Source organism: Rhinatrema bivittatum, chromosome 16 (assembly GCF_901001135.1).
Source record: "Rhinatrema bivittatum chromosome 16, aRhiBiv1.1, whole genome shotgun sequence".
Classification (NCBI taxonomy): Eukaryota; Metazoa; Chordata; class Amphibia; order Gymnophiona; family Rhinatrematidae; genus Rhinatrema; species Rhinatrema bivittatum.
Window position 1 is genome coordinate 13,409,697 of NC_042630.1, and position 62,330 is coordinate 13,472,026.

General features: G+C 39.8%; 2 protein-coding genes and 3 pseudogenes across 2 annotated transcripts; all 5 read left to right on the forward strand.

Moving 5' to 3' along the window:
• Positions 1 to 14,770: 14,770 nt before the first annotated feature.
• LOC115077374 (olfactory receptor 2AP1-like) lies at positions 14,771 to 15,742 on the forward strand. The gene has a single exon (XM_029579669.1). The coding sequence runs from the start codon at positions 14,771 to 14,773 to the stop codon at positions 15,740 to 15,742; it is 972 nt and encodes a 323-aa protein (XP_029435529.1).
• Positions 15,743 to 31,139: 15,397 nt separating this feature from the next.
• LOC115077375 (olfactory receptor 6M1-like) lies at positions 31,140 to 32,111 on the forward strand. The gene has a single exon (XM_029579670.1). It carries the CDS (start codon positions 31,140 to 31,142, stop codon positions 32,109 to 32,111), a length of 972 nt encoding a protein of 323 aa, XP_029435530.1.
• A 320-nt stretch (positions 32,112 to 32,431) lies between these two features.
• LOC115077376 lies at positions 32,432 to 43,716 on the forward strand (annotated as a pseudogene).
• Positions 43,717 to 43,718: 2 nt separating this feature from the next.
• LOC115077377 lies at positions 43,719 to 52,060 on the forward strand (annotated as a pseudogene).
• A 79-nt stretch (positions 52,061 to 52,139) lies between these two features.
• Positions 52,140 to 60,717, forward strand: LOC115077379 (annotated as a pseudogene).
• The last annotated feature ends 1,613 nt before the right edge of the window (positions 60,718 to 62,330 follow it).

Sequence of the window (62,330 nt, forward strand, 5' to 3'; positions counted from 1 at the left end):
TTAGATTATTACTGAGCTTCTCAGTTAGGGATGTATAAGTTCGGTGTATGGGGGGAGGAGGAAGTGGGAATTTTCTTCCAGCAAAACTGGTGTAGTACAAAAGAGGTAGAGAAAAAAGACTGTGGAAGGAGAAATCTGTCAGGTTGTCTTGCTCTGATGCTGGCAGCTCGGAAGCGTCCTTAGCTTAATGGTCAGCATAGCTGGGCCAAAGGGATGAGCCAGTTCATCTTTTTTTCTGCGATCATTTTCCATGAAAGGTCATCCCTATGATTTACAGTTACCTAATTTAAACAAGAGAAGGATCAAAGATGTCAGAGTGAATTAACAGGGTCTGAGAAATCAGTTAATCAATCCAAATTCATTTCCAACATCTCCCCTCCCAAAAAATAAACAAATCCAGTCATTTCCATTATATAACCCAATAAGTGTGTCTTGATAGTTTCACAGATATGCTTGTCTCGACCATCGCTCTGTGTGGAGCAGAGTGCTTGCATGGTTGTTTACACACGTGCAGAGCAAATGGTTAACCCAGCAAAAGCAAGACAAGCGTAAGGGCAAATTTTAAAAGCGCTGCTCGCGCAAAAAAAAAGGGCCCATGTAGACTTGGTATCTGGGCCGCACACGAGCAACGTGTATTTAAAATGCCGGAAATGGTGCCATACGCGAGCCAGCACAACGGTAGAAGTGGAGTTGCTGGGGGCCGGGCGCGGGCGGCGCACTGGCATTCCTGGGCGATGGCCAACAATTAGGCGTGTAAACTCCATATTTTAAAACCGGCCACTGCAGCATGCGGCGGGCCTGTTACCCACGTATGTTTGTTTCTGCTCCTGTTTCCCCTCTATAGCCCATTGGTCAAACGTTTCACTGTCAGCCAATAGGGCCACAGGGGAGGCGGGAGGCGGGAGCCTGCCTGCAGCCTGTGGGCTCGCAGCATGGTGGTCTCTAATCCTGACCCATGGGAGTGGAAGATACAGTATTGGGTGTGCTCAAGCACCCACAGCACCCATAGAGCAGGCACCTAAGGTGTACACAGTAAATCCAGCTGTAATTTTTAGTGTATACACACAAAACATAGCACATACTCTCATGCAAATACTAAAAAAGACATGCAAATCAAAGTTACTATCATCCTAAGCACTAAGCCTCATTAACAATAGCACAAGGATCTCCAGACCATTATTTTAGTAAGTGCTCCAGAGTGGTCATTAAATGATAGTGTGTCTGCAGGACTGGCATGATAACATTAAACTCTTTGATATGCTTTTATTTGTTTCATACCATTTTGTTATGTTTAACATATGCAAAATCAATAATCTCCCTGCAAAGTTCTATAAAACAGTGGGGAAAGTCCTTGACCCCCTCAGGTCTCCTCCAATATCTTTCACAGTGAAAAGTTTCCACCAGTGCCACCACCCCTGCCATATCCCACTACTGTAAGCTGATCCTGTTACGCCCGACGGTCGCAGACGGCTGCGACCTCTCATGCTCACCTCTTTTCTTGCTACTTCGTCAATTCTCAGAAGAGTGGCGGCCTCCACCAGCGAACGCCGACCTCCCTGGCGTCCCTGGGATGGCGAGGGTAAAGCCAACCGCCATCTTGATCCTGGAGTCACCTAGCATGCGCGCACAGGCCGTATTTAATACACACCATAGCAGGGGTGTCCCCTCCGCATGATGTCACCGCCTTGCTGTATTTAACCTGACTGACCCGACACTCAGACGAGTTAGCAAGGAGTTCTTCTCATTGCTGAATCCACTTCTCCATGGAAGTTCTGGTTCCTGTTTCCAGTCTCGCTGGGTGAACGCTCTGAGTACCCGCTCCTCGGGGGTTCTTTCGCATTCACAGACTATCCACTCCTCGAGGGGGTCTACCTGCCTGAACTATTGGAACCATTCCTTGTGAGTAATTCTCTTCTTGTCTCTTCAGCAAAGTCTGATAGGGCCTTATACTAAATTTGGAGGCAGAGAGGGTAAGAATCAGCTGCAGGTCCCTTTACTTTTTGTTTTATTATTATTAATCCTTTTTTTTTTTTTTGCTTTGACAGCACGACTTTGAAGATATCCAGTTAACTTGAAATTATCAGGGCCGTACAATGCTGGATAAATTAAAAACTTACCTAGATATCTTCAAACACAGCCAGTTAGTTTTCTAAGTTAACATGGAAACATAGAAATGATGGCAGAAAAAGACCAATCGGCCCATCCAGTCTGCCCAGCAAGCTTCACACTTCTTTCCTCTCATACTTATCTGTTTCTCTTGGCTCTTAGCAACCCTTGGTTCTATTTCCCTTTCACCCCCACCAATAATGCAGAGAGCAGTGATGGAGCTGCATCCAAGTGAAATATCAAGCTTGATTAGTTAGGGGTAGTAACCGCCGCAACAAGCAAGCTACACCCATACTTATTTGTTTACCCAGACTATGTTATTATTCAGCCCTTATTGGTTGTTTTTCTTCTCCCCTGCCATTGAAGCAGAGAGCTATACTGGATATGCGTGAAGTATTAGTTTTTCTTCTCCCCTTGCCGTTGAAGCAGAGAGCTATACTGGATATGCGTGAAGTATTAGTTTTTCTTCTCCCCTTGCCGTTGAAGCAGAGAGCTATACTGGATATGCGTGAAGTATTAGTTTTTCTTCTCCCCTGCCGTTGAAGCAGAGAGCTATTCTGGATATGCGTGAAATGTCAGTTTTTCTTCTCCCTTGCAGTCCATCTATATGTTGCCATCTATATGTTCAACAAGGAACAGAGTGAGAACAATAACAATTGTGTTCTAACTGTATCGGGAACAACTATAACTCATTTGAAATAGCCAACACAAGTTAGGGAATACCCTATATTTTAGACGCTCAAATACTGATGAAATTAAACTACTGTATTTATGACCGTCATAATAGGCATCATCGTTTATGCTTTCGCGTATCTCAACTCTGCCTTATATTTAATCATATGGTCATTTCAGTTCTTATTGGAAGAAATTTTGCATTTTTTTCAAAGACTTTTTTGATGCACTTAAAATTATCTGTTAAAAATTATATGTGTGCTAGAATTCCGCACTTATCTTGTTTATTCACGCTCCATCGACCTTCATGGTAGTCTTGCTTCAATCTGCAAGAAACTAGTTGACCCAACACTGAACGGTGTTTCGGACTGCTGCAAGCATTTTCTCCATCCTTTATCAAGGGTGAATGGTTCTGCGTCAAAAAATAAATTTTCGTGAACTTACAATCATCTTTCCATAAAATATACAATAAAACTGGACTACAGCAATTCCGATAACACTTACGGTATCTTTGTGTACTCACTTTTTCGCTCTTACTCCATTTTAACTAAGTTTAACAAATGGCGACCCGGCGTTTTTTTTTTTCTTAACATCCGGCACCCAACCGGAACCGTCTTAAATGCTACTTGTGTTCAAGTTCCGCACAATATGCTAATCTAATCACTGACGTTACATGGACAATTGATGAATCATATCAGAGAATACCACTCGATAGAGGCATTTAAACCGCTAGGACTGACGGTATTCAGCCTGAATATCCACTGTTGTTCCTTTAGATTCAATATTTTATTTATATCTCCCCCACGCGGATGTATATGAACTTTTTCCAAAATTCTCCAACGTAGATCTCCAGATCCATGATTATGTTCTTTAGAATGTAATACCAGAGGAGCTGTCATTTTCTCTGTTGTAATGCAGCTTTTGTGTTCAGTTAATCTTGTGCGTATCATTCTTTTAGTTCTACCTACATAGTACCGTTTACACGGACATTCGATCAAATATATGACATGTGTGGATTTACAGTCAGTGTACACCTGCAACACATGTTTGTACCCGTTCACATTAGTCCATGTTTCCCCTGTAATAACTTGTTTGCACATAGAGCATCCTGTACATGGCCAACTTCCATGCGGTAAATTAGGATCTTCTAACTGCGGTTCTTGTAGAAACGAATGTGTGATGCTGTCCCCTATATTACGGCCGCGGCTGTAAGCCACTATCGGACGATCTTCAAATAATAATGCATGTGGTCTTAACACCGTCCAATGTTGATGGATAGATGCTGCAATTGCTCCGGCTTTATCTGAAAAAGGGATTGAACAGACCAACGGGGGCTTGTTGTCGTGTTGTTTATCTAACAACAACCAGCATCGCGCTACATTTGTAGCTCTTTTCCAAGCTTTTTTGATGTAATGACTAGGATAACCTCTGTTTAGTAACCTTTTTGCTAAAATTTCCACATTGGATTAATTCACTTGACAACAATTTGAAGTTCACCATTGATTTTCATCATTTTCATATCGATTTTTTGGATATACATATTGAAAAAGTAGCCAACAAAATTGTGACGACATTGTTCAGAAAACCGTGTGAAAAAAATACCCTTTTGCACTATTCCAGTTTCCACCCACATCATCTAAGGAAGAATTTGCCAATTGGGCAGTTTTTGCGGTTAAAACGAATATGTAGTGAAAAAAGTTTATTTCAAGCACAAGCGGAAATTTTAGCAAAAAGGTTACTAAACGGAGGTTATCCTAGTTATTCTAGCACACATATAATTTTTAACAGATAATTTTAAGTGCATCAAAAAAGTCTTTGAAAAAAATGCAAAATTTCTTCCAATAAGAACTGAAATGACCATATGATTAAATATAAGGCAGAGTTGAGATATGCGAAAGCATAAACGATGATGCCTATTATGACGGTCATAAATACAGTAGTTTAATTTCATCAGTATTTGAGCATCTAAAATATTGGGTATTCCCTAACTTGTGTTGGCTATTTCAAATGAGCCATCTATATGTTGCCATATCCATCTATATGTTGCCGGAATAACTTTAAGAAAATATATTCAATGCGGTGTTTATCCTGCTGAATACATGGAAAAAAATATCAGACAAACTTTAGCCAGAAAACTTGTCCATTAACCAACGTTTGAATATTAACTAATCCCAGTGGATTTTGCTTCTGAGATGAATATACCCACTGCAATTAAGCTAATCTCACTAGATTAAGGTGGTTGTTTTTATTTTAAATCATCAATATTGGATTTAATTATACCCTATAGACACTATAATGGAAGTAGTAAAGAGGCAGGTGCTTCTCCTCATAGCACCCTATGATATAAATAGATGGATTGGAATGTATATCTCCTATTGCAGTGTTGCATGTAGACCAAGACAGGACAAGTGCACAATAATGACTGCTGAATTCACACAGAAGAAACAGTGTGGCCCAGATGCATGAAAAAAAGAAGCTTCCAGTCCTCCAGCTGGAATGGTAACAGGCATGTGTTTATTTACAAACACTGAAATCATCACTTTGGTCTGTACACTTCCCTGGGCTTTACTGCATCACCACACAAGGTTTCCATCTCATATCGATAGAATGGATATCTTCAGGATAAGGGTTGGTGACACTGATGTATCTGATATTATACTCTCTCAATGTTTGAAGGTATTTAACACTGTCTGTACTATTCAGATTAAAGTAGAGATGCAATAAAGTCAGACATCTGGCCACTCCAGGTGTTTACACATCCACTTAAATCATTTTTATTTTAAATGGAAGAAGCAGAGCAAATAGTAGCAGAATGTAACGAGGATGCAAATTCAGAAATCAGAAGTGGCCAAAATATCAATTTGTAATTTATAGTTTTATTTGAATTATATTCCATTTTCAAGCACATCAAAGTGAATTACATTAAGCTACTATAGGCAATTTCCTGTCCACAGAATTTAATTTAATATATTTTGCTTGGTCCAATAAACAATGTCTCGTTCTCCAATGTATCCTCACTTTTACGTGATTGATATTGGAGCAAACTTTTATAGCCTGTTCCTCAATAAAATGAATCCAATGGCAAGGGAACATTACAAAAGCTTTCTAAAATTTGATTTCAAAATAGAAAATAAATAATCACAGAAAAAAAAGAAACCCTCCCACTGTAACTAACAAAGAAAACCCCAGCACCATCTAATTCTTTCATGTAAATGAAGTTTTGTGGTTTTTTTTAATTTATTGGATTGTTTAAGCAAATAATTCATCATCTCAGCTCCCTGGTATTTCTGGATTCAGATGTAAAGGGGATCATTAAAGCTGTGCTCATTCTGCAGGTTTTTATTCTGAGGAAGCTTTTGGAACGGGGCGGAAACTTTTGGGAAGTTGATTCACCACTCCTGGTTCACCATCCCTGATATCTTACCATTCCTGGGTGGTTTTCTCATTTACATTGGACTTTGTCAATTTTGCCAGCGCTTACTTGGTTTGAAGGGATTTCTCAGGCTTCAAGCTTGTAACTGGAGGTTGGAAATATGTAATAAATGGCCTTAGGGTACTCAATCATTTGTTATAATGAATTAGGGGATGAAAGGACCCCTCAAAGTAGAGGTAGCAAAGTTTTTTTAATCAGACCCCAAAAATAATGTTAAAGAACTCCAGATGATTAACTCTGAAATCTGGACTGAATTACTGTTATTTACAAACTGCTGTACAAGCACCATTGAGTGTGCAAAATCATCACAAATCTGTGCCGAGCGTTTGAACTGATCATTTCACCCATGAGAGATCCGTGGAGTAATGAAATTGCATCACCAGCTTTCATATCTTAGAATTGATCCAAGGAATTTTTTTTTAGGAAAGTTTTCTACTCCTAGCCTTCTTTGATAAACTATGGATCCTTCTCTATTTCCACTTTTGTGTTTTTTCTCTCTTACAGGCAATTTAGTGCATTTGCTAATTGGATCCCATTGTTACTCCCTGTTCCATGTCCTCAGTAGACAGAATATCATAGGGTGGCATTTTCCTTGCAGGAGCTCGTGGCTTCACCAGACATTTCCTCCCTTGCCGTATCTCTGGTAGTATTTCCTCTCTCTTTCCTCTCTGCTCGACTGAATGTACACAAAATGCATAAAAAACTGAACTCACTCTAGTACTCTGAACTGCGCTTTGTAAGATTATGTGAACTGTATTGTTCTGGGCACTATCACTAGTGCTCAAATTACAGGAACTAACACTTTTCTGGAACATACCATGCGGCACTTGTGCTATAAAGTGATGGAGTGGCAGCGCATTTCTTAGAATGAAATTTTGTTTATTTTTTCTTCTTCTCGTTTCTTCCTTCGCATGCGTGTGTGTCTACCTTTCTGCTGAGAGATGAGACCTGATAAGCTTGCTCTGTTTTCCGAGATCAGGAACAGGTTTATTAGAAACATGCAAATGTGCTACAAAGCTGGTGACAGTTCTTTTTAGTTTTATTTATTTATTAATGTATGGCTTAGTAGATGGACAGCTCTTTGCGCAAAATCCAGGTGCTAAATTTTGCAATTTATGGCTCCTAAGCCAGGTAAGTGCAGTCAGAAATAGAAATCAGAATCGAAGAATATAAGAACATGCCATACTGGGTCAGACCAAGGGTCCATCAAGCCCAGCATCCTGTTTCCAAACAGTGGCCAGTCCAGGCCATAAGAACCTAGCAAGTACCCAAAAACCAAGTCTATCCCATGTTACTGTTGCTACTAATAGCAGTGGCTATTTTCTAAGTCGATTTAATTAACAGCAGGTAATGGACTTCTCCTCCAAGAAATTATCCAATCCTTTTTTAAACACATCTACACCAACTGCACTAACCACACCCCTGGCAACAAATTCCAGAGTTTAATTGTGCATTGAGTGAAAAAGAACTTTCTCCGATTAGTCTTAAATGTGCCACATGCTAACTTCATGGAGTGTCCCCTAGTCCTTCTAATATCCAAAAAAGTAAATAACTGATTCACATCTACCCATTCTAGACCCTCTCATGATTTTAAACATTTCTATCATATCCCCCCTCACCCGTCTCTTCTTCAAGCTGAAAAGTCCTAACCTCTTTAGTCTTTCCTCATAGGGGAGCTGTTCCATCCCCTTTAACATTAAAAAGAGCACAGATAGAAGTCAAAGTGTCCCAGAAGATGAATCAGGTGGGCCGATGTAATAAGACCCGAGGCAAAACAGGTGCTAGTTATGAGCGCGGGTTCTGATCAGATGCTGCTTCCGCAGGATGTAAAAAACAAATTATGCAAATGATTTGCAAGCAGAAATCCATGCACATATGGAGAAATGCGCATACCTAAGCACGGTAAGGGCCTATGTAATAAGCGGCCGCATCCACAATCCGTACATAAAAGTGAGTGAGTGAACGGATCTCCCTATTAAGTGAAAGTATGACCCTGGAAAGAATTTTTCATATTTCAAATAACTGTGCTGCAGAAAACATGGCAAATATTTTCATGAATGTTAATTCACACTGGCATAGCAGCGAGATAGGTGATCAGTTGGACCCAAATCTGGATATTCGGGTGCCAACACAGGCACTCAGCCAGGAGCGAATATGGATGCTCTGGCACCCATAAAGGTGCCTAGCAAATGTTACTGCTCAGGCACTGAGCTAGGCACTTAGTTTGTCACAAATGTATAAGATCTGGTACCCAGAGGGGCACCCAGCTAATGTTGCCACTAGGGTACTGAGCTAGGCGCTCAGATGGTCACAATTCTGGCTGCTCGGACGTTGAGAAAAGCTCTTAGGGAAGTCCCTTCCTAAGCTGGCCACTCCAATGCCGAGAAAAGCACCTAGCTACGTTGGCCACTTGGATGCAGAGTTAGGCACTCAGCTAGGTGGTTTTCAGGATGCTCAATACTTAACTCATACCCTGATCATGGCGGTAAAAAACCCATCTTAAAAAACCCTTGCTAACATTAGCGCAAATGCCTGCATTTCCTAAGATTAGCTGATCACCTCCTTTGCATGCCATTAGCATGCATTCATGCAGGAAAAGCTGCGGGTCTGTAAGAGTGCTCATACGCACTTTTTTTTTTCCTCCGCTTACAAAACCCTTATCACATCCCCACATAGGGTTTTGCGCATACAAACACGTGTACAGGCATGCACAAACCCGCGGCAGCTTCGGCGCACCTTATTACATCTGCCCCATGACGGGCACAAAGAGGAAAACTTTCACTGGCTCACGAGCTGCCACCTGTGTACTAGAGGGTGACCATATGTGAGGCAAATCTGAAGGTCATCATATAATATTATTAATTATTTAGTGATGACATACAAGTCCTGAGTTCACTTTCCCTGGGGAGTTTGCACAGTAGAGAGAATAAAGGCAGGTATGGTACTAATATTATATTTGATGTGTGCAAGCATGTTACAATATTACAGAACGTTTTCAAACTCATACAGACTTTTGTTAACTCTGATTCATCACAGCTTCCCTCTTGTCGCCTCTTTCTCTGTACCTGCCTTATTTATTCTGATTGTTCCTGATGGTTTGCTTTAGCCTTTCCTTGGCAAAGGCTGTAACTAATTATGTCATTCTGTATTCGGTATTGTGTGGGATGAGTGCAGCAAGTTTTCAGTCTGTCTGTTCAATCTTTAGAATTTGCTGAAAAAAGTGCTCAAAAAAGCACTTGTACATTTCCGGGCGGATTTTAAAAGCCCTGCTCGCGTAAATCCGCCCGGATTTATGCAAGCAGGGCCTTGCGCGCCTATTTTCCATAGGCCGCCGGCACGCGCAGAGCCCCGGGACGCCCGTAGGTCCCGGGGTTTTTGGAAGGGGGGCGTGTCGGGGGCAGGGCTGAACGATGCGGCGTTTTGGGGGCGGGACGTGGCGTTTCGGGGGCGGGCCCGGGGGCATGGTTTCGGGCCGGTGCGTTCCGGGGGCGTGGCCGCACCCTCCGGAACCGCCCCCGGGTCGGGTCTCGGCGCGCCAGCAGCCCGCTGGCATGCGTGGATTTACGTCTCCCTCCGGGAGGCGTAAATCCATGGATAAAGGTAGGGGGGGGTTTAGATAGGGCCGGGGGGGTGGGTTAGGTAGGGGAAGGGAGGGGATGGTGAGGGGAGGGCGAAAGAGAGTTCCCTCCGAGGCCGCTCTGATTTCGGAGCGGCCTCGGAGGGAACGGAGACAGGCTGCGCGGCTCGGCACGCGCCGGCTGCCCAAAATCGGCAGCCTTGCGCGCGCGCCGATCCAGGATTTTAGAGGATACGCGCGGCTATGCACGTATCTTATAAAATCCAGCGTACTTTTGTTTGCGCCTGCTGCGCAAACAAAAGTACGCGATCGCGCTTTTTTTTTAAATCTACCCCTTCTTGTGCAGTAATTTACAGAAGCATCTTTTCAGACCTGATTATATCAAGTTAGAATAGATATATGTATATAGGCCCAGCTTGAATTACATTGCGGATATGTACAATACTGAGAGTCATTAATTATGAGAAGTCATGGAACTGAAAGCTGCTGTAAATATGGAACACTGACCGTGTGAGCCTTCACACTTCTCAATCGTATAACAATATGCTTGCAGCAGTTCTAGTGAACTGTACTTCAATGTGAACATGTCATCAAATGCCTGTAAAAACAGCTTTAAAATGCAAAGCAAAGATATTTTAATTGGTATTGTAAGCAATTATTTTCTTTCAATTATAGAGTCTAAAATATAACTGCAGATCTTCATAAACAGAGCTGTTCTAGAGTACTAGTAACTCCCAGCACTTTGTAGTACATTTTTAGATTTTACTGTACACAGACATTTGACATTTTGACTTTTCTTTTAATGATATTGTTGATTATTGCATCTAGTTTTTCGTGCACTTGAAGAATAGTTAACTATCAAGAAACTAAAATCCTAAAGCGTGTTCTTGTATAATAAAGTCATATGACACTAACAGTAAAGAAACCACTGTTGTCGCAGACTGTGCCACCACAACCTTGAAACAATTTCACAAAATGCTTAATTATTTTTTGTACTTATTACAAAGCATCAGTTTTTACATAAATATTCCTTTTTCTTTCAGTTAGAGAGCCTAAAAGATAGGTGCATGAAAACGTACATGCGGTGATTCTAGGGTGCAGCCAATCTCGGCGGTTCTAGTGATAGCACTTCAACCTGAACCCAGACCTCTTACCCAAAAACTGGAAACAAAAGATACATCCAATTTCAAATGTGTGAGTTAATTAGTAGGTATGAAAGTGTCTAGACAAGTGTGTGTCTATACCTCTTACAAAATAGCAACTTGAGCACCTATTTATGAACCACAGAGAATGACCCTAGACCAGACATTTTTTCACCCAGTAAAATGTACACCTACTGCAATTATGTGCCTACACTCAAGGATTACAAAATCTCATGTATGTGCGTACATGTTATTTATCTACATATATGCTTTGTTACATGTGAAACTCCTTTGAAAATTCTCTCCTTAGATTGAAAGCCCTATGGAGACAGGGAAATATCTTCTGTTCATCAATGTAATTTGCTTTGAGTTTGCAGTGCAAAGATGTCAGATAGATAAACATACATTTTTTGTTTACTGTGAAAATGTTTAATAAGGAATTGGAGATGGAAGTGGAGTGCCTCAGGGATCTGTATTGGGACCCGTACTTTTCAATATATTTATAAATGATCTGGAAATAAATACAACAAGTGAGGTAATCAAATTTGCAGATGATACAAAATTGTTCAGAGTAGTTAAATCACAAGCAGATTGTGATAAATTGCAGGAAGACCTTCTCAGACTGGAAAATTGGGCATCCAAATGGCAGATGAAATGTAATGTGGATAAGTGCAAGGTGATACATATAGGGAAAAATAACCCATGCTATAGTAACAAAATGTTAGGTTCCATATTAGGAGCTACCACCCAAAAAAGAGATCTAGGTGTCATAGTGGATAACATACTGAAATCATCGGTTCAGTGTTCTGTGGCAGTCAAAAAAGCAAACAGAATGTTGGGAATTATTAGAAAGGGAATGGTGAATAAAACGTAAAATGTCATAATGCCTCTGTATCGCTCCATGGTGAGACCGCACCTTGAATACTGTGTACAATTCTGGTTGCTGCATCTGTAAAAAGATATAGTTGTGATGGAAAAGGTACAGAGAAGGACGACCAAAACGATAAAGGGAATGGAACAGCTCCCCTATGAGGAAAGACTAAAGTGGTTAGGACTTTTCAGTTTGGAGAAGAGACAGCTGAGGGGGGATAGGATAGAGATGTTTAAAATCATGAGAGGTCTAGAACGGGTTAATGTGAATCAGTTATTTACTCTTTCGGATAACAGAAAGACATAGAAACATAGAAACATAGAAATGACAGCAGAAGAAGACCAAACGGCCCATCTAGTCTGCCCAGCAAGCTTCGCACTTTTTTTTTCTTATACTTATCTGTTACTCTTGGCTCTTAGTAACCTTTTGGTTCTATTTATCTTCCACCCCCACCATTAATGCAGAGAGCAGTGTTGGAGCTGCATGTAAGTGAAATATCTAGCTTAATTAGTTAGGGGTAGTAACTGCCGCAATAAGCAAGCTACTCCCATGCTTATTTGTATACCCAGACTATGTAATTCAGGCCTCGTTGGTTATTGTCTGTATATAGATCCACTTTTCTTCATTCCCCCTGCCGTTGAAGCAGAGAGTTATGCTGGATATGCATTTAAAGTGACGTATCACACTTTCTCCCCTGCCGTTGAAGCAGAGAGCTATGCTAGATATGCGTGAAGTATCAGTCTTTCTCCCTTGCCGTTGAAGCAGAGAGCTATCCTGGATATGCATTGAAAGTGAAGTATCAGGCTTATTTAGTTTGGGGTAGTAACCACTGTAACAAGCAAGCTACTCCCTGCTTTTTTGTGAATGCAAAACCTTTTTTCCACATTCATTCACGTCATCTAGACTTTATGGATCCACAGTATTTATCCCATGCACCTTTGAAGTCTTTTACAATTTTAGTCTTCACCACTTCCTCCGGAAGGGCATTCCAGGCATCCACCACCCTCTCCGTGAAGAAATACTTCCTGACACTAGTTCTGAATCTTCCTCCCTGGAGCTTCAAATCGTGACCCCTGGTTCTGCTAATTTTTTTCCATTGTCTTTGGATCATTAAAACCTTTCAAGTATCTGAAAGTCTGTATCATATCACCTCTGCTCCTCCTTTCCTCCAGGGTGTACATATTTAGATTCTTCAATCTCTCCTCATAAGTCATATGATGAAGACCTTCTACCTTTTTGGTCGCCCTTCTCTGGACCGCCTCCATCTTGTCTCTGTCTTTTGGGAGATACGGTCTCCAGAACTGAACACATTACTCCGGGTGAGGCCTCACCAAGGACCTGTACAATGGGATAATCACTTCCCTTTTCTTACTCGATATTCTTCTCTCTATGCAGCCCAGCATTCTTTTGGCTTTAGCTATCGCCTTGTCACATTGTTTCGCTGACTTCAGATCATTAGACACTATCACCCCAAGGTCTCTCTCCTACTCCGTGGACATCAGCCTTTCTCCCCCCATTGAATACAGACTAGGGGGCACTCCATGAAGTTAGCATGTGGCACATTTAAAACTAATCGAGAAAGTTCTTTTTCACTCAACGCACAATTAAACTTTGGAATTTGTTGCCAGAGGATGTGGTTAGTGCAGTTAATGTAGCTGTGTTTAAAAAAGGATTGGATAAGTTCTTGGAGGAGAAGTCCATTACCTGCTATTAATTAAGTTGACTTATAAAATAGCCACTGCTATTACTAGCAACAGTAGCACAGAATAGACTTATGGGTAGATTTTCAAAATCTACACGCGCGCGAACAAAAGTACGCTGGATTTTATAAGATACGCGCGTAACCGCGTGTATCTTATAAAATCCGGGGTCGGCGTGCACAAGGAGGTGCACATTTGTGCAACCTGCGTGCGCCGAGCCCGGCGCGCGCTGCCTGTTCCCTCCGAGGCCGCTCCGAAATCAGAGCGGCCTCGGAGGGAACTTTCCTTCCGCCTCCCCTCCCCTTCCTCTCCCTTCCCCTACCAAACCACCCCCCGGCCCTATCTAAGCCCCCCCCCCCCTACCTTTGTTGGCAGATTTATGTCTGCCTCTGCGTGCGCTAGCGGGCTCCTGGCGCGCCATCACCCAACGTGGCGGCCGTTTCAGAGGCCTTGGCCATGCCCCCGGGCAGGAACCATGCCCCCGGACACACCCCTGAAACGTTGCATCGCTCCCAACACGCCCCCGAAATGCCACATCACTCCCAGCACGCCCCCTGGCACGCCTCCTGACACGCCCCTCCATGCGCGTCCCGGGGCTTGCACGCACTGCCGAGCCTATGCAAAATAGGCTCGGCGCGCGCAGGGGTTTTTAAAAGGGTTACGGGTGTAACCCTTTTAAAATCCGGCCCTTACTTTTTGGGTACTTGCCAGGTTCTTATGGCCTGGATTGGCCATTGTTGGAAACAAGATCCTGGGCTTGATGGACCCTTGGTCTGACCCAGTATGGCATTTTCTTATGTTCTTAGTAGTATCAAAACAAATGCATTTTAATTAGTACTTTCCAGAGTTTAAATGAATTTAAAGCCAAGTGTGTGACACTGCTGTTGTGGGACTTTAACAACATTTGATACAGACTTTTTCTCATGTGGCTGAAATTTCAGCACCTATCATGGAATAAAAATAAGACAACACTTATTTGGCATTTTGGATTTCTGAAAATTAGCAACAAAATATTAAATTAGAAGAGGCATAATAAAAAGGTGTACATTATTTTTATTTATTATAGAAATATAATATATTAAATAAAAGAAGATTAGATTTTCAGTATAAAAAAAGAGAAGGAACAGAGCTAAGAAGACATCTTTGATATCGTGCACAATATCATTGGAGGTGATAATGTCTGTAAGATTCATCAAAGACATTTATTTTTCCTTCCATGTGCATCTCCCAGTCTTTCACTTATCTTTACTTTTATATTTTTTTCTGCAGATGGAAATTATGTCAGACCTGGGACTTGGAAATAAAAGCAGGGTGACAGAGTTCATTTTGCTGGGATTTGGGTTCCTTTACACTTCTGAACTTCAGATTCTGTCCTTCATGGTTCTCCTCCTGATCTACTTATTAACCCTGACTGGGAACAGTCTGATCATCGCCTTGGTATACTTCGATTCCCACCTTCACACGCCCATGTACTTCTTCCTCAGCAACGTGTCATTCATGGATATCTGGGTCACTACCTGCACTGTCCCCAGGATGCTGCTAGATGCCTTGTCAGAGAGGAAATCCATTTCCATTGCTGCTTGTTTTACACAAATCTATTTTTATTACTTCATAGGAGTGGCAGAGTTTATTCTCCTGGCAGTCATGTCCTATGATCGCTATCTGGCGATCTGCCGTCCCCTGCACTATGAGACCATCATGAGCAGTAGAGTTTGCCTATGGCTTATCCTCATCTGTTGGGGAGGCTCTTTCCTGCTGATTACATTTCCTGCCACGTTTATCATGCAGCTATCATTCTGTGGTCCTAATATCATAGATCATTTCTTCTGTGACACGGCGCCTTTGATGGAGATTGCTTGTTCTGATACCCAAACCCTTAAAATAGTTATTTTTATCCTTGCCTCATTTATATTGTTATGTCCTTTGTTTATTACTCTGTTTTCCTATATGTGCATCATCTCCACCATCCTGCGTATGCCATCCACAGTGAGGAGCCAGAAAGCCTTCTCCACCTGTGCCTCCCATCTCATTGTGGTTTTACTGAGCTGTGGAAGTTGCATTTTCATGTATGTGATACCTGATATTAACATAAAAAATCTGAATAAAATGGTGGAATTATTAAGTACCCTTGTAGCCCCCTTGCTAAGCCCCTTCATCTATACTCTAAGAAATGAGAAAGTTAAACAGATCATTAAAGACAAAATTAGTAAGAAACTGAGCTGTCCTGCTTGGGAGACTTAATTGTGATTTTTGAGGACATTCTCTGAGCTTTTAATTTTGCCCCAAATATTCTATCAAATCAACAAACAATGAACAATAAAGTTTTCTCCTGAAAATATTCAGTATTACCTAAAGCTATGTGTTATGAAAAACTACCAAGATATGAAATAATATATTATTAGACATTCTATACATCATTTCCCGTTTGCAGTGAAAAAGAATTCAAACCTGTGTGAAGCAATTTTTTTAAAATGAAGTTTAATGTAAGTTATCAACCAACTCACCTGGTTGTGTATATTATTTGCAATATCAGGCCAGCCCATGTGTACTGAACTTGCTACGGAAAATGAAAACATTTGTCTGGTATTTTTATAATCAGAAAACATTTTTTTTAAATGTTGATTTCATAATATCAGTATCTACCTACTTGGAAAATTTGTCAACAGCAACAGAAAATGCTGATTAAATTCAAGAAGCAATAAATTTCTGGAGAGGTACAGAGGCTATTCAGATAAAGCTGAGATGATAGATTCAAACTAGCAGCTGGGTCTGTCTTGCAGGTTGCAACTTCTATAATAACAAGAAGGCCCAGGGGAAATGCAGGCGCTCACGTGGCCAGGTCTGTCTGGCAGACTGCGCAAGGGACCCAGGAGCCCAGATGTTCTGGCAATGGTAAAACTTGTAATGCAGGCTGCTTAGATTATTACTGAGCTTCCCAGTTAGGGATGGATAAGTTAGGGGTTTTGGGGGAGTAAGAGGGAATTTTCTATTCTCTTCCAGCATAACTTTTGGAGTACGAAGGAGACAGAGAAAATGACTGCTGTGGAAGGAGAAATCTGTCAGGTTGTCTTACTCTGATGCTGGCAGCTCAGAAGCATCCTTAGCTATAGGGTCAGCATAGCTGGGCAAAAGGGATGAGCCAGTTCATCTTTTTTCAGCTTTCATGTACTATGCAAGGTCATCACATAATTTAAAAAACAGAAGGATCAAAGGCGTCAGAGTGAATTAACAGGGTCTGAGAAATCAGTTAATCAATCCAAATTCATTTACATCTTCGCTCCTCCCAAAATATAAATAAATTCTGACATTTGTATTATGTAGTCCAATAAGCGTAAAATGATGATATAATAGATATGCTTGTTTCGACCTGCATATTTTATATTAAAAATGACTGTACAGAACAGGGTACGTTCATGGTTGTTTACGCATGTGCAGCAAATGCTTAACACAGCAAGATCAGAACAACCAGAGGGGTGAATTTTAAAACTGTTCCTCACACAAAACGGCCCATAAACTAATGTATCTGGGCCGCAGGCGAACAACGTTTATTTTAAAAATTATGGGGTAGATTTTAAAACATTCGCGCGGGCAGACTGCCAATTTTGCGCAGCCTTGCGCAAACAAAAGTACGCGCACGCGTATGTTTTTAAGATCTACCTCATTATGCGCATAACTCTGTATTTTAAAACTGGCCGCTGTAGGACGCAGCAGCCCATGATCCATGTATATTTATTTCTGCTCTTGATGGGTTGTAAGTCTGTGGAAGTCTCTGTTATGGCCTAATTCGACTGGGTGATGGGTATGGGTCAACTGAGAGGAGTGCAGGTGGCAGAGGCATCTGGATTACCTCAATATGCTCCTAATCATCTGCCCGCCTGCTGTTTTAAAGTTGCTGTTATAAGAAAGATGAATGGCCATGCTCTCCACAGCTCTTGGTGCATGCAGCGGCAAGAAATACATTAACAAGGTAAGAGCTAACCATCATAGAGAAGAGACACAAGGAATGTGGTCAGTTTTTCCCAGCGTAAGACAGGTATTCTTCAATCAGAGGTAAGCTTACATTACTGCAGATCCAGGGGTAAACAGCCCTTTTGGTGGGGCTTCATATACGATACTCTAAGTAGCAGAACATCAGCTTTTCAGGAAATTCATAAACCCATGTTTTACCTAGATGCAGGTGTGAATATTTGGGGGCTGGGGGCAGGGAATTTATGGAAGGGGATCCTACATGAGCAGAAAGGGCATAAAGAAAATTTATACTACTGCTCACCCATTCACTCTGTCCTGGGAAAAATGACCACACAAAGGGGGTCATTTTCCAAGGAGTTACTGCGGGAGATAATTTCGTAAATCACGCTAACAGCCGTTAACCGCGATTTGCGAATGCAAATTTGTAATTTGGTATTCAGGTGTGTGTTGGGCTCTTAAAATTAGCCCGTAAGTGTCATAAGCACAATAAATAGCACAAGGATTTCCAGAGCCCTGTTTAAATGCCTGCTCCAGAGTAGGCGTTATAGGTTAGAATGTCTGTAGGACTGGCATTCTAATGTTAAAAACTAGGGATGTGCTTTCATTTGATTCATGCCATTTTGTTCAGCATGTACAAAGGCAAAATTAAAACAAAAATTCTCTGCATATCCCTATTAAATAGTAGGGAAAGATCCTGCCCCCAGATCTTCCTCAAATAATTAAAAAAAAAAATAAAAGTCTCCCCTTCAATATCCCACTGCTGATAGCTTGACTTCTCTGAGCCCCTTGATCTCCCATGTCAAGCTGAACCCCAAACCTCCACTTCCACTAACAAACTGAACCCCCCAATGAAGAGCTTTTCCCCAAATCCACTCTCGTCAAACTGACCACCCCCTAAATCCCCCCATCAAACTGAACTCTAAAGCCATGCTGACAAATTGACCCCTTCCCACCAAACCTACCCAATGACAAGTTGAGGGCTAACCCCCAACCACTCTCCTACCTCCCCAGAATAACTTTTTCACCATTCTGGAGGGTCCTCATCCTTGCTGGCAAGAGGATGTGAGATACTTCCTGTGGGGACCACGGCACACTGCCAAATTTCTTCACTTACCAGAAATTCACCACCTATCACACAGTCTGACATGAGATGAAGAGCTACTAAGTGGTATCATACAGCAGTGCGCCACAGAAAGGCACTCACGCCCCTCCTGCTAGTGAAGATGGGGACTCTCTGGAATGCTAAAATTATTCTGGAAGGATGGCACGGACAAAATGTCAGCTTGTCAGTGGTGGGAAAGGTTCAGCAGTAGGGTCAGTTTGTTAGCTGGGAGAGGGTGGGGTCGGAGGAGCAGCCTTACACTGATGAGTTCGGGGATAAATGAAATCCCTCATGCTGATCAGTCCTTTCAGTTTAGGTTAGCTAGCATGCGGGATTTTGAGATGCAGCTCATGAGCATGCCACGCTTTCTGGGTTAGCATGTATAGGGGGGATCCTGCCCCACTTAAAGTTTGTGCCCCACTCTGTTTTAGTAGCAAAGGACATTCACTGTTTTAACCAGAATGTTTTAATGTTGAATTTGCATTGCTGCTGAGTGACCACTGGATGCCCTTGGTTGATTCTGAGCAATGTTGTATTGGAATACGGCACTAACATGACATAAATTAGGTGATTCAATAAATATATTCCTTTAAGATTGGGAGGTTTGGTGATTAGTGGAAAATGAGACCTGGGAAGGTATGTCTGGGTACATTTGGCGGGAGTCTGCCCTTTCTAGTTTGGATATGATAGTGAGAATGACCTCCAGGATGAAGGGGGCCTGGAATAATCGATCAATGGGTTGATGGGGCCCAGGGATTGCTTATGTTTGGAGAGAGAGTCTTGCAGAAGCTTTTCCCCTTCAGGGAAAAGGGCTCAAGGCCATGGTGAGGAAAAGAGAATTCCTCCCACCGAAGAAATGGTCCGGGAGCAAGGGAGATAACCCAGGGACATTTCCTGTATCTGAAAAAAGAGAAGGAGTTGGGTTGGTCCAAGATGAAGAAGAACTCCTTGACGTCCAGAGCAGTACTGCTGGAAGAGTGAAGTTGAGGAGCCCTACAGAGATGTGCGTGATCTATGGACATGTAACATGATGAGGGTTATGTCTAGGAAAGACCATCACATACACATCTTGATAACACCCAACTGTATGCAATGGCACAACATCATAACTGGGCCCCTCTGTGCAACACCTCCCAGGCTTCCTGTTCCTGCAAATATCACCCCTACACATCCATCAGCTTATGATGATTCATAAATTGGTTGAAACCATTCATGCTGCACCTAATACCTTAAAGTGACCTGTTAAAGCTACCTAAGGCTTGGCCTTCCTCTTGGCTTCCTTTATGAAGCAATTTCCCTGACCAGGATCTGTTTGCAATGCAGATACCTTGAGGATCAAGGAATGGTAATTATAGCAATTAGAAACAAATTCTTTTTTTTCAAATCTAACTCATCAACTTGCTGGCTTTCAATTAATTAAAATAAGAATGGTCTCCTACAAAGAGATTCAGTAGAGGTGAAGGGCAAAAAATAATTAATCTACATCACGGAGTCTTCTATGACAACCTGTTCTGAACATACTACAAGGCTTATGAAATAAACTTTAAAATGTAAGTTAAGGTTCTCTTGAGTACGATAAAATTAGTGTTGCTATGTAATAAGACCTTAACATGCATTGTTAAAGCTTGACTGGAAAGATGTTAACGTGAACAAAATAAATTACTCAGCCCATGCCTATCAGTGAAGGGACCTGATATAACATGAGGCTTTATTAAGAGCAAGGATATGATTGTGAAGCCAAAAGCTTCTCAGAAAAATACGCTTAAATTGTTTCCAGAACTGAGGTGGCCAACCTCCTGCTGCAGAACGAATGAAAGAGAATTTCAAATTACTGGCCACATTTCAAGTGACCTTCACGGAACACGCATGCCCACCCATGCTCTGCCCAGACCACGCCCATTCCCTGCCACCTTTTAACTTTTTGATGTGTTTGGTACCGGGAGATAAATGCAGAACTTGGGCGCATTAGTAATGCATATAAATGCATTACTTATATATATATAAATATATATATATATATATATATATATATATATATATATATATATATATAAATGCAGAACTTGGGCGCATTAGTAATGCAGAAACATGGATTATAATCCATGTTTCTGCATTACTAATTTATTGTTTTGTGTTAATGTATAGTTTAATTTTGTTAACTTATTGTTTGATTACTCGATCTCCAATTTCTGTTATAGTTTAATTCTGTCCTATCTTCCGACATCCATGTTTTTACTCTCCCTGTTTTAATGTAACTTCTCATTTCCACTTATACGTTAATTGGTTTCCCCATGTTCTAATGTAAACCGGTACGATAAGACCTGGTCTTGAGTGTCGGTATAGTAAAAGAAGTTAAATAAATAAATTCTTCAAAATCCGCGCAGCACGTGCCGCCCTGAGACAACACGCACATATCTCCTGGCTTTGGCATGTGCAGGGCTTTTAAAATTCGCCTTAAACAGTATTTTGGCTAGCAAATTAGAGCGCAGAAAGAGGGACATATTTTTTTTGATACGAAAAAAATGTCTTTTCAAGAAAAACAGAGACTCATCAAACACTGCTCCACAACTCAAGATAAACAACACATTGGCATGATTGCTATGACCAGAGTTTTCCTTGCTGTGGTTGGTCATTCAAAGAGCTCAGCAAGCATTCTGAGAATTCAAACTGAGCAGAGGGTTTTGTGAAGGTACCCAATAAAAGGGTGCATGACTAAATATTTTGTTTCATATTATTTTTGTTTCAGTTTTATGTTTAGTTTCATTTAGATACATCACAAATAAGAGAACTCAGAAACTTTCTCAATTTATGTCAATGTGTCAATGTTCCATATTTATTCACAAAACATATATTTCTTAAAAGATCCTATCTAGACAATAATTACTCTCTAGCACACTCATCCTTTCACCCACGTATCATGCACACACATAAAACCAACATATTATACCGTGAATTCCATCCCCATAAATATGGTTACAATTCAGATAACAATGTAACATAGATTTTCCAATATTGTATAAATTTGATATAATAAATATTATGTAGCATTGCATTGATTACAATATCTCTGTTTTCATTTACTTATGTCCACCACATCTAGGCTTTTCTTTGAGTTCTCTCAATCACAGCGACATCGTCCATGGGACCTATCCGACAAGGTCTCCTTGTTTCGCCCACTCATCTGGGCTTCATCAGGGATTTTATCGTCACCAATGCCTCTAATTCATTCTGTGTTAAATAAAGCCTCATGTAAATATCACCAAAAACCCATATTTTTGTATATATATTAACTATATGATGTGAACCACTTAAAACTAACCCCTATATCCCCTCCTTAAAATATAGAATGGATCTACCTCTGCACAACATGGAATCATTATTCATCACTTAACAGACATTAGTCTCCGTAACTATATTCAAGTATACTTTCATCCGTGAGATTTCCAAAACGTAAGTCAACGCAACTTCACAAGGTATAACTTCGCTAAATCTGGGAAGCGAACCCTGCAACCAAGAAAATAGCGAAACATAACATCTAATAACAGTTTCAAAACCACAGCTTCACAAACCTGAAACAGGACGCTCGATCAACTACCCACATAACTCACATTTTCCTCCGGAACTGATGGCATCACGTTCCAACGGCATGATGTAAAACTATCACCTAGAGGCGAATCCTTTATACCTGCCAATTTAGAACATAACTGGTCCCACCTGTGCAACCATCCTCATTCATTAACCCTCAAGAAATCATTCAAAGAAAACTCCTAAGGACCCACGAAAATCTCTCATAGAAATGCCTGCCATTCTATTGGACCATTTAGTCCATGGGGGCACTACTAGTTTTCCAATCAAAGATAAACCTCTGCCTCTACTCTCCTCAAACTAGCAGACAAATCACTCCCCGCTGTAAAGTGATTCGTTTGATAATAAAAAATTCGTAACTGTTCAACTTCGTGTTTAGCCTCTATCCAGTGTTTTCACCCAATGGAGCATTAATTCTCACCATCTTAATCCTGCTTTTATGCTCAATAATTCGTGATCTTATAGATCGTATGGTCTGTCCTATATAAATTAACGAGCACGGGCACAGAATTGCATACCACCACTCCTGCTGTCTCACAAGTGAATTTTTCCAAAGGATATAAGGAAACTTTAAATTGGGGTGGCTGAATGTTGTATCTGCAAAACATGTGGACAACCGAACAACCCCCACACTTCACTTGTCCAGCCGCATTCTGATCACTATAACCTACATGTTTAGAGGATTTCAAACTGTCCCATAAATTTTTCCGTTTTTGATGGCGGAAAATAGGGGGGTTCATCAAAAACCTTCAGCGGGGCCAAAATCTTCCAATGTTTTTTTATTAGATCTCTCACTCCAGAGACTTTAGCTGAAAATGGAATAGAACAAATGGTTCTACAAGGCTTATCTTTCTGAGCTTTAATCAACAAATTGTCTCTATTAGAGTATAATGCCCTTTTATAAGCTTTTTTAATAATTGATCTGGAATATCCCCGAGCCAAAAATTTTTCACTCAAAATTTGGGGACTGAAGTTTGTAAATCTTCAACTGTAGAACAAAGTCTTCTGTATCTCAAAAATTGCCCCGTGGAATATTATTTTTTAATTGTCTAGAATGAAAGCTGCAAAAATGTAACAAATTGTTTTTATCTGTGGGCTTTCTGTATATTGTGGTAGCGATCTTATTACCCACAATATACACCGTCATGTCTAAAAAAGGTACCAGTTTAGTATCAATGTTGAAAATGAATTTTAAATGTGAATTCCCTCCATTAACCTCTTGCCAAAAACTTTTTAAGTCATCTACCGTTCCCCTCCAAACTAAAAAAACATCATCAATATATCTGGCCCACCACACCACTTTATTCCACCAAGAGGACGTATAAACTATCCTCTTCTCAAACTCTGCAACATATAAGCAAGCCACCGTCGGTGCTATAGGGGATCCCATGGGGATACCTGACGACTGTAAATAATATTGATTCTTATAGGAGAAAAAATTGCAAGTAAGCACCAACTCAGTTATATTTACCAAAAATTGTAATTTCCTATCTGAGAACCCCATGCTGGATAATACCTTTTTTACCATCTCTAATGCTTCATCCTGTGGAACATTCGTATAAAGTGCTTCAATATCAGCTGTAGATAACAAAATTTCCTCAGTAAATGTGGGAAACTGTTCAATACGATTAAGAAAATCTATTGAATCTTTAATGTATGAAGGTATAGAAAACAGTTGAGGTTGTAATATATTATCCAAGTATTTGGCTAAAGGTTCTAGAATTGAACCAATGCCAGATACTATAGGTCTTCCAGGGGGTGCTACTAACGATTTATGTACTTTTGGTAAAATAAAAAAATGCGGAAGTAAGTAACAGGGTGCATAACAGATAGGAAATTAAACTCTTTCTTAGAAATGAGTTTATTATCAAATGCTTCTTGAACCAGGTTATTAACCCGTTCATGTAACTGACCAGTCGGATCACTCATCAATTCCCGGTAAAAATGTACATCGCCAAGCTGTCTCATTATTTCCAAATCATAGTCAACATCATCCATGATTACCACACCTCCCCCCTTGTCGGCTGAAGTAATAATAATGGATTCATCTTCCCGTAATAATTTCAAGGCATGCCATTCCTCTTACTAAGATTATAGGCAGGATATTCTATTGATTGTTCTAACTGGGAAAGATCACTCAAGACTAAAGTTTGGAACGCTTGTAACAAAACACTTGGGGGAGTCGGAGGTGTCCAACGGGAAGGTTTATACAGTTTATTATCCCCTCCATCGAAATGTGTGTCTCCAAAAAATTCTCTAATCTGTAACCTTCTAAAGAATTTCTGGAGTTCCACCCGCATTTGAAACGCATCATAGACTGCATAGGGTGCAAAAGAAAAACCCTTATCTAACAAAGAAACCATCGAATCCGCTAATGATTTTTTTTGAAAGATTTTAAACACTATTGAATTATCCAATGTTACCTGCGTAGATTGTAACTGGTTGATGTTTGTTGAAACCCCTGAGGTCTTGTCCCTCTGAACTGTATGCCTCCCCGAGCGCGGGATCCTAAAAAAGATGACTGATTGAAGACGTCCCTCGCAAAGAAGACTGACCTCCCGTAGGCTGATCTATTGCTGGTTCATGAAAACACCACTCGTTTGTTATCTTTCTTCTTTCTATTCAAAGTTTCATTAGAATCCTCAGTGGAGTCATCAGAGGATGAAAATCTCCACGTTTATTAACCCCTGCGTTTTCTATTTACGTTCATCCAGGGGTAAACATATCCCACCGTGTAGTCCTTTTCATCCCCTATTAAGTTTTTCTATTTTCAATTGTCTAGTCTCCTTTCTGTATGTATCTAATTGTTCTTGAATCTCCTTTAACTGATCTTCTACTATTTCACCAGAAGCCTCTGCCTGTAATTTGGATAGTTCTTCCCCAATCTCTTTTTTAAGAATCTCTATTTTCTGTGTAGTCGTTTCCACAATTAACACCATCAGGTCATGGGAACACTTATTCAAGATGGAATTCCATCTATGAATAAAGTGTTCATCTTCTGCAAATAATGAAGGTTCTTTGTTAAGTCTAAGACCACGTGGTATACGTTTTATGTTACAATACTCAGCCAACGTGGCCGCATGCAATTCCATTCTAATTTCCTTACGTTTATTATTGGTGTAATTATCCCAACTGCTCTTAGGTGGAATAAGTGTGCCTGAGTCAAATAAATGAAACCCTGCCAATATCTCTGATGCGGCCTGTTCAGAATATGCATACATATCTTCCATGATCCCTCAAACTCTGGAAACCGTAAGGTACACTACAACGAGGGCACTATTAAACTACCAGTTCTCTTAACCAAGTAGTTACATCACAAATAAGAGAACTCAGAAACTTTCTCAATTTATGTCAATGTGTCAATGTTCCATATTTATTCACAAAACATATATTTCTTAAAAGATCCTATCTAGACAATAATTACTCTCTAGCACACTCATCCTTTCACCCACGTATCATGCACACACATAAAACCAACATATTATACCGTGAATTCCATCCCCATAAATATGGTTACAATTCAGATAACAATGTAACATAGATTTTCCAATATTGTATAAATTTGATATAATAAATATTATGTAGCATTGCATTGATTTACAATATCTCTGTTTTCATTTACTTATGTCACCACATCTAGGCTTTTCTTTGAGTTCTCTCAATCACAGCGACATCGTCCATGGGACCTATCCGACAAGGTCTCCTTGTTTCGCCCACTCATCTGGGCTTCATCAGGGTTCGCTTCCAGATTTAGCGAAGTTATACTTGTGAAGTTGCGTTGACTTACGTTTTGGAAATCTCACGGATGAAAGTATACTTGAATATAGTTACGGAGACTAATGTCTGTTAAGTGATGAATAATGATTCCATGTTGTGCAGAGGTAGATCCATTCTATATTTTAAGGAGGGGATATAGGGGTTAGTTTTAAGTGGTTCACATCATATAGTTAATATATATACAAAAATATGGGTTTTTGGTGATATTTACATGAGGCTTTATTTAACACAGAATGAATTAGAGGCATTGGTGACGATAAAATCCCTGATGAAGCCCAGATGAGTGGGCGAAACAAGGAGACCTTGTCGGATAGGTCCCATGGACGATGTCGCTGTGATTGAGGAGAACTCAAAGAAAAGCCTAGATTGTGGTGACATAAGTAAATGAAAACAGAGATATTGTAAATCAATGCAATGCTACATAATATTTATTATATCAAATTTATACAATATTGGAAAATCTATGTTACATTGTTATCTGAATTGTAACCATATTTATGGGGATGGAATTCACGGTATAATATGTTGGTTTTATGTGTGTGCATGATACGTGGGTGAAAGGATGAGTGTGCTAGAGAGTAATTATTGTCTAGATAGGATCTTTTAAGAAATATATGTTTTGTGAATAAATATGGAACATTGACACATTGACATAAATTGAGAAAGTTTCTGAGTTCTCTTATTTGTGATGTAACTACTTGGTTAAGAGAACTGGTAGTTTAATAGTGCCCTCGTTGTAGTGTACCTTATAGTTTCATTTAGAAACATTTTTTATTAAAATGTGTTATTTTTAGTGCACATTAATTCTAATAGTTTGCACTAAACCATATTAGTGTGCACAAATATGAACTAGTGTGTACTAATTTGCACACTAAGTTGAAACTGTGCATATTATATTGAAATAGTGCTCACTAACTTAAATAGCATGCAATTTGAATTAGTGTTCGCTATTTGGTTTAGTGCACCCTATTTCAAGTTAATGCACACTATTTTCAATTTAGTGCACACACTATTTTAAATTAATGCCCCACTAAAAATGAAAAAAACAATGAAAATCAATTTTCCATTTCATTTAAGAAGTTACGTGAAAACAATATAGGCAATGTCTGTCATTGCAAAATGAAAGCACATCCCTAATATCCAACACTCACCACCCCTAGCTCATCCCAAAGCAGGGAGCTTCCTTTCACTTGAACTTCCTCCTGGGGTGGCTCAGTTCCAGTGAATTCCTTGACTCCTCCCTCAATATAAAAGCTAAATGTACAGAGACTATCAGGGACAGGAAGACATGGAGGAGAGGGAGAGAATGACAGAGAAAAATCACACCAAAAATACTTCAAAATATATCCTCCTTTATTTTCAGAAAGTAAATGTATTTCTGAGCAAAGGTTACCAGAGGACAATGCTGTCAATGACATTGTTAATGTGACCACAGACCACTATAGGCATTTGGAGCTTGAGGCAAACAGCAGTTTGGCTACTATGGGCTCACCAGTTGATTTGGTTTGAGTGTAGAGTTATTCCTGTCAATTTTGATGCCGAACATTTCTTCCTGCTCCTTTGGGATCCCAGCTTCAATTAATAATTTAGAACTTGGGCTGAGATTGGGGGCCATGGACCATCATTTGAAGCTACATGGTGATTGTTCCCCTATTGTGTACCCTCTTCCCAACTCACTTAGCCCAGTGACTGCAGTGAGTGACAGCCATCAGTGAAAGGGAATGAAGCAGGGCCTCCTTCTCCAACCCCTGCAATCATAGGACAGATGTTTCTGTTGCATGATGAATCTTACTCTATTCCCTGATTACTGCCTCTGCAGTATTTCCCAGCCCTGGATGATTCAAAGAGTGGAAGACTTAAGCCAAGCATCAAACCCAGGTCCCCTCACGTAGGGCTACCAGGCTATCCCAGTTTTTCCACTTCTTAAATGTTAATGGAAAAAACATTTAAAGTTATTGATATGAATTGTTATAGCCAAAAAGAAACTTAATTAGAGTAGGTTTTGGTTCTGAGATGAATATACCCACTGTAATTAAGCTATTCCCACTAGAACAAGGTTTTTGGTTTTATTGTAAACCATTTATTTGGGATTTAATTATGCACTAGAGACACTACAGTGGATACAATAAAGAAGCACGTGCTTCTCCTGATAGCATCTACAATATAAATAGAAGCAATGGAAGGTTAGACTCGTAATGCAGTGGTGATCAAGGCATTAGCAAAAATGCACATAAGAGACTGCTCAAATCATATAGAAGAAACAGTGTGAACCAGATGCATGGGTAAAGAAGCTTCCAGTCATCTAGCTGAATGGTAGCAGGCCTATGTTTAGTTACTAACACTGGACTCATCACTTTGGTATGTATACTGTACTTCCCTGGGCTTTACTGCATCACCAAACAAGGTTTTTTCATTTCCATACTGACAGAATGGATGTCTTCAGGATAAGGGCTGGTGACACCGATGCGGCTGATATTATACCCTCTCAAGGTTTGATGACATTTAACACTATCCGCAGAGAGCTGGCCACTCCAGGTGATTACACAATGATTTTGATTTCAAATGGAAGAAGCAGAACAAATAATAGGAGAATGTAATTGGCATGCAAATTCAGAAATCCAAGCCAAAGTATCTATTTGTCATTTTGAGTTAATTGTATTATCTGATTTATATTCCGCTTTTCAAGCACATCAAAGCAGATTATATTCAGGTACTGTAGGTACTTCTCAGTCCTCAGAATTTAATGTAATTTAATTAATTTTGGTTGGTCCAATAAATAATATTTCAATCTCCGATATATATTCACTTTCCTGGGCTCAATATTGTGCAAGCATTTGAATCCTGGAACCTCATTTAAACTAATCCAATGGCAAGGGCATGATACAAAAGACTTTTATAATTTGATTTCAAAACAGTAAAAAATACATCAACACAAAAAAACACCTCACACCAAAAACTAACAAGAAACCCCAGCACTACCCACTCCTATTTTCATGTAAATGAAGTTGATGGTTTGTTTTTTTTTAATGTATTGGATTGTTTAGGCAACAAATTCACCATCACAGCTCCCTGGTATTTCTGGATTCAGCTGTAAAGGGGATCATTGGGGTTGTGCTCCTCCTGCAGGATTGTGCTCTGAGGAAGCTTTTGCAATGGGGCAGAAACCTTTGTAAAGGTTTTTCACCATTCCTGATTCAAAAAGAATTGTTGGGTGGTTTTCGTGTTTACATTGATCTTTGTGCGATTTTGCCAGTGCTCACTAGGTTTGTGGGGATTTCTCGGGCTTTAAACTTGTAACCGGAGGTTAGAGGTATATCCTAAATGATCTTAGGGTGTTCAGTGAGCTGTTATAGTGGACCAGGAGTTGAAAAGCACTCAAAGTAGAGGGCGACCATGTCTCTCTGTAGCAACACAATTTATTTAATCAGACCCCAAAATAATGGTAATTAATTCCGGATCAGTAGCTCTGAAAACTGGACTGAATTATTGTTATTTACAAACTGCTCTACAGGCACTATTGAGTGCGCAAATTCATCACAAAACTGTGCTGAGAATTCGAACTGATCATTTCTTACATGAGAGATCCCTGGAGTAACAAAATGCATCACCAACTTTCTTATCTCAGACAATCCCAAGGAATTTTTAAGATATGTTTAGCTATTCCTAGCCTTCTCTGATAAACTTGGAATCTCTCACTTTTATTTCCATTCTGGGTTTTTTTCCCTCTTCTAGGCAATTTTAATCATTTTCATTTTTATTTTAGTAAACTTTATTAATTGCTTAACACCGGTGGCCTAAGCCATGTACAATAAAATGCTCGTAAATCAATACACAAAACCGGACAAAAAAATTGTCATAAAATATATATAAGCAGTGAGTGTGCTTGGTAGGAGGATTTCATTGTTACTCCCTGTTCTATGTCCTCATTACACAGAATATCATAGGGTGGATTTTCCTTGCAGGAGCTCATAGCCTCGCCAGACATTTCCTCCCTTGCTATACCTCTGGAAGTATTTCTGCTTTCAGCTACTTTCTACACAGCTGAATAGATATACAAACTGCATCACAAACTGAACTCACTCTAGTACTCTGTTACTGCTCCTTGTAAGGTTTGCGAACAGCATTGTTCTGGGCACTATCACCAGTGCTCAAATTACAGGAACCAACACTTTTCTGGAACATACCATGCGGCACTAGTGCTATATACTGATGGAGTGGCAGCGCACTTCTTAGCTTGTGAGGAAAAAAAAACTCAGTGTTCCAGCCAGAATCTTCCCTACACTCTTAAATCATCTGCCGGAAATATAAAATGTAAAATCATTGTAAATGTAAAATCATTGAATATTGGGTTCAGGTAGAAACCAGTTGGGCAGTTAGGTTGCTCATTATACAGTTGTCACTAGTTGGCTGGTTAGATTGATTATTAAATATTGCATAATTAAAAGGTGTACACATAGTTATTTTTATTATAAAAGTATAAGAAATACAATATATTAGATCAGAGAAGACTAGACTCGCAGTACCATAAAAAGAAAGGAACAGCGCAAGGGAAAAGATTTCGAAATTGTGCAGAATCTGGCCAAAACTGTTACAATAGCAATGACAACAATACTCAAAAAATGAGGGGTGAGAAATGAAAACATCTGTGAGAATGATCAAAGACATTCACGCGTGTAAGTCCCGGGGCTTGAAAAAGGTGGTGGGGCATGGAGCGGGCATGGGCGGGACAGGGGCAGGGCCAGAGGCCTCCGATAGAGCAGCCCATTGCAGCTCTGTCGGAGGATCGTGTGCCGGCAGCCTGCCAGTGTGCGCATCCCATCCTGCACCTGCCTCCAGGCAGTCGCAAAAGGTGAAATAAAGATTTTGGGGGTGGTTAGAGTAGAGCTGGGGGGGAAGGTTAGGGGAAGGGGTGGGAAGGTTAGGTTAGGGGGAAGGGAAGTTCCCTTCCAGGCCGCTCCAATTTCGGAGCAGCCCGGGAGGGAATGGCACGGCTCGGAGCATGCAAGGTGCACAATTGTGCACCACCTTGTGCGCGCCGATCCTGGATTTTATAACTTGCGCGCACAAGTTATAAAATCAAGAGTACATGTGCGTGCGCTGGATAGCACGCACACATGTATGCCCACGCGCATGTTATAATATCCACCCCTCTATGTGCAGCTGCCTGTCTTGCACTTACCTTTATTTTTGGATTTCTTTCTGTAGATGGAAATAACATCAGACCTGCGATTTGGAAATAAAAGTAGAGTGACAGAATTCATTTTATTGGGATTTGGGTTTCCTGCCAGTTCTGAGCTTCAGATGCTGTCCTTCATCGTCCTTTTCCTGATGTACGTATTAACCCTGACTGGGAACACTTTGATCATCGCCTTGATATACATCGATTCCCACCTTCACACGCCCATGTACTTCTTCCTCAGCAATTTATCTTTCATGGAGATTGGGTTTGTCACCTGTATTGTCCCCAGGATGCTGCTAGGCACCTTGTCAGAGAGGAAATCCATTCCCATTGCTGCTTGCTTTGCACAAGCCTATTTTTATTTCTTCCTGGGAGCAGCAGAGTTTATTCTCCTGGCAGTCATGTCCTATGATCGCTATGTGGCGATCTGCCGTCCGCTGCACTATGAGACCATCATGAGCGGTAGAGTTTGCCTATGGCTTATCCTCATCTGTTGGGGAGGCTCTTTGCTGCTGATTACGTTTCCTGCCATTTTTATCATGCAGCTATCATTCTGTGGTCCTAATATCATGGATCATTTCTTCTGTGACACGGCGCCTTTGATGGAGATTGCTTGTTCTGATACCCAAACTCTTAAATTGGTTATTTTTATCCTTTCCACGTTTTTATTCTTAAGTTCTTTGTTTATTACTCTGTTTTCCTATCTGTGCATCATCTCCACCATCCTGCGTATGCCATCCACTGGGAGGAGCCAGAAAGCCTTCTCCACCTGTGCCTCCCATCTCACTGTTGTTATATTGAGCTGTGGAAGTTGCATTTTCATGTATGTGATACCCCACAATAACTCAATAGGTCTAAACAAAATGGTGGCAGTCTTAAATACTGTGGTAACCCCATTACTAAACCCCTTCATTTATACTCTAAGAAATGAGAAAGTTAAACAGATCATGAAAGACACATTTGGTAATACACTGAGGTGTCCTACCCAGAAGACTTGATCATGGTTCTTGAGGACATTCCCTGATGCTATTATTTTCTTCCCCAGTATACTATGAAAGCAGCAAACCAATGAATAGAAATGTATTATGTGGAGGGGAGAAAACAACATTTGGAAACGTCGTTGGAACAAGAGACAACAAGGACCTCTTTAGCCCTGAGAAGTGTAGGCAGTCAGCCGAATACTTCAGAGAGTCCTTCATACCAGGGCTCCACGGGCAAGAGCGAGAAAATACGGTGTTTGGAGCGAGGGGGGTGAGATCCCTTGGAGTTAGGAGGTAAGGAACCTGATTTACAAGTAATTGTTAATGTTCCTGTAGAAATGCCAGCAAATATCACTCTGGAAGAAATCTGGAAGGCATTAATCACTATGAATAAAGCTATAAATGAATTGACTACTGTTGTAAAGGCAAATATGAATAAAGTCCAGGGAATGGAAAATAAGATTTTGGCAGTAGAAACAATGGTAAACCAGATTGAGACTGAGATAAAAAAAATATCAAAGAAGTGCAATGCAATCTGAATAAAATCTGAAAACCTGACTTCGAGAAGGATGGAATATATTGAAAATGAGCTAAGAAGACCTAATTTGAGGTTCTTAAACTTCCCGAGGACCAGGTGGATGGCACCCAAGGACCTTCTTAAAAGCTATCTAATTAATATTTGGGGACTTTCAGAATAGTCTATCCTGTCAATTTCTAAAATATTTTACTTGCCCTCTAAAGATGAAGAAATGAGAAAACAGGACCAACTTCAAATATCCTCTGATAATTTAACGGATATATTGGAAAAATCATATGAGACCAAGATAAATTCTAGGGCAACTCCATTGGTGTCCTTTACACAGATATCAGACAGAGACGCTGTTCTTAGATTATTCTTTCGCAACCAGAATCAACAGTTTTACAGTCAACAAATTAGAGTGTTTCCAGATATTGCAAAGAAAATGCAAGAAAGAAGGAAGTCCTTTCTGATGATGAAGAGCAAAGTAATTTCAAGAGGAGCTAAGTTCTTCTTAAGATTTCCATGTCGTTGTATTATAGTATATCAAAATCATAGATATATTATTGCTGAGTCTGAGCAATTACGAGTGTATTGAGATTCCCACTCCTAAAATAATCTCTAAGGGGGTTTGGCAAATGAAATAAGTTATATGTTATAACCACAGTGCTGTAGTTTGATACTTTGTTTACATTTTTTTGAAATCTGCTTTAATATTTGTGTTCCCCCCATTATTCTTATAATATTCGGATAATCAGAATATTCCTAACAAGGTGTAATAATTAGAATGATGTTTCCTTTCTGTATTTTTTTGAAAAACATTGTTTTCAATGTAATTTGATTAAAGTTCAATAAAAATAAAATAAATAAATAAATAAATAAATAAATAAATGTATTGTGAGCAGAAGTGGTCACCACATCTCAAGAAAGATATAACAGAATTAGAAAAGGTACAAAGAAGTGTGACCAAAATGATAAAACTGATGGAACAATTCCCCTATGAAGAAAGACTAAAGAAGCACGGAGCGGCAGTAGCCACAGAGGCATTCACGGAGCGGGATGCCAGTGGCCAGTGGTTGGTGTTCCACCTTCACGGAGCGGAAGGATAAAGGGCTGCCATCTCAAAAAATTAAAAAAAACAAACAAGCAAACAAAACAGGGGTGGGTAAGGGGCAGGGGTGTGGCCTTCTGGTTGCGGCGGTTGCTACCCCTGATTGAGCTGGATGTTCACTAGGATGGCGCTGCTCTCTGCATTGGTGGAGGGGTGGAAGGGAATTGGGGCCGGAGGGTGCTGGAAGCCAATAGAGACGGGTGGGAGGGAGAAAAAGGGGGAAGAAAATGGATAAACTGCGTAGCTTGCTGGGCAGACTGGATGGGCCGTTGGTCTTCTTCTGCCGTCACTTCTATGTTTCTATGTTTCTATGTAAGTTAGGACTCTTCAGATTGAAGAAGACATGGATGAGGGGAGACATGATAGAGGTCTATAAAATAACGAGTGAAATTGAATAAGTAAATATTAATTCGTTCTTAACGCTTTCAAAATTACAAAGACCATAGGACACACAATGAAGTTACTGGGTAATACATTTAAAACTATTCAGAGATAATATTTTTTTTACTCAACGAATAATTAAGTTCCAGAATTTGCTGCCAGAGGATTTGGTGAAAGCTATTTCTGTAGCTGTGCTTAGAAAAGGTTTGCACAAGTTCCTGAAGGAAAAGTCTATTTACCATGATTAAGGCAGAGTTGCAGAAATCCACTGCTTATTCTTGGGATCAGCAGCTTGGAATCTATCTACCCCTTGGGATCCTGCCATGTACTTGTGACATGGCTTGGCCACTCTTGAAAACAGAATACTCGGCTTGATGAACCTTTGATCTGATCCAGTATGGCAAGCCTTATGTTCTTGTGTTTACTCCTGAAAATATTCAGTTTCATCTACTGAAAAACTACCAAGATATAAAAAATATATTTGAAATTCTATGCATCATTTCACCAGCTTGCAATGAAACACCGGCGGCCTATTTTGCATTGGCCGCCGGTGCGCGCGTAAGTCCCGGGGCTTCGTAAAAGGGGCGAGAGGGGGCGTGTCCAGGGGGGTCACTGTCGGCAGGCCAGGGGTGTGTCTGGGGGCGTGTCCAGGGTCAGGGGGCGGCCCAGGGTGGGTCCGGGGGTGTGGCGACGGTTCGGGGGCAGGCCAGGAGGGTGGTCCCGAGTCCCTCAGTCACTGCTGGCCTATGCCGGGGGATGGGGAGGCGGCGCACACAAGTTAATCCTGCCTCAAGCAGGCGTAACTTGCACAACAAAGGTAGGGGGGGGATTTAGGTAGGGCTGGGGGGTGGGTTAGATAGGGGAAAGGAGGGAACAGAGGCAGGCTGCACGGCTCGGCACGCGCAGGCTGCTGATTTTCCGCAGCCTTGCGTGCGCCGACCCCGGATTTTATAAGATACGCGTGGCTACACGCGTATCTTATAAAATCCGGTGTACTTTTGTTTGCGCCAGTTGCGCGTACTTTTTTAAGATCTACCTCGTTGTTTTTAAACTAGAGTTAATATAAGTTATCAACCAATTCATCTGGGTTTGAATATCTGGCCAGCCCATGTGTACTGACTTGCTAGACAAACTGAAATAATGTGTCTGCTTTTTCTATTTAGAGAGCAATTTTAAATAATGTTGATGTTAAAATATAATTTTCTGGCTACTTGAAAAATTTGCATGAACAACAGAAAATGGCCATAAAAATACAAGAATCAATGACTGGATACGTACACAGGTGGACCTATGAGGATCATTAATAATGGTACTTATTTAGATCAGGCTGTGATAATAGAATCAAAGTAGCAGCTGGGTCTGACTTGTAGACTACTAGTTCTGTAATAACAAGAAGGCCCAGCGGAAATGCAGGCGCTCACGTAGCCAGGTCTGTCTGGCAGACTGTGCAAGGGGCCTCGAATACCAGTTATTCTGGCAATGTCAAAACGTGCAATGCAGACTATTCAGATTATTACTGAGCTTTCTGGTTAGGCATGGGAAGACATTCTCCATGTGCTCCTCCTATCTCATTGTTGTGGTATTGCTCAATGGAAGTTGTATTTTCATGTATGTGATACCCAACATGGACTTAAGAGGTTAAAACAAAATGGTAACAATATTAATTGCTGTGGTAACCCCCTTTTCTAAACCCCTTCATCTATGCTATATGAAATGATAAAGTTAAATCGAATTATAAAAGACACAATTGGTAAAAAACAAAGGTGCTTTGATTGGGAGATTTAAATTTGTTTCTTGAGGACATAGAAACATAGAAATGATGACAGAAAAGGAACAATGGTCCATCCAGTCTGCCCAGTAAGCTTCCCATGGTAGTATCTGCCGCGCCATGCAGGTTACCTCAATGAATCGGTCAGTAGGGGTGTGACTCGTGTGATCGATCATCTTAACGATCGATTTTGGCTGGAGGGGGGAGGGAAATCTGATTGTCGTGTTTTGTTTTTTTTTTAAATCGTTAAAAATCGTAAATCAGGGGACGGCAGGAAAACCGGCACACCAAAACAACCCTAAAACCCACCCCGACCCTTTAAAACAAATCCCCCACCCTCCCGAACCCCCCCCCCAAAATGTTTTAAATTACCTGGGGTCCAGTGGGGGGGTCCTGGCGTGATCTCCTCCCACTCTCTGGCCACGGCTGCATTGAGAAATGGTGCCGGTGGCTCTTTGCCCTTATCATGTGACAGGGCAAAGGTAGCGCCAGCGCCATTTTGGTTCCTGGCTCCCAACGTCACGCGTGCGGGAGATCGCTCCCGGACCCCCGCTGGACCCTCAGGGACTATTGGCCAGCTTGGGGGGGCCTCCTGACCCCCACAAGACTTGCCAAAATTCCAGCGGGGGTCCAGGAGCGACCTCCTGCACGCGGGCCGTATTGCCAATCTTCAAAATGGCGCCGGCGCTACCTTTGCCCTCACTATGTCATACGGGTCATACGGGTCATACGGGTCTTTGGAAAGTCTGGTGGGGGTCAGGAGGCCCCCCCAAGCTGGCCAAAAGTCCCTGGGAGTCCAGCGGGGGTCCAGGAGTGATCTCCCGCACGCGTGACATCGGGAGCCAGGAACCAAAATGGCACCGGCGCTACATTTGCCCTGTCACATGATAAGGGCAAAGGGCCACCAGCGCCATTTCTCAATGCAGCCGTGGCCAGAGAGCGGGAGGAGATCGTGCCGGGACCCCCCCCCCCCCCACTGGACCCCAGGTAATTTAAAACATTTTGGGGGGGTTCGGGAGGGTGGGGGATTTGTTTTAAAGGGTCGGGGTGGGTTTTAGTGTTGTTTTGGTGTGCCGGTTTTCCCGCCCCCTATTTAATGATACAATACAAATGCCCCTGACGATAAATCGGGGGCATTTGTATTGTATCGTGCACTCTAACGATTTTGGACGATTTTAAAATTATCTGATGATAATTTTAATCGTTCAAAAACGATTCACATCCCTATCGGTCAGTGCTGCTTGACGGGCTTTGCTTAGGGACTTAGAAGCATCCCTATGTTTTTTCCTTAATATCTACCCCAGACTGTAAAAATGTCATAGTTTATGTTGGTTGTCTCTGAATCCAAATTCCTCTTTCCTTCCAGCCCCCATACCCCTGGCTTTGAAGCAGAGCGTGATGCTGCAGTTGCATCTAAAGCATCAAAGCTTATTGGTTAAGGGTAGCAATCCCATGCCTTCTATTAAGGGTAGTAACTGCTGCTGGGTGCTAGTTACCTCCATGCTCATTAGTTCTATAGACCGAAAAAGCCCTCATTGATTGCTGTGTAAATCCAATTCCTTTTCCCCCCAGTCACTGAAGCAGAAAGCAATGTTGGAGTTATATCAAAAGTATCAAGACTTATAAGTTAAGGGTGATAACCACCCCACCATGCACACTTTCTTCCTCTCCTTTAGGATTTGACCTTAGAACCAGTCCTGTGCTTTTCCCCTTATGTCTGCATAACACTATCCCAAGATCATGGAAGTCGGGGCTCTCAGTTGTCATCTGAATTAAATTCCTCTTTTCCCCCTTTTGCCTAAGCAGGGAGCAATGCGGCAGTTGCATTAAAATATAATTCAAATTTCACTGAAGTCCTGCAAATAACCACAGGGTGTTTCAGTGTTTGAAGTGACAGGGTTCCCGACTGTTGTTTAACTTTATGTAGCATTCTTAAAAGCTAAATAGAGATGCTGCTGGCATTTCTAAGACCTGGCTATTCAAACAAGCGTACCCCCAATAACTTCAGCCCCGCTTCCCTTTAGTCCTGACATGCCAGCTCTTCGAAGTACCTTGTACATATCTCTGTTACAACCTTTGTTATAAACTGGTCTGTGATTGTAGTTGCAATCTTAGACCAGGATTTATCAAAATGCGGTAAATACCGCATGCGATAGCAAAAGGGGTGTGTTTTATGCTACTATAGCATTTATTGCTAATTACTTGTGCAAAGAGCTAAGTTAGTGCAAATTGCAATACCATTTTCAGATTCTGCGATAAGTGCCAGACCTGTTGTATTTCCTACATTCAACCATGAGAGAGAGAGAGAGAGAGAGAGAGACTGGCCATAATGTCATTCCCATAGGTAGGTATTTGTATCCCTATGGCAGGCCCACCTAGAGATTCGAGGTGGAGTTTAGGTAAGAGTGTAGGGGGTTAGGGGCCACTTTGACATTCTACGTGACACCTACGAACAGAACAGTGGTCTCTAGTGAAGATTTGATGGCCTTCGGAGTAAAGAAACTCACTCCAAGATGAGTTTTGGGCAATGTTCTCTCCACCTAGCTTGATGTTACCCAGGTAGAGAGTCCATCAAGCTAGGTTGAGAGAACCATTATGGCCAGGCTCTCTCTCTCTCTACCCTTCAATTCACCTGAAATAGGCCTTATGGGAGACATCGCAAAGGGCTATGAAATCTTACCGCATGGTCACGGCAGCTATCGCACAGCCTAACTCCTCCTATTTTCTGAATTTGCATTGCACCATACGATATGGTGCTATCGCATGCGTTAAACACGTTTTCGCATGCGGTAAGAGCCTATCGCATGCGTTAACGGGGCTTTTCGAATGTGATAAGCCCTTAACGCATGTGAAAATGCCTTATTGCATTTTGATAAATGACCCCCTCAGTCACAATTATTTCTACCGTGATGGTGGTTGCAATTTTAATTACAACTACAATTATTGTTGAATATTTATTGCCTCTGTTATCTCTTAGTTGTTGATGTTATTACTTGGTTCACTTTCTTCCCTTACTAAGTTTATTGTTCCTATTTATCCTTTGTATCCCCCTCCCCTGTTCAATGTATTTTCCTCCTTGCTGTTACAATGTAAACCGATATGATGTTGTCATGAATATCGGTATAGAAAAGTTTATAAATAAATAAATAAATGTCTGCTATCAGTTCAGCGAGCAACAAGACATAGTGACAGCTGAAATATTGGCTAAAAGGCAAAAACTGAAATAGTTTGGACAGTGTCGGGCAACTGCTTTCGACAATTTGAATTTTGGAACCTCTTGATGGTCCTTTCAAGTTAAGTTCTTTTGCTCACAATATTTAAAATTTCTTTGTATAATATCTAAATGATGGCATAATGAAAATTTCTCAACAAAATGTACTCTAATGACCAATGATTATATTTCCAAGACGAAGTCAGCGTAAGATCACCCAGCAGAATTTCTACAAATTGGTGGAGATCACCGTCTTATATATGATGTTCATTCATGCATTTTTCATTATATGATTTATGTTAGTGTGTCTATGAAATGTAGGTGGATTTTGTATTGTATTTTCAGTTTGGCAGTTTTGGTTGACAACTCTGACAGCTCATTTCTCCTGTTTTGATAGCTTCACCTGTTTCCAGCTTTGACGTCGCTACTATTTCCTGCCCGTTGGTTGGCCCCATGTGATCATGTGATCTTGTTTCTGATTGGTTCTGTTTGTTTGGTGCGAAAGCTTCTTAAAATACCTCTTTTTAAATGGTTCCTGTAAGAGCTCCTAATCCTGCTTGAATGCCATAGGAATCTTATTATTTTTGAACATTAGGAGCTTCTTGTAACAATAAAATAATTTTGTTACTAACTTTATCAGTTCTTACTTAAAGGACGGGTAACCTTTTTCTATGCCAACATTTTGTGTAGTGAACTAATGACATACCTTGAATAGTTCCACACTCCAAGTCATCATCCCTAAGGGGTGATAGCAAGAAAAGAGACTCTCTGTTAAGAGTATAGCACACAGTACTCAATACTACTCAAGGCATGGTCTCACCATGGAGCGATACAGAGGCATTATGACATTCTCCACTTTATTCTCCATTCCTTTCCTAATAATTTCAAACATTCGATTTGCTTTTTTTGACCATTGCAGTACACTGAGCCAAAGATTTCAATATATTGTCCACTATGATGCCCAGATCTTTTTACTGGGTGCTAACTCCTAATATTGAACCTACAATGTATTGCTTTTCCCTATATGCATCACTTTGCACTTGTACACAAATTTCATCTCCCCTTTGGATGCTCAGTATTCCAATCTCCAAGATCCTTCTGAAATTTATCACCATCTGCTTGTGATTTAATTACCCTGAATAATGTTTTGTCATCTGAAAATTTGATCACCTCACTCATTGTTCCCCTTTCCAGATCATAAGAAGTTGCCATACTGGTTCAGACAGAGGGTGCATCAAGCCCAGCATCCTGTTCCCAATAATTGCCAATCCAGGTTACAAAATACCTGGAAAGAACCCAAACATTAAATAGATCCCATTCTGCTATGGCCAATAATAGCAGTGGCTATCCCCTAACTCAGGGCAGGATTCATCATTTCTCGTGGAATGATGAATCCCGTGAAAATGGGGGGAGGGGGCGGGGGGCGGGCCTGCGAAAGGCCGCAGCCGTTTGCACCGCGGCAGAGAGATTTCGCCGGCCGCAGTGCGGCCAGCTGCAGCCTTTCACTAAAATAGCGCCACCATAAAAAGTGGTGCTATTCGCTGCGCTACTGCCGGCGAGAATGTTCCTCACATTATCGCCGGCAGCGGTACCGTGGCCGACTCCTCCCCATCCTGGTCATTTACATCCTATCGCACGCGAAAAGGCCTTTAGAAAATAACCCCCTCAATTTGATAAACAGCAGTTCCTACAGGAACTTATCCAAACCTTTTTTAAACCCAGCTACACCAACTGCCCTAATTACATCCTCCAGTAATGAATTCCAGAATCTTAATTGTGCGTTGAGGGAAATTTCTTTTTCTCTAATTTGTTTTAAATACGCTTCTTGCTAACTTCATGGAGTACCCCATATTCCTTCTATTATCTGAAAGAGTAAATAATGAATTCACATTTACCCTATTCCTCTAGTCCTCTAATGATTTTATAGCCCTCTGTCATATCCCCCCTCAGCTCACTCTATTTCATTGTGCAAAATCATATTATGATTATGTTATGTTACGTTATACTGATCTACCCCTGTTCGATGTAAACCGACCTGATATGGTATTCAACCTTGAAGGTCGGTATAGAAAAATGTTAAATAAATAAATAAATAAATTATCTGACACACGCATAGCCTCAACACTTTGTATATTTTGAACATTAGTTGTTAAATTATTAACCTTAGTTTCTATATCTAATAATTTTTTCCCTTGTTCAGTAATTGTTACTTTATTACGTATTTTTATGTTCCAGACCCCAAATTTATACATCAGCCCCACGGATCCCTCTACTGCAGTATGGAGTTGCTAAAGCCAACCTCAACAAAATACTTACCTTGATTTCTTACAGGGTCAAGAACATGGAATCCTGAGATCTACCCTAGAAGATTCAGAGATGAAGTGTCACTGCCAATATATTTCTATATAATATCTCACCTAGGTCAATAAATCAATGAAGTAGCAATCAAAACTTGAGTTAGATTTGAAATCTCTTCAAGTGCCTACGTTGGTTTTTATAGAGAAGAAAGCCGCGAAATCCCCAAAGCTGTCCCAAACTCTGTATTGTTAATTGGTCCTCATGGTGACTCCAAGTCTCGGAAGAGCATCCCATAATTATGTTCCCCCTCCCCCAGAAGAGAAACTTAAATATTTCAAAATGGATGAAAAAGTAAAGCTCCAGGGGCAAAGTCCTTACCTGTCTACGTTTCTTGAATCTTCATTTGATAACATTTCCACGAGAGCAAGCCTCCTGTTTACATTTGTATCTGAGCAGGACAGAGATATGATTTTTCAGTTTTGTCAATATAAATCTAGATTGTTTTGTGGCCCACAGATATTTAACACCATACCCCATGTATCATCTGTGCTGCCTTGATGTGAGAAATGACATCAGAGCCTGTCCAGTACTCGGTAGCAGTGCTGCTGTGCGGATAAGCAAGGTTGAATTACTGAGCTAGTGCTCTGTTTTCCGAGCCTGATTTTCAAGAACATTTACACGCCTAAAAGAGGATTTTACATGTGTAAATGCACTTTACGCATATAAACGTGCTTTTGAAAATTGTTACAATATATACAATTGAATTGTCAATATAGAGAATAACTTCAAAATATGTGTGCCAATGCCCTTATACTTATGCATGTGCACTCATGCTCATGTATTTTGTATCATGCACACAAATGTGTGCCCACTATATACAATATGCTTAAATCTACCCAACAACATTCTCGCATATCTAGAAGAATCGCAGGGTGTATTTTCAACATAGTAGCGTTTTAGCATTATGACATTATATAGGATATTATACAGTGTGCATATCTCAGACACTCCCGTATGCACTTAAAACCTGCTCCTCTAGTGATATTTAAATTCTTCAAGGAAACTCCTTGAGATTTTGCGACATGAATGCCTAACCATTTCTGACCTAAGCATGAGATAAATAAATTGAAAATATATTCTCTACTTGAGGAACATTTTTTCCTTAACATGATTGAATTCTGAATGTATAGCACCCCCCATTCAAAGGGGTCATCTTCAGAGACTGCTGAAGCTGTTGATAGCGCGCACACATGTATGCTGGGTAGCACTCACACACATATGCCCGCGCGCATGTTATAAAATCTACCCCTCAGTGTGCAGCTGCCTGACTTGCACTTACCTTTATTTTTGGATTTCTTTCTGTAGATGGAAATTACATCAGACCTGCGATGTGGAAATAAAAGTAGAGTGACAGAATTCATTTTATTGGGATTTGGGTTTCCTGCCAGTTCTGAGCTTCAGATTCTGTCCTTCATGGTCCTTTTCCTGATGTACGTATTAACCCTGACTGGGAACACTTTGATCTTCGCCTTGGTATACATTGATTCCCACCTTCACACGCCCATGTACTTCTTCCTCAGCAATTTATCTTTCCTGGAGATTGGGTTTGTCACCTGCATTGTCCCCAGGATGCTGCTGGACACCTTGTCAGAGAGGAAATCTATTCCCATTGCTGCTTGCTTTGCACAAGCCTATTTTTACTTCTTCCTAGGAACAACAGAGTTTATTCTCATGGCAGTCATGGCCTAAGATCGCTATGTGGCGATCTGCCGTCCACTGCACTATGAGACCATCATGAGTGGTAGAGTTTGCCTATCGCTTATCCTCATCTGTTGGGGAGGCTCTTTCCTGCTGATTACAATTCCTGCCATTTTTATCATGCAGCTATCATTCTGTGGTCCTAATACCATGGATCATTTCCTCTGTGACACGGCACCTTTGATGGAGATTGCTTGTTCTGATACCCAATCCCTTAAAATGGTTATTTTTATTTTAGCCTAATTAACATTGTTAAGTTCTTTGTTTATTACCTTATTTTCCTATATGCGTATCATTTCCACTATCCTGCGGACCCCATGTACTGGGAGTCACCAGAAAGCCTTCTCCACCTGTGCCTCCCATCTCATTGTTGTGGTATTGATTTATGGAAATTGCATTTTCATGTATGTGATGCCCAACATTAACTCAATAGGTCTAAACAAAATGGTGGCAGTGTTAAAAACTGTGGTAACTCCGTTACTAAACCCCTTCATTTATACTCTAAGAAATGAGAAAGTTAAACAGATCATGAAAGACACATTTGATAAGTCACTGAGGTGTCCTGCCCAGAAGACTTGATCATGGTTCTTGAGGCATTCCCTGATGCTATTATTTTTTCCCCAATATACTATGAAAGCAGCAAACCAATGAATAGAAATGTATTATGTGGAGGGGAGAAACAACATTTGGAAACGTCGTTGGAACAAGAGACAACAAGGACCTCTTTAGCCCTGAGAAGTGTAGGCAGTCAGCCGAATACTTCAGAGAGTCCTTCATACCAGGGCTCCACGGGCAAGAGCGAGAAAATACGGTGTTTGGAGCGAGGGGGGAGAGATCCCTTGGAGTTAGGAGGTAAGGAACCTGATTTACAAGTAATTGTTAATGTTCCTGTAAAACTGCCAGCAAATATCACTCTGGAAGAAATCTGGAAGGCATTAATCACCATGAATAAAGCTATAAATGAATTGACTACTGTTGTAAAGGAAAATATGAATAACGTCCAGGGAATGGAAAATAAGATTTGGGCAGTAGAAACAAGGGTAAACCAGATTGTGACTGAGATAAAAAATATCAAAGAAGTGCAATGCAATCTGAATAAAATCTGAAAACCTGACTTCAAGAAGGATGGAATATATTGAAAATGAGCTAAGAAGACCTAATTTGAGGTTCTTAAACTTCCCAAGGACCAGGTGGATGGCACCCAAGGACCTTCTTAAAAGCTATCTAATTAATATTTGGGGACTTTTGGAATTGTCTAACCCGCCAATTTCTAAAATATTTTACTTGCCCTCTAAAGATGAAGAAAAGAGAAAACAGGACCAACTTCAAATATCCTCTGATAATTTAACGGATATATTGGAAAAATCATATGAGACCAATGTAGATTCTAGGGCAACTCCGTTGGTGTCCTTTACACAGATATCAGACAGAGACGCTGTTCTTAGATTATTCTTTCACAACCAGAATCAACAGTTTTACGGTCAACAAATTAGAGTGTTTCCAGATATTGCAAAGAAAATGCAAGAAAGAAGGAAGTCCTTTCTGATGATGAAGAGCAAAGTAATTTCAAGAGGAGCTAAGTTCTTAAGATTTCCATGTCGTTGTATTATAGTATATCAAAATCATAGATATATTATTGCTGAGTCTGAGCAATTACGAGTGTATTTAGATTCCCACTCCTAAAATAATCTCTAAGGGGGTTTGGCAAATGAAATAAGTTACATGTTATAACTACAGTGCTGTAGTTTGTTTGAATTTTTCTTGAAAACAGCTTTAATATTTGTGTTCCCTCCTATTATTCTTATAATATTCAGATAATTAGAATATTCCTAACATGGTGTAATAATTAGAATGATATTTCATTTCTGTATTTTTCTGAAAAACATTGTTTTCAATGTAATTTGATTAAAGTTCAATAAAAATTAAAAAATTAAAAAAAAAGAAATGCATTGTGTGCAGTTGTGGTCACCACATCTCAGGGAAGACATAACAGAATTAGAAAAGGTACAAAGACGTGCGACCAAAATGATAAAACTGATGGAACAATTCCCCTATGAAGAAAGACTAAAGAGGTTAGGACTCTTCAGCTTGAAGAAGACATGGCTGAGGGGAGATATGATAGAGGACTATAAAATAATGAGTGAAATTGAATAAGTAAATATTAATTAGTTCTTTACTCTTTCAAAATTACAAAGACCATGGGACACACAATGAAGTTACTGGGTAATACATTTAAAACTATTCAGAGATAATGTTTTTTTTATCAACGAATAATTAAGTTCCGGAATTCGTTGCCAGAGGATCCTGTTTTCCCTTAGGTTCTGGTGTCCCTCAAGGATAGGCGCTTTTTGCAGCCTTATTTAACATCTATCTAACACCCCTAGGCCGTATTCTATCTAATCTTGGCATTCATTACAAACTTTATGCAGATGACATACAGTTCTTTTTCCCCTCTCAAGCAGACATGGGCACAAACAGAATTTGTCCTTGTCTCATGTCTAACAACTATCCAAGGATGGCTAAATCGCAACAAACTAGCCCTCAATATTTCCAAAACTGAAATCATTATTGTATCATGTTTTCCAATTTTAAATGTCACCGAATATTTTTCAGTTTAGTTATCAGACAATTTTGTTCTCTCAAAAGATCCATAACCTAGGAGTCACACAGCCCTCACTCAATCCTCCTTTTATAAATGAAGACTTCTTGGACATCTCTAATCTCTTCTTAGTTCGACTGACTTTCGTTCTGTTTTACAATCTCTCTTATTTTCCAGCATTTGACAATTGTGATTCTCTCCTAATTGGTCTTCCCACTTATATTACCCTTTCACTACAAATTATACAAAATTCAGCTGCTAGGCTTTTAACAGGAGCTCCAGTTTGTGACCATATTACTCCCTGTACTGGAATCTCTCCTTATTCTATATTGCATCCAATACAAGCCAGCCATAATAACACATTCCTCTATTTATAATATTCACTCCCCCTGGATCTCATCTGTTTCTTAAAATTCATACTCCTGCCATATCACTAAGATCCTCCTCTCAGTCGCTTCTTTGTATTGTATTTTGCTGTATTTTGATTTACTATTTGTAACTCATAATGTGTGCGTTTTATTGTACCCCGCCCTGAGCATAGGAAGGGTGGGTAATACATGTTTTAAAGTAAAAAAAAAATGGTGTGCTTCTACTGGGAGGTGGATGTTGTCCCCGTTGATAAATGTGGTTAAACAGAGGAGGATGGAAATCACAGACTGGTCACTCTAACCTCGATCCTGGGAAAAATTAATGGAGACCCTCCTGAAGACAATGGTGCTGAAGTGTCTAGCATGTAGTATATTGCAGGACCCCCAATCAAAATAGTTTTACTAGAGAAAGAACGTGTCAAACAAATCTGATCAACTGGGTGTGTTTTATTTCCTTACCTAGAACCCTGAGCACAATAACTATTTTTTCTCTCTGATCCTCCATGAATATCTCATAATATTTTTTATTTCTTATTCTGATCTATGTTTTCAGAAACTGCATCCAGGAATATGGGAAATTTTATCACCTATGAAGCATAGGCAATCATTCACTTAAAATATAAAACTTTATTAAACATTTCATGTATGGTATGTTAGTTACACAGAATAATATAACATAAGGTCAGAATACTTCAAGAATACAAAACAAAAAAAAAAAAAAGAAAGAAAGCAAAATAACCTGTCAAAGAACAAACCCATAATAGTCACAGAATGAGGTCCACAAAAAAAGTAAAAGGAGGTAAGAGTGAGAAGAAAAACAGAAAAAAAAAAAAAAATAGCACCAAATAAATGATATTATAAACAAAGGAACAAGCTGTCACCCCAAATAGTCTAGCTGATTGCAATGTCAATTTGCATATGAATCAGGGTCATCTGTAGAATCCAAGAGATCACAGAAAATTTAACTAATTGATTGTGTTCCAAGCAAACGTATTCAATATTGCTATAAGTGATGCAGCGTTTAGCAGTGTATTTGGAGGGTGTGAAGACTTGCACGTACTGAGATTTCTGGACTGTGAGTCTATTTCTTTTTTGATTTCTGCATGGATTACACCAGATGAATGCAATCCAAGACAGATGTTTTTTGGGTTTTTTTGTAAACAACCCAAAACTTAATTAGGGAAGCCAGGGTTCAAATCCCACTGCTGTTTCTTGTGACCTTGGGCAAGTCATTTTACCCTCCATTGCCTCAGGTTCAGACTTAAACCTAGATTCATCATTTTGCTATAAATATATCAAAAATAGTGACCGTGATAAAAAAAAAAAGGGGGGGCGTGGTTAGGCTAATTTTGCTGATACCGCATTGGAATTTACTGCAACGCATGATAACATTATCGCACCGCATGGGCTGCTGGCTATCTTACTGCCCTCCCAATGAGGCCGCATTTCAGATTATGTCGTTCGTCAGGGAATGTTGCTCCACTTGACCCTATGCTTCATACGGCAGCTGGTGGGTCCTCTCTCCCCCTCAACCACCACCTGGTACCCCTCAACACCATTCCTCTTTGACTGCAACCTCTTTCTTCCTGAACTCCGCCTCCACCTCACCGTCGCATTACCCTTCTCTGTTACCTTTCTTCAACTGTTCGCTCTTTATTTTATTTTTTATTTTTTTGGTGTGACTGCACATGAGTCAATACTAATATGTTTAAAGCAAGTTTCCAGCAGAAGCAACCTGTGATTAACTCGTTTGCAACAGTTGTCCAGTGGCTATGAGTCTGCTGGTAATGACCTGATCCACAATGTATTTCATGGTAAAATGAGCATGCTATATATGTGGAATCTTATTATTTAATTTTAAAAAACCATTATTCATTTTTTTAATTAGTTCTTGTTCCATATATTCAAAATTAAGCTTCAATACAATTTACCCATTACACTTTGCTAACTCTCTGTCAATGAGCTTGGGATGTAGAACCTGAATCAATAACAGCTTATTTTCTTCTATTGGAGTTATGATAAAGCACGGGTGATCAAGCCCACTGAAACCTGCAATGTGTTTTCCCAGTCAACATATGCCTTATGGCATCCTTAACTTCTCTGTTTCGTAGCGTGTATATAAAAGGATTTAACAATGGAGTGACAATCACATACCAGACAGATATCAACTTATTCATATCTACTGAATAGCGCACAGATGGCCTGACATACATGACACTAACTGTCACATAAAATATACTGACTATCAGGAGATGGGAGGCACAGGTGGAGAAGGCCTTTTGCCTTCCTGTGGCAGAGGAGATTCTTAGTATTGTTATAACGATGCAGAGGTTGACTCCACCACGAGCTAGCTATCGCATGCGTGCAATTGCTGTGGAAAATTACCCCCTTAATTTTCAAAATGTTATGTATGTAAAAATGAGCAATATAAGCATGTCAGTAACCTCTACTCACGTATTCCGTATTTTATAAAAATAAAAAATACACATTTTCACTTTTACGTGCACATATAAGCACTATCATATAAAAAAAAGATGCAGTCTAGGGGCTTTCTTCAGTTGGATCAATACTTAACGCATGCAGATTGCTATTATAAAAAACACGTGTACATTTTCCAACCTCCTTGCATATTAGTCACTTGCTAATTATCTGGTGTTGGTGATATTAAACGTGTTTATTGTGCAGTGCTGATTGGGTGGGAGGTCTGGGCGGACTGGGGGGAGGGGAGTTGAAGCTGAAGAACCAGAAAGGTCTTGATAACCTGGAGAAGTACTGGGCAAACTGCTGTACTAATCTGTAAACTGGCTAATTTCCTCGACGCATGTATGTTTTAAAATTGGTCGACCTATGCGTGTACATAGAGACTTCAGCAAGTAAATGTGTGTGTGTGTGTGTGTGTATTTTTAAAATGGGTGTATAAAGTATACATGCTCAGATTACTGAAATAAATGGTTTTCATTGCTTGTCTGTATGTTGAACAACATATGCATATTTTCAAATATGCGAACATGTTATAAAATTCTATGGTAAAACCATACACAGCCACATACATTCGTCAATAGCACTACACACAGTTGTTTGACAGTTATCCACTTAGAATGACTCACTGTGCTTCCTTTTAGCTTTCCACTCACCCTACATCCCTCCCAAGCTCTTTTAGTTGGCCTAATAACATCTGACTGCATCTCCCTAATCCCTTAACCTAGCTCCCTGGTGGCTCTGTTCAAATCTACAATCACACATAATCCTTCTTCCTGCCCATCTCACAAAATCTTAACACAGTGCTCCAGCCTCCACTTTGCTGGAATTCTGAGCAGGATATTCCACATTCAGCACACCTGCTAACCTCTGCACCAAGACACAAAATGTCAAAGAATATTGTTCAAATGCATCTGTTTCCTTTTTATTTAAATAGTTATCTTCTTAACTCTAATAAAATAGCTTCCAGTAAATCTGCAGAGGGGAATGTCTTGTTCCTAGGTTGACAAAGGTGTTGCAAACCAGCATTTATTAATTTAGATTGCCTTTTAAAAGCCCACTCCAATTTAAAAGGATATTCACTGCAGAATTGTACCTTTGAGCATTATAAATAGAAAGACACCTACTGCCAGCTGAGCACAGAGCTTTCAGCTGAGACAGGACTTTTAAGGACTGGATGAGGAGGGAGGCAGAACCTTCTGCATTTCCTAATATTGTATAATAAATTTTTTTCAATAATTAAAACAAAAAAATGTTATATTTATACATAAAATATGTATTCTGCTACATCTATTTCTCTTTATATAGCTCTCTATATCTATCTATTAGAAATATCTATTATGTATTTTTATGTTGCAGACCCCAAATTTATACATCAGCCCCACGGAACCCTCTACTGCAGTATGGAGTTGCTAAAGCCATCCTCAACAAAATACTTACCTTGATCTCTTACAGGGCTAAGAACATGGAATCCTGAGGTCTACCCTAGAAGATTCAGAGATGAAGTGTCACTGCCAATATATTTCTATACAATATCTCTCCTAGGTCAATAAACCAATGAAGTAGCAGTCAAAACTTGCGTTAGATGTGAAACCTCTTCATGTGCCTATGTTGATTTTTATAGAGAAGAAAGCCGCAAAATCCCCAATGCTGTCCCAAACTCTGTATTGTTAATTGGTCCTCATGGTGATGCCAAGTCTCAGAAGAGCATCCCTTAATTACTTACCCCCTCCCCCAGAAGAGAAACTTAAATATTTCAAAATGGATGAAAAAGTAAAGCTCCAGGGGCAAAGTCCCTCCCTGTCTACGTTTCTTGAATCTTCGTTTGATAACATTTCCACGAGAGCAAGCCTCCGGCTTTACATTTGTATCTGAGCAGGACAGAGATATGATTTTTCAGTTTTGTCAATATAAATCTAGATTGTTTTGTGGCCCACAGATATTTAACACCATACCCCATGTATCATCTGTGCTGCCTTGATGTGAGAAATTATTCAAAACAACATCATCTTATACCATCAATGTTTGCCGTAGCCCGTTAGTAAGCTAGATAATGAGACCTCATATATACTATGGCAGGGTACTGGTGGGTTAGTCCCTGAATGCCAATGGTTCAGTAATGCGGTGATATCACCGCATTACTGAACCATTGGCATTCAGGGACTAACCCACCAGTACCCTGCCATAGTATATATGAGGTCTCATTATCTAGCTTACTAACGGGCTACGGCAAACATTGATGGTATAAGATGATGTTGTTTTGAATAATTGTTACAGATTACATCAATGTGGTATTTCTGTCTATCAGTTTCTTCCATTTCGATGGCGTGGTATTTGTGCTATGGTGATCTTAGCTGCGCCTGTATTTATTACGCCTCTTTCTATATTTTCACTAGAGGTGAAACATGAACATATTTTGTGACATTGATCAAAGACATTTATTTTTACTTTTCTGTGCAGCTCTCTGATTTGTATTGATCTTTATTTTTGCATTTGTTTCTGCAGATGGAAATTATCTCAGACCCGGGACTTGGAAATAAAAGCAGGGTGATAGAGTTCATTTTGCAGGGATTTGGGTTTACGGTCAATTCTGGACTTCGGATGCTGTCCTTCATGGCTCTCCTCCTGATCTACTTATTAACCCTGACTGGGAACAGTCTGATCATCACCTTGGTATGCACTGATTCCCACCTTCACACACCCATGTACTTCTTCCTCAGCAACCTGTCTTTCATGGAAATCTGGCTCACCACCTGCATTGTCCCCAGGATGCTCCTAGACACCTTGTCAGAGACTAAATCCATTTCCATTGCTGCTTGTTTTACACAACTTTATTTTTATTTCTTCATAGGAACAGCAGAGTTTATTCTCCTGGCAGTCATGTCCTATGATCGCTATCTGGCGATCTGCCGTCCGCTGCACTATGAGACCATCATGAGTGGTAGAGTTTGCCTATCGCTTATCCTCATCTGTTGGGGAGGCTCTTTCCTGCTGATTACAATTCCTGCCATTTTTATCATGCAGCTATCATTCTGTGGTCCTAATACCATGGATCATTTCCTCTGTGACACGGCACCTTTGATGGAGATTGCTTGTTCTGATACCCAATCCCTTAAAATGGTTATTTTTATTTTAGCCTAATTAACATTGTTAAGTTCTTTGTTTATTACCTTATTTTCCTATATGCGTATCATTTCCACTATCCTGCGGACCCCATGTACTGGGAGTCACCAGAAAGCCTTCTCCACCTGTGCCTCCCATCTCATTGTTGTGGTATTGATTTATGGAAATTGCATTTTCATGTATGTGATGCCCAACATTAACTCAATAGGTCTAAACAAAATGGTGGCAGTGTTAAAAACTGTGGTAACTCCGTTACTAAAACCCCTTCATTTATACTCTAAGAAATGAGAAAGTTAAACAGATCATGAAAGACACATTTGATAAGTCACTGAGGTGTCCTGCCCAGAAGACTTGATCATGGTTCTTGAGGCATTCCCTGATGCTATTATTTTTTTCCCCAATATACTATGAAAGCAGCAAACCAATGAATAGAAATGTATTATGTGGAGGGGAGAAACAAACATTTGGAAACGTCGTTGGAACAAGAGACAACAAGGACCTCTTTAGCCCTGAGAAGTGTAGGCAGTCAGCCGAATACTTCAGAGAGTCCTTCATACCAGGGCTCCACGGCAGAGCGAGAAAATACGGTGTTTGGAGCGAGGGGGGAGAGATCCCTTGGAGTTAGGAGGTAAGGAACCTGATTTACAAGTAATTGTTAATGTTCCTGTAAAACTGCCAGCAAATATCACTCTGGAAGAAATCTGGAAGGCATTAATCACCATGAATAAAGCTATAAATGAATTGACTACTGTTGTAAAGGAAAATATGAATAACGTCCAGGGAATGGAAATAAGATTTGGGCAGTAGAAACAAGGGTAAACCAGATTGTGACTGAGATAAAAAAATATCAAAGAAGTGCAATGCAATCTGAATAAAATCTGAAAACCTGACTTCAAGAAGGATGGAATATATTGAAAATGAGCTAAGAAGACCTAATTTGAGGTTCTTAAACTTCCCAAGGACCAGGTGGATGGCACCCAAGGACCTTCTTAAAAGCTATCTAATTAATATTTGGGGACTTTTGGATTGTCTAACCCGCCAATTTCTAAAATATTTTACTTGCCCTCTAAAGATGAAGAAAAGAGAAAACAGGACCAACTTCAAATATCCTCTGATAATTAACGGATATATTGGAAAAATCATATGAGACCAATGTAGATTCTAGGGCAACTCCGTTGGTGTCCTTTACACAGATATCAGACAGAGACGCTGTTCTTAGATTATTCTTTCCACAACCAGAATCAACAGTTTTACGGTCAACAAATTAGAGTGTTTTCCAGATATTGCAAAGAAAATGCAAGAAAGAAGGAAGTCCTTTCTGATGATGAAGAGCAAAGTAATTTCAAGAGGAGCTAAGTTCTTAAGATTTCCATGTCGTTGTATTATAGTATATCAAAATCATAGATATATTATTGCTGAGTCTGAGCAATTACGAGTGTATTTAGATTCCCACTCCTAAAATAATCTCTAAGGGGGTTTGGCAAATGAAATAAGTTACATGTTATAACTACAGTGCTGTAGTTTGTTTGAATTTTTCTTGAAAACAGCTTTAATATTTGTGTTCCCTCCTATTATTCTTATAATATTCAGATAATTAGAATATTCCTAACATGGTGTAATAATTAGAATGATATTTCATTTCTGTATTTTTCTGAAAAACATTGTTTTCAATGTAATTTGATTAAAGTTCAATAAAAATTAAAAAATTAAAAAAAAAGAAATGCATTGTGTGCAGTTGTGGTCACCACATCTCAGGGAAGACATAACAGAATTAGAAAAGGTACAAAGACGTGCGACCAAAATGATAAACTGATGGAACAATTCCCCTATGAAGAAAGACTAAAGAGGTTAGGACTCTTCAGCTTGAAGAAGACATGGCTGAGGGGAGATATGATAGAGGACTATAAAAATAATGAGTGAAATTGAATAAGTAAATATTAATTAGTTCTTTACTCTTTCAAAAATTACAAAGACCATGGGACACACAATGAAGTTACTGGGTAATACATTTAAAACTATTCAGAGATAATGTTTTTTTTATCAACGAATAATTAAGTTCCGGAATTCGTTGCCAGAGGATCCTGTTTTCCCTTAGGTTCTGGTGTCCCTCAAGGATAGGCGCTTTTTGCAGCCTTATTTAACATCTATCTAACACCCCTAGGCCGTATTCTATCTAATCTTGGCATTCATTACAAACTTTATGCAGATGACATACAGTTCTTTTTCCCCTCTCAAGCAGACATGGGCACAAACAGAATTTGTCCTTGTCTCATGTCTAACAACTATCCAAGGATGGCTAAATCGCAACAAACTAGCCCTCAATATTTCCAAAACTGAAATCATTATTGTATCATGTTTTCCAATTTTAAATGTCACCGAATATTTTTCAGTTTAGTTATCAGACAATTTTGTTCTCTCAAAAGATCCATAACCTAGGAGTCACACAGCCCTCACTCAATCCTCCTTTATAAATGAAGACTTCTTGGACATCTCTAATCTCTTCTTAGTTCGACTGACTTTCGTTCTGTTTTATACAATCTCTCTTATTTTCCAGCATTTGACAATTGTGATTCTCTCCTAATTGGTCTTCCCACTTATATTACCCTTTCACTACAAATTATACAAAATTCAAGCTGCTAGGCTTTTAACAGGAGCTCCAGTTTGTGACCATATTACTCCCTGTACTGGAATCTCTCCTTATTCTATATTGCATCCAATACAAGCCAGCCATAATAACACATTCCTCTATTTATAATATTCACTCCCCTGGATCTCATCTGTTTCTTAAAATTCATACTCCTGCCATATCACTAAGATCCTCCTCTCAGTCGCTTCTTTGTATTGTATTTTGCTGTATTTTGATTTACTATTTGTAACTCATAATGTGTGCGTTTTATTGTACCCCGCCCTGAGCATAGGAAGGGTGGGTAATACATGTTTTAAAGTTAAAAAAAAATGGTGTGCTTCTACTGGGAGGTGGATGTTGTCCCCGTTGATAAATGTGGTTAAACAGAGGAGGATGGAAATCACAGACTGGTCACTCTAACCTCGATCCTGGGAAAAATTAATGGAGACCCTCCTGAAGACAATGGTGCTGAAGTGTCTAGCATGTAGTATATTGCAGGACCCCCAATCAAAATAGTTTTACTAGAGAAAGAACGTGTCAAACAAATCTGATCAACTGGGTGTGTTTTATTTCCTTACCTAGAACCCTGAGCACAATAACTATTTTTTCTCTCTGATCCTCCATGAATATCTCATAATATTTTTTATTTCTTATTCTGATCTATGTTTTCAGAAACTGCATCCAGGAATATGGGAAATTTTATCACCTATGAAGCATAGGCAATCATTCACTTAAAATATAAAACTTTATTAAACATTTCATGTATGGTATGTTAGTTACACAGAATAATATAACATAAGGTCAGAATACTTCAAGAATACAAAACAAAAAAAAAAAAAGAAAGAAAGCAAAATAACCTGTCAAAGAACAAACCCATAATAGTCACAGAATGAGGTCCACAAAAAAAGTAAAAGGAGGTAAGAGTGAGAAGAAAAACAGAAAAAAAAAAAAAAAATAGCACCAATAAATGATATTATAAACAAAGGAACAAGCTGTCACCCCAAATAGTCTAGCTGATTGCAATGTCAATTTGCATATGAATCAGGGTCATCTGTAGAATCCAAGAGATCACAGAAAATTTAACTAATTGATTGTGTTCCAAGCAAACGTATTCAATATTGCTATAAGTGATGCAGCGTTTAGCAGTGTATTTGGAGGGTGTGAAGACTTGCACGTACTGAGATTTCTGGACTGTGAGTCTATTTCTTTTTGATTTCTGCATGGATTACACCAGATGAATGCAATCCAAGACAGATGTTTTTTGGGTTTTTTTGTAAACAACCCAAAACTTAATTAGGGAAGCCAGGGTTCAAATCCCACTGCTGTTTCTTGTGACCTTGGGCAAGTCATTTTACCCTCCATTGCCTCAGGTTCAGACTTAAACCTAGATTCATCATTTTGCTATAAATATATCAAAAATAGTGACCGTGATAAAAAAAAAAAGGGGGGGCGTGGTTAGGCTAATTTTGGCTGATACCGCATTGGAATTTACTGCAACGCATGATAACATTATCGCACCGCATGGGCTGCTGGCTATCTTACTGCCCTCCCAATGAGGCCGCATTTCAGATTATGTCCGTTCGTCAGGGAATGTTGCTCCACTTGACCCTATGCTTCATACGGCAGCTGGTGGGTCCTCTCTCCCCCTCAACCACCACCTGGTACCCCTCAACACCATTCCTCTTTGACTGCAACCTCTTTCTTCCTGAACTCCCGCCTCCACCTCACCGTCGCATTACCCTTCTCTGTTACCTTTCTTCAACTGTTTCGCTCTTTATTTTATTTTTATTTTTTTGGTGTGACTGCACATGAGTCAATACTAATATGTTTAAAGCAAGTTTCCAGCAGAAGCAACCTGTGATTAACTCGTTTGCAACAGTTGTCCAGTGGCTATGAGTCTGCTGGTAATGACCTGATCCACAATGTATTTCATGGTAAAATGAGCATGCTATATATGTGGAATCTTATTATTTAATTTTAAAAAACCATTATTCATTTTTTTAATTAGTTCTTGTTCCATATATTCAAAATTAAGCTTCAATACAATTTACCCATTACACTTTGCTAACTCTCTGTCAATGAGCTTGGGATGTAGAACCTGAATCAATAACAGCTTATTTTCTTCTATTGGAGTTATGATAAAGCACGGGTGATCAAGCCCACTGAAACCTGCAATGTGTTTTCCCCAGTCAACATATGCCTTATGGCATCCTTAACTTCTCTGTTTCGTAGCGTGTATATAAAAGGATTTAACAATGGAGTGACAATCACATACCAGACAGATATCAACTTATTCATATCTACTGAATAGCGCACAGATGGCCTGACATACATGACACTAACTGTCACATAAATATACTGACTATCAGGAGATGGGAAGGCACAGGTGGAGAAGGCCTTTTGCTTCCTGTGGCAGAGGAGATTCTTAGTATTGTTAACGATGCAGAGGTTGACTCCACCACGAGCTAGCTATCGCATGCGTGCAATTGCTGTGGGAAAATTACCCCCCCTTAATTTTCAAAATGTTAATGTATGTAAAAATGAGCAATATAAGCATGTCAGTAACCTCTACTCACGTATTCCGTATTTATAAAAAATAAAAAATACACATTTTCACTTTACGTGCACATATAAGCACTATCATATAAAAAAAAGATGCAGTCTAGGGGCTTTCTTCAGTTGGATCAATACTTAACGCATGCAGATTGCTATTATAAAAAACACGTGTACATTTTCCAACCTCCTTGCATATTAGTCACTTGCTAATTATCTGGTGTTGGTGATATTAAACGTGTTTTATTGTGCAGTGCTGATTGGGTGGGAGGTCCTGGGCGGACTGGGGGGAGGGGAGTTGAAGCTGAAGAACCAGAAAGGTCTTGATAACCTGGAGAAGTACTGGGCAAACTGCTGTACTAATCTGTAAACTGGCTAATTTCCTCGACGCATGTATGTTTTAAAATTGGTCGACCTATGCGTGTACATAGAGACTTCAGCAAGTAAATGTGTGTGTGTGTGTGTGTGTATTTTTAAAATGGTGTATAAAGTATACATGCTCAGATTACTGAAATAAATGGTTTTTCATTGCTTGTCTGTATGTGAACAACATATGCATATTTTCAAATATGCGAACATGTTATAAAATTCTATGGTAAAACCATACACAGCCACATACATTCGTCAATAGCACTACACACAGTTGTTTGACAGTTATCCACTTAGAATGACTCACTGTGCTTCCTTTTAGCTTTCCACTCACCCTACATCCCTCCCAAGCTCTTTTAGTTGGCCTAATAACATCTGACTGCATCTCCCTAATCCCTTAACCTAGCTCCCTGGTGGCTCTGTTCAAATCTACAATCACACATAATCCTTCTTCCTGCCCATCTCACAAAATCTTAACACAGTGCTCCAGCCTCCACTTTGCTGGAATTCTGAGCAGGATATTCCACATTCAGCACACCTGCTAACCTCTGCACCAAGACACAAAATGTCAAAGAATATTGTTCAAATGCATCTGTTTCCTTTTTATTTAAATAGTTATCTTCTTAACTCTAATAAAATAGCTTCCAGTAAATCTGCAGAGGGGAATGTCTTGTTCCTAGGTTGACAAAGGTGTTGCAAACCAGCATTTATTAATTTAGATTGCCTTTTAAAAGCCCACTCCAATTTAAAAGGATATTCACTGCAGAATTGTACCTTTGAGCATTATAAATAGAAAGACACCTACTGCCAGCTGAGCACAGAGCTTTCAGCTGAGACAGGACTTTTAAGGACTGGATGAGGAGGGAGGCAGAACCTTCTGCATTTCCTAATATTGTATAATAAATTTTTTTCAATAATTAAAACAAAAAAATGTTATATTTATACATAAAATATGTATTCTGCTACATCTATTTCTCTTTATATAGCTCTCTATATCTATCTATTAGAAATATCTATTATGTATTTTTATGTTGCAGACCCCAAATTTATACATCAGCCCCACGGAACCCTCTACTGCAGTATGGAGTTGCTAAAGCCATCCTCAACAAAATACTTACCTTGATCTCTTACAGGGCTAAGAACATGGAATCCTGAGGTCTACCCTAGAAGATTCAGAGATGAAGTGTCACTGCCAATATATTTCTATACAATATCTCTCCTAGGTCAATAAACCAATGAAGTAGCAGTCAAAACTTGCGTTAGATGTGAAACCTCTTCATGTGCCTATGTTGATTTTTATAGAGAAGAAAGCCGCAAAATCCCCAATGCTGTCCCAAACTCTGTATTGTTAATTGGTCCTCATGGTGATGCCAAGTCTCAGAAGAGCATCCCTTAATTACTTACCCCCTCCCCCAGAAGAGAAACTTAAATATTTCAAAATGGATGAAAAAGTAAAGCTCCAGGGGCAAAGTCCCTCCCTGTCTACGTTTCTTGAATCTTCGTTTGATAACATTTCCACGAGAGCAAGCCTCCTGTTTACATTTGTATCTGAGCAGGACAGAGATATGATTTTTCAGTTTTGTCAATATAAATCTAGATTGTTTTGTGGCCCACAGATATTTAACACCATACCCCATGTATCATCTGTGCTGCCTTGATGTGAGAAATGACATCAGAGCCTGTCCAGTACTCGGTAGCAGTGCTGCTGTGCGGATAAGCAAGGTTGAATTACTGAGCTAGTGCTCTGTTTTCCGAGCCTGATTTTCAAGAACATTTACACGCCTAAAAGAGGATTTTACATGTGTAATGCACTTTACGCATATAAACGTGCTTTTGAAAATTGTTACAATATATACAATTGAATTGTCAATATAGAGAATAACTTCAAAATATGTGTGCCAATGCCCTTATACTTATGCATGTGCACTCATGCTCATGTATTTTGTATCATGCACACAAATGTGTGCCCACTATATACAATATGCTTAAATCTACCCAACAACATTCTCGCATATCTAGAAGAATCGCAGGGTGTATTTTCAACATAGTAGCGTTTTAGCATTATGACATTATATAGGATATTATACAGTGTGCATATCTCAGACACTCCCGTATGCACTTAAAAACCTGCTCCTCTAGTGATATTTAAATTCTTCAAGGAAACTCCTTGAGATTTTGCGACATGAATGCCTAACCATTTCTGACCTAAGCATGAGATAAATAAATTGAAAATATATTCTCTACTTGAGGAACATTTTTTCCTTAACATGATTGAATTCTGAATGTATAGCACCCCCCATTCAAAGGGGTCATCTTCAGAGACTGCTGAAGCTGTTGATAGCGCGCACACATGTATGCTGGGTAGCACTCACACACATATGCCCGCGCGCATGTTATAAAATCTACCCCTCAGTGTGCAGCTGCCTGACTTGCACTTACCTTTATTTTGGATTTCTTTCTGTAGATGGAAAATTACATCAGACCTGCGATGTGGAAATAAAAGTAGAGTGACAGAATTCATTTTATTGGGATTTGGGTTTCCTGCCAGTTCTGAGCTTCAGATTCTGTCCTTCATGGTCCTTTTCCTGATGTACGTATTAACCCTGACTGGGAACACTTTGATCTTCGCCTTGGTATACATTGATTCCCACCTTCACACGCCCATGTACTTCTTCCTCAGCAATTTATCTTTCCTGGAGATTGGGTTTGTCACCTGCATTGTCCCCAGGATGCTGCTGGACACCTTGTCAGAGAGGAAATCTATTCCCATTGCTGCTTGCTTTGCACAAGCCTATTTTTACTTCTTCCTAGGAACAACAGAGTTTATTCTCATGGCAGTCATGGCCTAAGATCGCTATGTGGCGATCTGCCGTCCACTGCACTATGAGACCATCATGAGTGGTAGAGTTTGCCTATCGCTTATCCTCATCTGTTGGGGAGGCTCTTTCCTGCTGATTACAATTCCTGCCATTTTTATCATGCAGCTATCATTCTGTGGTCCTAATACCATGGATCATTTCCTCTGTGACACGGCACCTTTGATGGAGATTGCTTGTTCTGATACCCAATCCCTTAAAATGGTTATTTTTATTTTAGCCTAATTAACATTGTTAAGTTCTTTGTTTATTACCTTATTTTCCTATATGCGTATCATTTCCACTATCCTGCGGACCCCATGTACTGGGAGTCACCAGAAAGCCTTCTCCACCTGTGCCTCCCATCTCATTGTTGTGGTATTGATTTATGGAAATTGCATTTTCATGTATGTGATGCCCAACATTAACTCAATAGGTCTAAACAAAATGGTGGCAGTGTTAAAAACTGTGGTAACTCCGTTACTAAACCCCTTCATTTATACTCTAAGAAATGAGAAAGTTAAACAGATCATGAAAGACACATTTGATAAGTCACTGAGGTGTCCTGCCCAGAAGACTGGATCATGGTTCTTTGAGGCATTCCCCTGATGCTATTATTTTTTCCCCAATATACTATGAAAGCAGACAAACCAATGAATAGAAATGTATTATGTGGAGGGGAGAAACAACATTTTGGGAAACGTCGTTGGAACAAGAGACAACAAGGACCTCTTTAGCCCTGAGAAGTGTAGGCAGTCCGCCGAATACTTCAGAGAGTCCTTCATACCAGGGCTCCACGGGCAAGAGCGAGAAAATACGGTGTTTGGAGCGAGGGGGGGAGAGATCCCTTGGAGTTAGGAGGTAAGGAACCTGATTACAAGTAATTGTTAATGTTCCTGTAAAACTGCCAGCAAATATCACTCTGGAAGAAATCTGGAAGGCATTATCACCATGAATAAAGCTATAAATGAATTGACTACTGTTGTAAAGGAAAATATGAATAAACGTCCAGGGAATGGAAATAAGATTTGGGCAGTAGAAAACAAGGGTAAACCAGATTGTGACTGAGATAAAAAATATCAAAGAAGTGCAATGCAATCTGATAAATCTGAAAACCTGACTTCAAGAAGGATGGAATATATTGAAAATGAGCTAAGAAGAACCTAATTTGAGGTTCTTAAACTTCCAAGGACCAGGTGGATGGCACCCAAGGACCTTCTTAAAAGCTATCTAATTAATATTTGGGACTTTTGGAATTGTCTAACCCGCCAATTTCTAAATATTTTACTTGCCCTCTAAAGATGAAGAAAAGAGAAAACAGACCAACTTCAAATATCCTCTGATAATTTAAACGGATATATTGGAAAAATCATATGAGACCAATGTAGATTCTAGGGCAACTCCGTTGGTGTCCTTTACACAGATATCAGACAGAGACGCTGTTCTTAGATTATTCTTTCACAACCAGAATCAACAGTTTTACGGTCAACAAATTAGAGTGTTTCCAATATTGCAAAGAAAATGCAAGAAAGAAGGAAGTCCTTTCTGATGATGAAGAGCAAAGTAATTTCAAGAGGAGCTAAGTTCTTCTTAAGATTTCCATGTCCGTTGTATTATAGTATATCAAAATCATAGATATATTATTGCTTGAGTCCTGAGCAATTACGAGTGTATTTAGATTCCCACTCCTAAAATAATCTCTAAGGGGGTTTGGCAAATGAAATAAGTTACATGTTATTAACTACAGTGCTGTAGTTTGTTGAAATTTTTCTTGAAAACAGCTTTAATATTTGTGTTCCCTCCTATTATTCTTATAATATTCAGATAATTAGAATATTCCTAACATGGTGTAATAATTAGAATGATATTTCATTTCTGTATTTTTCTGAAAAACATTGTTTTTCAATGTAATTTGATTAAAGTTCAATAAAAAAATTAAAAAATTAAAAAAAAAGGAAAATGCATTGTTGCAGTTGTGGTCACCACATCTCAGGGAAGACATAACAGAATTAGAAAAGGTACAAAGAGACTTCGACCAAAATGATAAACTGATGGAACAATTCCCCTATGAAGAAAGACTAAAGAGGTTAGGACTCTTCAGCTTGAAGAAGACATGGCTGAGGGGAGATATGATAGAGGACTATAAAATAATGAGTGAAATGGAATAAGTAAGTATTAATTAGTTCTTTACTCTTTCAAAATTACAAAGACCATGGGACCAC

Bases quoted from the DNA above. Each gene is read 5' to 3' on its own strand.
- LOC115077374 (XM_029579669.1), top strand. From the start codon at position 14,771: ATGGAAATTATGTCAGACCTGGGACTTGGAAATAAAAGCAGGGTGACA.
- LOC115077375 (XM_029579670.1), top strand. From the start codon at position 31,140: ATGGAAATAACATCAGACCTGCGATTTGGAAATAAAAGTAGAGTGACA.